A 72089-nucleotide genomic window follows, 5' to 3' on the forward strand; every position below is an offset into this window, starting at 1 on the left:
AAAAAACCAACCAGTACCTCAACATCAGTAGCAGAAAATTTGAATCTTGAAGGAATATTGCAGAACAACATGTAGTTACATAAATATTTCATTGTATTGTTAATATTAGTACATAGTAATTAAAGACACCCAATATAAAGTTGGACCCAAGACAGTCTGCAGATTGTGTTTGGGCCCCCTCATCACTTTATATATCTGGTTTCGAACAACACTGAAGAAAGCAATCAATTTAATAAGGTATTGGACACTATCTAGTTTATATTTATTTCACTGTTTTCTCTCAATATGTTTTGATTTGTTTTGTGTATTATAGTGTATTATGATGTATTTATTGTTTATTGTTATTTCCTATTCGCTAATTTATGCCTACTGCTGTCACGCCTCAATTTCACCTCTAATTAAAATGCTATCCTATCGTCCCATCTATCTATTTAATGTTGACCCAAGGTAAATGTTGTTGTCAGCAGGTACATAAGCTTGAAATTAAGCAACAATCAGGGATGTATTTGCAAATGGCATTTGGTATATGTTACATCAGGTGTGCCAGTGTCTGTGTTCAAAAAATGTGAACACAGGATGTTCAGAACAACCTGCCCATCAGACCACTCCCTCCACCTGCCCTCCCTCTGGACTACTGAAGAGACAAGCACACAGTTTCATTCAAACCAGTTACAGACTGACACAGCAAAGAGTCAGAGTCCACACACACACATGCACACTGACACACACACAAATATAGACATGCTTCAGTACAGAGGGGTATAAACTTGTATACACACACACATGCGCACAGAGGGGCTTCCCTTGTGAAACCACTCACACTTGATTGTCTTTATTATTTTCAACCGCTCACAAACGCACACACACGCAAACAGTAGCTGTCAACATGTTGCTTCCAGGAGCTGTTATTCTGTTGAGCCTGTGGGGTAAGTGCCAATTTATTTTTTCCTAAAAGAATTAGGGATTTGCGTCCCAATACTGCATATTTTGTGTGTTTTGTGACTCTTAACATGATTCAACTTTGAGTTTATGTTTGTTGAAAATTGATGCTAAATAGATTGATTTTGGAGTCACAGCACATCCAGAAACTTTAATGTGTAACATTAAACCTAAAATGCATATGTGGTGGTCTTTTCATCTGACATTCCAGGAAAGCCTCAGTTAAAGTGTCTTTGATCATGCAAACTAATTGTTTTCACATTTAGCTTGATGTTTGTTATTTTTATGCAAATTGAGTTTTTTTTGTTATAATAACAATCCTGTTTTACATGTGTGTAAAAATTTATTTTTGTCTTTTTCCTATCTTTATATTGACTATTAATATAGGCAATGTTAAATATAATGTTCATTGTCAGATTCAAATTTAGTAAGATAAATAGCAAGCTGTCATTTCGCAGATGCTATTATCCAACGACATTCACAGTATATTTATTAGATTGACAGTGGAGGTTAGGTACACACACAGACACACATTTACTTAGCTATCTAAATGGGGACATACCATAGACTTATATTGTTTTAAAAAAAAAAAGCTAATTATAATTACTATACTATGCTAACCCCAACCATAATAGAAAACTTTTTGAAATTTTTGAATTTTAAAAACGCTTACTTTTTCCACCAAATTTCCAATTATCCCCAAATGGAGGCATTTAGCTAACCTTTGGGGACAAATTTGTCCCAAGGTATAGCTAAGTATGTTTAAAAAGATACACACACAAACTAAATGATTAGTAACCTTTATTTTCATTAACAAAACAAGTAGTGCTTTAAAAAAACCACAAAAAAAAAAAAAAAAAACACATGTAATTGCATATGTAATTTTAAGGTTTAGATATAATGCATTCACAATTAGTTGATATGTGTTTTAAGGTGCACTATAACTGCTTGACAATGATTAAATTATTCAGTGACTGAGTGATACTAAGTGTTTGTTTGTGTTCCACAAGGTATCGTCACATACAAAATAGTGCCAAATTTATAACATGCACTTAGGATGATATCTCTGAGGATATAAAGTTTTATGCTAAAGTTTTTGTTGGAAATTTATATTGCAGACACAACAAGTCTAAAATGATTGCTAATTTTCAACCCTTGTTTTCTAAGAAAACGCAGTTAAGTAGTAGCCATAGTTGAATTATATTAGTTAAAACATTTATTTAACCTTTGTACCTTTATATAAGGACAGCCATGGGAAATGGGAGGAAAAGTAAAATCATGTCTCTGTGACTTCCAAATTCTTTTCTGCACAGTTGATCACAGTGCTTGTTTTACTGATGGCTGTTGTTCAGGGTGTATCAGATCGACTGTACCATCATTTATTTATGTTCTCAACAGGACAATTCCCTGAATTCAACAGGGCAATTTCCTAACAAGTTCTTGTTAGAGAATCTCTTAGAAATGTTGAAACACCTGAACCCACCTGTCACCTGAGTGCACCTAAAGATTTGGTTCCTTAATCCACAGCATTGGCGTCTGACAAATGTATAACAGATCAGGTGTCAGCATGAGTAATACACATATTAGCACATCGGAAATGTTAAATATGTATTCAAGGTATATTATAAATATTTTCTCAATAAAATACACAGCGTATGACTAGCCTATTTGATACATCTACATGCATTGAGCATGTCATTTTTTTATTTACTCATGAAAATACAAAAGCATTTGAATTTTTGGAAACAAAATTTGAAATGGCAAAACACATTGTAAGCTTCCTGAAAGATGTTGGTGTGCATAAACCGTAATATATATATATATATATATATATTTTTTAAAACAGGTTTTATTCAAATGTAAAGACAATGTGCTATTAAATAAGACTGAATCATCTTGAATACATTGGGTCATACAATAATAGTCAAATCAGGTAAAATACTTACACACTCTTTGAAGTTTAGTTATACTGTATGCTGTTACAAAGGTATAGATCTGCATTACATACAGCCAGTATTCTAGAGTATGTTTTTTTTTTATTCATTTTTGTTTCTTTTTTTTTCTCTGTTCAGGTTGTGCTTACTGTGTTCGATATTGGGCAGATTTCAACATGATGGGGGTCACTGGTTGGGTCTTCTTTGATTCCACGGACCAGAAGTCCACTGTTAACCTCACTGGCACCGGCACATGTCGATGGCTCAACATCTCCCTCACTACATTCCCGGTTATGTACAGCCATTTTACTTCGCCCTGTCAGAAATCACACATAGGAGACAGTGTTTTTGTGTTTTCTGTAAATACGACCCAGGCTGTCGTAAATGTGTCCAGTCTTTTTTCACAGCACTTTAGTCTGGATGCCCTCTCAGTGGTGGTGCAGACATGTGACGGCACCAGGGTTTGTGCTGGACTCACGCCCGAATCCCAGGTCAAAACCTGGCAGGCACGATTTTTCAGTTCTGTAGCTGGAAACGTCTACATCCGCCAAGTGACAGGGGAACAAGGAGCAAGGGTTCTCTCAAATCTAAGAAATGTCAATCATATCACGACTTTCACAAATGTCAGTATTTTTGTTTCCCAAAGCTCTGCCACAAGCTGCACTACTCTCCTCGGCAGTCTGGATCCAACAAGTCTCACAAGACTTGGCCTTTTGAACATTGGATCCCCTCTTGAACCTGTGAAATCTCGCTTAGATATTGCCTCTCTTAGTTCTGAATTCCGCTTTGCTCTCCTCAACCTCAACAGCCCAAGCTACCTGTGTGCAGAAATCAGAACGCTTGCTCCCAAGGTAGTTAGCGCAGTCTTAGACATGATAGGGATTAAAGGGTACTTTACCTTTCGTCAAGCATCACCATTTGATCTTACCACCATCACGGTTAACCTGACACACCTAAACAGGAGAGTTGGGCCTTTCCATGTCCACCAGTTTCCACTGCCGGAGATGAGATCACCCCCAGAGAGCAGCTGTAGCAACAACAACGTGGGGGGTCACTGGAACCCCTTTAATGTGAATGTTCAGGCCCCTGCGTATCCGCCCCCAAGAAATTCCACTCATGATCGCTTTGAGGTTGGAGATCTGAGCGCCAGGCATGGATCTTTGGAGAACTCAAATAACTTTCAGGCCACTTTGACAGACTGGAACTTACCTCTGTTTGGACGTAATAGCATTGTAGGCCGCTCTGTCGTGATACACCAACCCAGCGGAACGAGATATGCCTGTGCTAATATAGGCTACCCTGGCAAAGTGACTGTTGCTAGGGCAGTCTTTCGCAGTCCTGTGGTGGGGACTGTCCTCTTCACTCAGCTCAGCAGTGACTCGTACTCAGAAGTCTCAGTATTCGTGGACCTATCTTATGGACAACTTTCGACACAAGCCACACATAATCATAACTGGCACATCCACACCTATCCTATCAGCACAGAGACTGACAGTGACAAGGGAAGTTGTCTGTCCACTGGTGGACATTGGAACCCATTCAACATAGAGACCAATGGGAGTACCTATGCCATTAATTGTGGTCCAGACATCCCTTTTGCTTGTGAAGTTGGAGATATCTCTGGCAAGCACAAGACTCTGGACCTGCTTCCAGAGGTGGGTACAGTGGCCACCAAGAGCTTCTTCACTGACACCACCTCCTGGGTGTCTGGAATGATTGGTCGCTCTTTGGTGGTGCACGGTTCCAACCAAACAGCTCAACGAATTGCTTGCGCAAACCTCACCTTGTTCCATTTTCCATCCGCTCGCTCAAAGTCTTGGCTTGGTCCTGGATCCTCTGAAGGTCAAGTCATATTCTCCCAAGTCTCTCCGCAAGGACCAACAATTCTCAACATTTCTTTAACTGGACTCAATGCCAGAGCTGCTGGTTACCACATCCATATTCTTCCAATCAAGGGCGTTTGGGAACCCTGCTCTGACAGCAACATCATGGGCCATTTCAACCCGCTTTCTGTGAATGTGGCCTCTTCCCCTGCTCCAGGGAATGGCACGGTTGACCAGTATGAGATTGGAGACATCAGTGGGAAGTTTGGACCATTATCGGGTCAGAATGACTTTCAAATCCAGCACATGGATGGTAACATGCCACTTTCAGGGCCGAACAGCATCATTGGCCGATCTCTGGTCATACATTACACTAATGGCTCAAGGTTAGTTTCTTTACCTATCTTACATCCACAAACAAATCAACTAAGTATGACTTTTAATAAAGAAAATTATTATGAGCTTTGAAATTGATTCTAGCCTGTTTTATGTAGGAATGCAGTGCATTGTTCTTGATTGCTTCTCCCGGAGATTATAAAAACTGAGCCAAAAATAGGGCTGAGAGGAAAATAACTACTGGTGCAAGTAGTGATTAAATAGATTCCTAAGTCTGCATTTTGTCTCAGTTCCTCCTCTAGTTTTATTTTTATTTTTATCTTAGCTGTTGGCATGAAAATGTTGTGCATTTGCCATTAACATGAAGCAAAGTTAGCAATGAGAATGAAAGCAGAATATGTTTTATAGTCCCCCGAAGAGGCATAATTGAGGATTCAGAAAAAAAGGCCTCATATCAGTTTTCTGTAAAGCTATTTAGAGTAATTAGAGTGTCAGATATCTGACATACCTAAAAAAAATTATGTGAGGAGGAACATGTGTGGGAAGATTCACTCAGCCCATTCTTTCACACACATTATTCATGAAGTCTATTTATATGAGTAATCAATCAGATTCATGTGACACATGGAATATTAGAATCAAAATTGTCACATTTCTGGAAAATTAAATGGTTTCTCTCGCTGTTTCTCCCAGAATGAGGTGTGCCGATATCTCAGCTGAGAACTATACAGATGGATACTGGGTGACTGCAAAGGCCACATTCAGTAATGCAGTAACTGGAACAGTGACCATGGTAATAAAACTGTTAAAGCCATTTTTAAGAACATATCACATAACTACATGTTTATAGGTGGTATTTGCTAGTGCAAAACTTGCTTGAGCATGGCTTGGGTTGTTGCCAGGGGATTGCTATACTGTTTCCAGTGTGTTCTGAGTGGCTTATAATGCATTTCTATGTAGTTATTTGGTGATTGCCTACTGGCCCAAGTCAAAAGAGTGCACCCATTTACAATTTTTTCATTCAGTTTATAGTCTGCCAGGCAAAAATTGTACATCTAATTGCTTAGAAAAGTACTAGCACACCTCACGTCAACAAGCCGCATGATTTGAGGTATAATTTATATCTGTAGCACAAACGGTGCAAGATGAGTTACTTGATGAAGTTTAATGTTGTTAGATGTTTAGGAAAAAAAAAAAAAAAAACCTAACCACAAATGTGAGTGATACTTGCTCATCTCTCTTCACTTTTATTCTAAGTGATGGTTTTAAATCTACCATCACTTTAAATCTGCCACAAAAAGATGACACTGTCCATAGTGCTGGATGGGGAATGGGGTGGAGGGAGGGAGAGGGGAGATCAGAGGCTTGGTGATGATGTGGTTGTGGAGGGGTACAGCCCTTGTCCTGCTGGGACAGTATGAAGCTCATCTCTACAGTGGACAGATGGATCTGTCACATGCAGCACAAACCTGCAGCTGTCTTGTGGCCCCTGTGTTATGTCCGGAAGGACAAATCACCTAATTTACGAAGAAAAATGAGCAACAACAGAGACGTTCCACTTTCAGAGCTATATACACAGTATAGAACACATATTTCCAAAGCATCTGACACATTTACACATTTATTTTTAATGGGGAACCATGAAATTTCCATGAAGGTACTGAGGAATAATTGAAATGAAATCAGAATTAGAGTTTTGTGGTTATTAGTACATATGTAATAGTTTTGAGGTCATCTATTTGCTAATGTACTCCTAAACAAATGACTAAATTAACTTTTAGCAGACAAACGTATTTAAAATGTATAGTCTTTCTCTTTTGGGAAAACGGGCCAAAAATATTGCACTACACAGATTTTTGTCCAATCAAATGCTCTCTTGAATAAGAAGACCACCTCTTACAGACAAGCAAGAAACAAATCATGGTTCATGGCGGTGATGTAAACTAAAGCCTATTGGCTATTTTAAAAATAGGGAGTGAGCCCTTTCTAAAGGTCCTGCCCAAACTTCATGATTTAATCGGAAATAAGTTGTCGAATAAAGAAAATGCTCATTAAGCGAATTCACAGGGTCTTTGAAACAGTATCTATGATTCACAATTACATATTTCTAAATAACCAAGTAACTTCACAGGAAAAATAGAAAACAACACATAAAAATAATTAAAATGTAAATGTAATAAACATGGTAAGGCAAGCATCTCTATTATTATTGCTTAAACATTTTCATAACTTTAACAGACCTCCTAAACCAAGAATTAAACTTCCGCATGTAACTTTTCCTGCGTTGGTTGTGCAGTGGCAAGGAATGATACTTCAGTCATGCAGCTTGTTGTTGCTATTACTTTTCTAATGCGATTATTTTAAATTGTGTAACATTTTTACCTGGCAAACGATAAAACAGGCAAAAAAAAAATCCTTCAGATTTGCATTGTAGGAGGGACTCAAAACATATTCAGGGACCAGAATATCATAGAGACTTGGGGCTGGGCTCTTTTGACTTGGGCCAGTAAGCAATAACCTAGCAACCACCCAGAACACCTCAATAAATAACAATGCCCTGGAAACCACCCGCAACATCCTTGCATTGTGGTGGCAAGTTTTTAGAAAATGTATTTGGAAAATATTAAACTCTAGGAACAGTTTGTTAATGGCATAGGTTTGAATAAAGCAGTTCATAGTTTTTGATATACTGTACATATCTAGTCTCAACAGAGTTTTCCGGATGGCAGTTACAGTGACATGATCTTAGAGGTGGATGTGCGTGCATCACAATCATTTAATGTAAGTTGAAAGAAAGATTTATTCAGACTGTTATAATGTCAATAAAAGGTTTCATCTTACAGTAAATGGGAACTTATATATGATTTATTTCTAGGTTACAGAGGCATCCTGGTACATCGCAGAAGATCCGGTGGGGTCGGGTCGTAGTACATGTCCTGAAGAAATGTATAATCCATTCGACATGACAGCAGAGGTAAGAGAGGAAGAAGGGATATTTCCTCTTTGAATGCTAAAATAGTGTTTTAGTTGCACTTTAATAACATGCTTTGATAGCTCACCTAAAAATGTGCTTGATGTGGTCACATCTAAATTAACTGGTTTTATTGTAGGCAAAATATATTTTTTTATATGATTGAATCAACCTGACCACTTTGGGTTACACCAACAAAAGTAATTTTAAGGGTCAGATCACGTAGAAATAGTTTCAAACTACTTACATTGTGTTATTACTTGACTAAAAATATATTGTAAACCATTGTAGTATTACAATGAAAGGCCTATGCAAGATAGTCATTGACAATTTAAGACCATGTTAATATGCAGATATGGTTCAACAGAAACATCATACCACTGAAGGGGATTTTTCACATTTTTAAGATCACTTCAAGTCAGACAAGAAATAAATCTATGCTCTCTCTCTCTCAGAACACTAGCTGTTCTCAGGTCAGTTCTCTGTCCTGTGAGGTAGGAGATCTGACAGGTAGACATGGCTCCATAAGTCTCATCAAGAGGCAGGTGTACAACGACATTAATTTGCAGCTCACCGGAGACTTTACAGGTAGCACATTTGGATAACAGTTTCACACACACACTGATAAAATTCTGATATTTATAATACTGAAATATGTATGTGTAACAAAGAAGATGATTTTAGCTATAGTTTGACCTTTGACTCATTGTTTTATCTGCAGTTGTCCAGAGGTCATTGGTTCTTAGACTCAGTAATAGCACAACTGCATGTGCAGATATTAAGCCAGCATCCCCTTCTGCCGTGCAGATCTTCCCCAGCGTGGCCTCCTTTAGCAGGTGGGACTATTTCACTCAAATCATTTTTATCCAAATACTTTCATTCACAGCCGCTTTAAACTGATAATCAAAATCAAAAGATATTTGACCCTACTGTCAAGGTTTTTATTACATGTTGTGGTGATAATAACAAAAGCAATGCTATTGATTATATTCGTAATTATTAGAGCCATCAAATTTGATGCGTTAACATATGTGATTGATTTAAAATGTTGAACACATTTATTTTTCTTAATCGCGATTAATGTACTTACCAATTTTCACCTTAGATTCTGACATTTTATTTAAACCCAGATGGGACTTCTGACAAAAATCAAAGACTTTGCAGTCTTTGTAAGACTGAATTCAATTACCACAGAAGCACGTTGAGTCATAATTATCACCTAAAAGGGACTTGGAGTTCTCCAAGATCAAATTATTTTAACCAGGGCTGTAGCAAAATCCTACTTGGAAATATGTCATACATACATATGTGTAGTATGTGTAGTATGCCATTGCAAACACCTGCCGGCTGATAAATAATGTGGAGGATGAGGGTTTAAGAGATTTAATGTGCATTGCATTGAGTATGCATCCTATGGGCACTAGTTCTTTTAATTAGACAACCTCCCACTTAGACTTTGGGAAATGTTTAATGTTACTTGAATTGGTGCTTTTTTAGAGCATTTCTGTCTTTATACTGCTTTCTTTGAAAAATGTTAATAAAGCATTATTGTTATATTGTTTTGTTTTGTTTTTTAAGAAGAAAATAAATGCATTTTAACAGGAAAAAGTGTATTTACAGTCAAATTTCAGCACTTTTAAAATCTGCGATTAATTGCAATTAACTATGAAAATCATGCGATTAATCGTGATTACATATTTTAATCGACTGACAGCACTAATAATTATCAGTTTTATTGATAGACATTCCAAAATGTACACAATCACAGTCGGGGACAAAAAACAAAATATTTTTCATTTTGGTTCGTTCTGAGCAGAAACTTTTTTTGTTTGTTTTTGGTTCCGATTCTGGCACTCCACAGCCTCCTCTCCAATTGGTAACCTGTTAGAATGAAATAAAAGTTAAGTCAAGTAAAATGTATTTGTATAGCGCTTTTCACAACAGGCGTTGTTTCAAAGCAGCTGTACATGAAATTATGCTATAACAGAAAATGAATGAATATAATGCCAATATTAGTTATTTATGTTTAGAACTATTAGTGGTTAAAATTAGTAAACTTAGTAAGTGTTATGGGTCAATGATTAAACAAAATGATTTTGCATGAACTAAGTTTTAGTGTAAAAGTCCTTTGAAGTCATCCCGAATTAACTGAGGAAATACACGTAGATGCATTGTCCTTTGATTTTTGCAGATGAAGGCTTTTGTTAGTGTTTAATTCATTTTCTATGTAGTTTAAGAGAGTGAAGTTTAGTTTAAAAGAACGGTTGATAACATATTTTTTAAATTACGTTATTCTGTGCTAAGGGTGGGTGATATAGCAGTTGCAGTGTTGTCAGATCTGGCAAGAGAAACAAGGGACCTGGTCTGTAAAATCAAGCTATGTTAGGGACTTGCCTCAACCAAAATAAGTGAAAATAAGCAATTGATTTTGCCACTAACATGAAGCAATGTTAGCAATGAGAATGAAAGCAGAATATGTTTTATAGTCCCCTGAAGAGGCATAATTGAGGATTTTGATAAAAGTCCTCATATCGGTTTTCTGAAAAGCTATTTAAAATAATGATGGTGTCAGATATCTGAAATTGCTATAAAAAATTCCTGTGATGACAAACATGTGTGGGAAGATTCACTCAATTAATTAATGTGGGGGGAGTTATCAGCATAAAAATTATAACAAGTATAGTATACAACAGCTTATATAAAATAAAGTCTTTTCATTAAAATGTATACTTAATATTAAATATAAACATAAAAATATATATAATTGTTAATAGCATATGAATGAAACTATGGGAATTATGTTGTGACTAAACAAAATCCAAAATAAATCAAAACTGTGATATATTTTAGCAGCTTCACAGTAGTCACCCTTTGCCTAGAATCTGCAGACATGTACTCTTGACATTTTCTCAACCAAATTCTTGAGGTATCACCCTGGGATGCTTTTTAAACAGTATTGAAGGAGTTCCCATCTATGTTGGGCACTTATTGGCTGCTTTTCTTTATTATTTGGTCCAAGTTATCAATTTCAAAAACTTTTTTTTATTTTATTAAATTTTAGATTTATAATGAAACACATTTATATGTTGGCACAATTATATTTTTGTCTACAAAACTAATTTCAAACATTTAAGCATACACTTTCAAATCAAAAGATTTTTAAGATCATGAGAAACATTTCAGTCAAGTGTTTCAAAACTTTTGACCGGTAGTATGTGTGTGTGTGTATATATATATATATATACACATCTTGCCATCTAAAATCAATTAATTGCCAAAATCTCTCTCACTGTGTGTTTGGACTAAACATCATTGTATGCTGGCCAAAGTATTTTATTTAAATTATTTTATAATTATTTAATTATTTTTATTTATTTATTTTTTATTACAGATCCACTTCACAATCAAACCCGGCAGTATCAAATCTGCAATAATGCATCATATCTAACAATAATTCAGTGAAGACTTGGAAACAACTGAGAAATGTACTTTTACCTCTAATAATGTTTTCCTTGTATCTGGATTAACTGTGCATTTACAGTATATGTAGCACTTACAGTATATATAGTTGCGAAAAGGTCTTCAGCATGTCATGGAAGGCTACATCCACAACGTCTTTGCAATTAGGCAAAGAAAAGTGTGATGCAGTGGTTTCTATTAAGATCAAAGCACATGCTTATCATGCTTTACTGAAAAGAGAGAAGCCAAATTTTTGGGCAATAGGAAGTAGTATAATTCTAAAAATGTACTGTGAGGAAAAATTATCGGAACCAACATTAACCGGTTACCAGAATTTAAAAATAACCTTTTCACTCTGGAACAATTGAAAAGGACTTTGTTCCCGTTTTTGGTTACATTCTGCAAAAATTTCATTCGTTTTCGTTTTCGTTTTCGTTTCTTGAACCAATTTTAGTCCCTGATCGCAATATATAGTAGATCACTTCTTGCACAAAGATCAATACATATTTCATTATGACACAGCTTTTATTCTGTACAGATATGATTTCCGTAAGAGAGTGGCAGATGTGCTCAACATCCCAGTGTCTAGAGTGTCCATCTTACCAAGTGCTTCTTCTGCGGGATCTGATGGGAAATGCCAGCAGGTTGACTATCTGGTGTCAGGTGAACAAAAACATTGAAAATGAAGTGTTTGCTTCTGTCACAATAACAAATATGACTATCATTTTGTCACAAATTAATTACTGTTAAAATGTAATGCAAATTAATTCATTTAAATTATTAAAACACAATTTATTCACAGATAAAACATGTGCTCCATACATGTTGAGCTGACTGTCTCAAAAAGAGGCATGTACACATTATCTTGACTCTTTTGAATGTGTGTGTTGGTGGTTTTGATATAATTTGCAGTTATACTGGTACACAGTGGTAGAGATGTTTCTTCAAAGATATTTGAGGTTTTTGATTGTTGCTTTCCTCTGCGGAACTGACTTAGTCCTCTGCGTCTGTCAAAACAATGAACAATCCAGTCCATTCAAAAGACACAAAAAAGGAAAATTGCACAGTAATCCGATGCGCGGTTGGAGCGTAGAGACCCTGCAATTTTACACAATATTCTGAAACAGGAGAACGGTATATGACAGAGGTCTTCCAACAGCACGGGACATCATAGAAAGGCAAAAGAACAGAGAATAGAAACTTAAGATGAAGTGTTTTTCTAAGTATTGTTTTGATTTATACTTTCAACAAGATTTTTACAATTTGCCTGTGCAAAACTCATCACCACAATGCTTGGGTAGTTGCCAGGGTGTTGCTATGCAGTTGCTAAGGTTTTTGGAATGGTTGTTTGTGTGCTGCTAAGTGGTTGCGACAAGTTATACATAGATGTTTTGCAGGGTGAGGGGTTTAAATTCCTAAACCTAAGAATGAGCGATGATAATAAGTAATAGTCATCATGCCTGTCTTAGCGAACCCCACAAAATAGTTTATACTGGAATGAGAAATGATTGCATCCTTAAAGGTTTAAGTAAACTCAAAAACATGCCAAACTTAGTGTTAAATTCACTGTACTTCATCCGAATACTTTGAATTTCTCACAGATGAAGAAAACTGAGTTGAATCTGTGAAAATGATGAGTTAAACACTGTAGATTAAAACAAAAAATGTTACAACACATGTCATAACATAATGATGAAATTATTCCAGAATCAACTTGTTTTCCAGGTGAGGTGAGCCAAGACAAGTTAAAGTCTGTTAAGTCCAGTGAGAAGATGGGTGTGTTCAAAGAATCAAAGATGTGCAGTCCAAGTAAGCCCTAATTTGTTTACCAACAGTTACACCATAACCTGATTGTGTTTTACACTGAAGCATCTGCATCAATTTTATCGTCCCTCTTTAGGTGGAAACACTGGACTGATGCTGGTCCCCTGCAGGACATTACTGATCGTCATGACAACTGTAGTCTGCCTGCTCAGGCCAATGATCCAACACTAGATGGACACTAAAATATTACATTGATGTCAGACCACTGCCTTCTACTTATTACCTTCACCTTAAACCATTAATAAACTCATCTCAGGTGGTGCATAGGAGCCTACAGCAGACCCCCCAACTTTGAAACATCAAATTGTCAGTATTACAAGAATTAAAACTGTAAAATGTCCTTGCTTGGTATGTTTGGAATTGCATACTAACGTAGTATGCACATTGGGCACAGTTTGTACATTTTCAATAAACGTAATACCCGGATGGCTAACTGCACAATATTCAGTAAGTATTAAGCTAGTATTCCATTCTGAACATTGCTTCAGTCCAAACTTCGTCCCTGGCTGCACGTCAACAACAAACCCATTTGATTCAGTAGACTTTATGTGCGTTTCACGTGTTTCAAACACACCTATATCTGTTTGATCCCATTATACCTCTTTATTTGATAATTATAGGATCGAATTTCTCCATTTTCTGGATTTTGCTGCTCTATACTTCAGGTGCTTCAAAGGGATTAACGGGACAACTGCTAACCATTGTAAATTCCACAAAAGCCTGACTTAATATTATATTATACCCCTTTTACTCCCCTGTAGCTTTCTGAATTATATATTGTATGTTTTGTATGATGCAATCAGTGTGAAGACAGCCCTTGTTTTCGTGCAATAGAGTTGTACTATTTGTTGTAAGATCTAAGATCCCAAATAATGAAGGATACTAGTTTGCTTGTGCAATCTAACAAATTGTGTCTGTGCTTTTTGGGCATATTGCAGGTTATTTACTAAGAATATTTTCGCAAATAGCCACAAAGAGGTTGAACGCACTCTTACTTAAAGAAGAGTTTGCACACATAATTGTACCAAATATTAGCCATGCAGCTCACTTGTGGCTTTCACTAAATGGATGTTAAGTATGATCATTTATATGATTTCTATAATGTATACAGTGTTGGGGAGTAACGGAATACATGTAACGGGATTACTTACTTGAAATACAAAGTATAAGTAACTGTATTACACTACAGTTACAATTTAAATCATTGGTATTTAGAATACAGTTACATTCAAAAAGTATTTTGATTACTGAAGAGATTACTTTGCATTTTATTGTCATTTGTTTCATTTAATATTTCATCCTTTCAGATGGAAAACATTTATACATATAAATGATGTGATCCAAAGTGCATTTGAACAGTGGTGAAACACTTTCTTATGAAGTGTTACATTCATACGAGCAGACAGAGAAGTAAGTCTGAAGTAAGTTTGGAGCAGAAGAAATGGAAATAAACCTTGTGTAAATTGTCAGCTTTACGCTAAGCTAAAACGCTATTTCTAGACATTTTAAATGCACATGTTACCAGGCACGATCATATTTTTTTATCAAGTAAATTCACATTGGATCATAATTTCTTTTTTTCTAGTAAAACCTTTGATATTAGGGCAAAAATTGTATTCTTGATAATCATTTTTGTATTGTTTTCCTGTAAAAATATCTAAAAATCCTAAAAACAAGATCAATTTGATTTATCTTGTTTTAGAAACAACACTGCATAAGATATTTAGATTTTTCAGAGGATGTATTTTTAACATGTGTATTTTGTCTTACTGTACTGGCAGAGTTTTTATAGTCAAAACAAGTGAAAAAAATCTACCAGTGCTGAAGAAGTAATCCAAAGTATTTAGAATTCAGTTACTGACCTTGAGTAATCTAACGAAATATGTTACAAATTACATTTTACAGCATGTATTCTGTAATCTGTAGTGGAATACATTTCAAAAGTAACCCTCCCACCCCTGAATGTATATATGCCTATATGTAAAAATAAAATACATGTATTATATAAATATACATATGCATGTATTCTATATATTAATATATATGTAAATGTCATTTCAGTCATGTGGGTGTGACATATTGATAGGATTTTGATCTGGGTGGACTAGATCTGTTACGTTACTGCTGCTGCAAAGTATGAAGACTTGCTACTGCTAAAACATATACATACAGAGTTAAGAATGTGGACATGCTGCTGCACAATTAGAAAAACAAAAGACATGCTGCATCATGCATGTGTGCTGCTGCAAAATTAGACATACTGCCACACAAACGCATGACACAAAACACAACCCCCTAACAAAAGCAGATCTACCCCCAAAACTTGTGTACAGCTGCTGCTCTGAAGAGCCATGTGCACTGAGTGTATGCTAGCTAAATATGCCTTGGCCAGCTTGGCCAAATTTCGTAATGCTAATGAACTAAATCTCTAGGTGTTTTTGGGCCAGCTTGGCTGAATGGCTTAAGCAACTAGTGACCTGACTTATAATATGTACATGGACCAGGAAAGTCAAGAACTTATTTAACTAGTGATTAGACAAGCTATGTGTGGATTTATTTAATCTAATGACCTACAAAAGCGATGTGTGCCATGCCAGATCTGGCTAAGGCTTACCTTGTTAAAAACACGCTTCTATATGTCATGGCCAAAAGCAGACCAAACTGTGCAAGCTGAAGAAGAAAACCCCAGCAACTACCTGAGCAAATCGCAGCAAACTACAGTGAAAATAAGCTTGACTTCTTCTTCATCTTGGAGTAATATGGTGGGATGGTGCCATAACCACACTGTGCTCTGTGCATCCAACATGATGACTTACTCTACCTCATATCTCTACCTCATATTGTGTGTTCAGCTCCCGTGCCCCGACCACATCATCCAGGGGGTTTATCAGTTCTATGTTTGTGTAATATATAGTTATATATCCCTCCAGTATCTTAATTAATATTTCACATTATTATATTCTTAGGTCCAGTCCTGTTTTTCCCAGAAACTCCACAGCTGCCCTGCAATTCACTACACATCTTCTATAGCCCTTTTGAAACTTTTGAAAACGGGTTTCAAAGTGCAAGTTTTTTGAAAACGATGCCGTTATCGTCTCCGTACAAACACACAAAAACGCAAATTTGTGAAAACAATGACATCATGCGCACCCATATTATGTGTTCAGTCTATAGGCATGCGCGCGAGTACTTCAAAACAACATGCGAGACATTCAAAACTACAATGGCGGACTACAAGACTGTGTTTGCGCTGCTCAAGACTTGTAGTAATAAAGTAACCTCATCGTCCATCCAGAAAAAATTGCTCGATGCTTTAGCCATCTTCATTGTTTGTGTTCACCGCTCTGTGGAAGAATGCTAATGTGCGCAGGCGCGTAGTGTTTCTTTACAAAGTGACATCGCCAACTACTGGCCTTGCATGCATAATACAGCATTTTTAGTCATTTTCGATGGTGTGAACCGTGATCCGTGTGAACAGGGATCGTTTTGACAATGTTGTGTCTGTACGCGAAACTTTTCAAAAACGCAAAGGAAAAACCTTTCCGTTTCCAGTACATCATTGTCACGCAAACGTACTCCCAGAATCATCATTGTGTAGTTTGATAAAATATGATTGTGAATTGTGTTTAAAAATAAGTAATTCAATAATAATTGTATTTATAACCCCAGTGAGCAAGCCGAAGGCGACTGTGGCAAGGAACACAAAACTCCATAAGATGTTGGTTAATGGAGAAAAATAACCTTGGGAAAAAACAGGCTCACTGTGGGGGCCAGTTCCCCTCTGGCTAACAGCATGACTATAATGCCAATATTAGTTATTTATGTGCAGTGTAAGTCATGGTTTAAAATGATTAAACTAAGTAAGTGTTAAGGGTCAGTGTTTAAACAAAGATTTTGTATGAACTGTGAGATTAATGACTAATGTCTTTGAAGTTCATCCTGTATTAACTGCAGAAGTTCATATAGATGCATTGTCCTTTCTTAGTTGGCTGATGAAGGGTTTTGTCGGCAATTTATTGATAGTCTATATATTCCATTTTAAGAGTGTAGTCCATCATTAGACCGAGGTGATGCAGGCAGAGATCAATGAGTTGCATCGCAGTTCAACCGGCAGGTCATTTCGGTGAAGTCCAAGGTTCAGGCAATGGCATATGAAGTATCCCATGTCTTATGGTTGGAGTTGGCATCAGTTCATCCTCTGAAGTCCATCGTAATAGACTGAAGTGATGTTTGGCTGGCACCGGCTGCTATTAGTCATCATCACACAGCGACACGTAGCAGTGGAGTCCAACACGAAGCAGGAATGGAGCTGGATCCAGCCGGTTCTGGTGACTTCAAGATAGGAGTCCCGAGGTTGAGACAGTTGAACTGTTGTTCCTTGTGTTTACTGTGCAAAGGATGCTGCCATTACACTGATGACACGGTCACGTGACACTACATATTTTGTATATATCCCAAATAAAACACACTTGATTCAACTCATCAGCTCGTTAGTGGAGACTCCAAGACCAAAAATTGGGTGTGTCAGAAAACGGAGATATACAAAATATGCAGTGTTGGGGGGCATCCAGGAACAGGGTTGGGAACCATTGCTCTAGACAATATCACCTCCTCCCTTCTATTCCATCCTATATTGTATTTGCTCTCCCGTATTGTTGGTTGAACATTTTAGTAATGTCTTCCTAACTTACATTCCCTTTGCCCCTCATTTAATATTGTATTTTTAATTATTGATTTGATTTCTCCCCTACCTAACGACACCTCTATTATATTAGCCTTTAGTACCTTATTTGCCAACCTCTTATCCGCAACCTCATTACCCTCTATTCCAATATGTGCAGGTACAAAAAAAAAAAAAAAAAAAAAAACTTACATCGATTCTCATGTTTTCAAGTGATTGTAATACCATGTAAATATCCACCAATATGTCCTCTCTACCTGACTGGAGAGAGCAAAGGCTATTGAGAGCTAATAGTGTGTCTGAACAAATGGTTTTCCTATCTGGTTTAACATCTCACATATTGAAGGCTTACAAGTAATGCAACCATCTAAACTGATTTTTCTTTTTTGACAATCCCCTGTTGATGTGAATTTTTAATTCTGGGATGTATATTCCAATTCCAGTTACAGCGGTGTCAGATGTTTAGATCTGTTTATATCAGTAAAAAATAAAAATAATGATCTCTTATATTTATTGCAATTACCCTAAACCAGCATGTCTGCAACACTGAGCAATTTAAAGGTTGCACACAAAGAGAGAATTCATGAGTTGATTGGCTACCCCATAACATGTCAAAGGACATATCAGCTTACACCATGTGAGCCAATTGGCTTAACACATCACATGTTAGTGAGCTGATTGGCTAACATATTACAAGTTCAAGGAGTTTCATACCAGTCATTTAGTATGTAGTATATTTATTGGTGATTCTTCTATCAGGAGCACTTTTGACCACTAATGAAACTTCTTCAAACTATTGTTTTTTTTTTTTAAATAAGGACCTGATCATGGCCTTGATCAACCTCAACCAGGTTTTTGGTATAATGTGTAATGGTGTGGATTTTTTATGTTGTGTGTAATGGTAATGATGTGTGATGGTAATAACATTTTGCACATTTTGGAGAAAAAGTTGAATAAGCCTCAGACTTGGTATCACAATACATATACAAAAATAAAAGGAAATGGGTAGCAATGGCAACTAATAAAACAACTCTCAGTTCATGCAAAAAAAAATTATTATTTTTTTAAATCAATTATATTTTATTTTATCTACAAACTGTCACATCATACTGCCACTTCTATATAACCAAACAAAAACTTTTTTGGACTAATTTTTATTGTTCTTTGAAATGCTTAACATGATGATAACATGACAGGGGAAGTGAGTAAATGATGACAGAATTTCATTTTGGGTGAACTTTCCTTTTAAATTCACATTTGTGCTGTTTTATGTGGGCTTGAGTGTCAAGATGAAATACTTAAGTTACATTAATTTACTAAGTTTGTATTAGGTCTGTACACATAACAAATACATGTCTTATCGACTGCTGTCTATCCCAACAGATGGCAAGTCTCAATCGCAACATGTGATTAGAAGAGACAGTCTGTCACGTGACCGTGTGTGTCATCAGTGTAATGGCAGCCTCCTTTGCACAGTAAACACAAGGAACAACAGTTTTATCAGTAGTTTACAATTCAGGACTCGCTTCTTTAAGGTAACAGGTGAGTTGTTTGATGTTAGTCTTTCACTATATGTGCTCCATGCTCGGAAAATACGAGTAGATTGTGCAGCGCGAGGCTAGTACGAATGTTATTGTAGTTGCTTGCATAACATGCGCGTTTTACTGTCTGTCATCAGCGCGAGACGGATAATACACTCTCTTTTCTTCGATAGGCAATAAGTAATGCTATTTGTGAATATAAACGTTTTTTTATAAAGCCTAATATTTTAACTGAGTAACACTACTTATGTATTGAAAAGCATCTTTCATTCAGAAATTAAGTCTTTTCTGGGTGTAGTTTTTAAAAGTATAATCTATTAATAGATACGCTGTTGAATGTTGCGGGTCTGTCTCGATTAATCGCTTGTTATTGACTGTTTAGAGATAGATTGTTTATATAGTTGTACTGTGCAGCTCGTTTAACCAATCAGATTTCGATATGAGAAGTTCTTTGACGCGATTGGCTGATGTAACAGTTGGAACGTTTGACAACAAAGGTTCATTTTTGAATGAATGAAAATATATAGATTTTGAAAGTGAATTTTTTTTTCTTCTAACATTTATTTGTGGTTTGTTTATTTATTGTATTTATTTTTTGAGTGATGGTTAATACTATAAGTTGTTTCAATCTTACAGTTATGATACTTTGGCAGAAACTGTCAATATAGTTACAATGGTACATGTTAGAGAAGATCCATTGTAAAATAAATTAATAAAACTCTTAAATTTACATGAAGTAAATGTGTGATCAATGAACAAGACGTTTGAGCAAAATCATAATAGAAAGAGCCTGTCATAAAGTAATATAGTCTAGTCAGTAAATCTTTAACTATGGGATGGTCACAGTCGGGCACCTGAGTGCAAGATAACGGTTAATAATCTCATATCTAACCAACTTTGAGCTCCACGTTACCAGTAAAATCTCAGGTTCAGAGAGAGAGAGACAGAGAGAGAGAGAGAATGGCTACAGGTAATTCCAAAATGTTTTTGTGATATTTTCTCACTTATATGCACGCCAGAAAGAAGTGTTAATAGGATCCACAAGTGGGTTTCGTTTATGATATAAACATATCTGTCAAAATTTTATTTTAAACACTGAGGTATCAGTTGGCTGAATCTTAAATAGAGTTAAGTTGGTCTGAAAGTGAAAGGTTCTTAAAAGTAGAATTAAACATTGAATATTGACTGTCCTCTGGATAACACATTGGTATATCTGCAGATTGCACTACTGAAGTAAGGTTATGTCTTAAGTTTTTCTCAATGTACACTGACAAAGATTTCAGTGGCACTTGTTTTTCAGGCATTCCATTGATAAGTAATGACTAATTGCTGTGCATTACGAAGTGTGCTAAATAATAATAATTGGTATTGTGTACTAAAGTAAGCTACTAACTGTACATTATACCATTTTCTCTGTCTCTCTTGACAGACACTGCTATGTCCCCAAAGATCACAGTAGAGTTGCTTAGGCAGCTCCGGCAGGTCATGAGGAACAGCAAGTACATCACAGAGCCCATCCAGGCTTACATCATCCCATCCGGAGATGCACATCAGGTAACATGTGAAAACACTTAAACCTTTGCAAACAATTTGAATGCACTTACACATTTGCAAACCAACCACATTTGCAAACATACAAACTCTGCTCTGTAAACATACAACCCATGCTTAGCAAACATAAAACCTGTTCTTTATAAACATACAGCCAGGGCTTAATAAACATGCAGCCTGTGCTATATAAACATACAGCCTGTGATTTGTAAACATACTGTGATGTATAAACATGCAGTTTGTGCTTTTATAAACATACAGTCTGTGCTTTTATAAACATACAGCCTGTGCTTTATAAACATACAGTCTGTGTCTGTTTAAACTTCCAGCTTGTGATGTATAAACAGACAGCCTGTGATGAATAAACATACAGCCTGTGTTTTATAAACTGTGCTTTATAAATATACAGCCTGTGCTATATAAACATACAGCCTATGATTTATAAACATACTGTGATGTATAAACATACAGTCTGTGCTTTATAAACATACAGCCTGTTCTTTATAAACATACAGCCTGTTCTTTATAAATATACAGCCTGTTCTTTATAAATATACAGCCTGTGCTTTATGAACATACAGCCTGTGATGAATAAACATACAGCTTGTGCTTTATAAACATACGGCCTGTGCTTTAAAAACATCCAGCCTGTATAAACCTATAGCTTGTTCTCTGAAAAAATCTAGCCTATATTATAAATATACAGTACATTATATTATTAATTTACAGCATATTCTTAATAAACACACAACTTGTGCTTTATAAATAATAGTCTATTTGTTTTATAATCACACTGCCTGTGCTTTACAAACATATGTAACTTGTGCTCAACAGACAATCTTGGGAAACTTGCAGATAGACTTCTCTTACACTTTACAACATGAACACCATTGAACTTTGAACAATGTTACATAATTTTATTTCTGCATTTACAGTGTAGTTGTGTATGTGTGTGTCTTTATGTGCAAGACCTATTTCATTTCATTTCTATTTTTGTGAGTGATGGGTGCATTTTCTCTGTGATTATGAAATCTCCTTTGATTACAAGGATATGTGTGTCCTCCTAGGCACTCTGATGAGTGTTTTCCCTCATTCTGCTGTGTGGTTAAATTAGCAGTAATTAGGACTGATTGCTGACAGACCTGATCTCACTCTTTATTTTACCTCTTTTTCTCTTTCCATCCTGCAGAGTGAATATATCGCACCCTGTGACTGCCGCCGTGAATTCATCTGTGGATTCAACGGCTCTGCAGGTGTGTGCCGATTTTCATTTAGACACAAAAATGGGATATTTTGTAATGTTCCCTTGAATGTACTGAAAAGGCATAGATCACAGCCTACATATTTAATACAATATAATCCCAGATTTAAAATCTACTGATTTGAAATGAAAGACCACTTGTCATAATCGATTGAATGCTTTCAAAGCAATCCATTTGCATGCGTACAGTAGTTATGATTTATGTTGTAGGTTATAGTGACAGACTGAATTAATGTGTGTGTTTTTGCTTTGTAGGTACTGCTATTGTCACAGAGCAGCATGCAGCTTTATGGACAGATGGGAGGTACTTCCTGCAGGCCAGCCAACAGATGGACAATAACTGGACTCTGATGAAAATGGGTGCAGTTAATGTTAATATCATATTTTGACATGTGTTTGCTAGGTCATCATATTTGTTATCACATTGCTGTGTTATAAAATTAAGAGCACTTCAAGACAAAAGCCCTCTGGCCAAGTTGCTGATTTTTAGAATTTTCCGAAATGTTCTTTGGAATCTCAAGTTTAATTTTGCATTGAACCTCATTCCTTATCATCTCTTTGGGCTTGATATAGACTTTGCATATGCATCATTACTTAAGTATAAACTGCAGCGCTGTGAATCTTGTTAAACTGAACTGTAGTAATTATGACATCATGTATTGTTCATTTTCAGGACTGAAAGAAACGCCATCCCAGGAAGACTGGCTCATTAGTGTTCTCCCAGAAAACTCTAAAGTGGGAGTTGATCCTTGGATCATTGCTGCTGGTCAGGAATAGAACAATAAAGCTATTAGATACAATGATAATAACTATATAAAATTAGGGCTGTCAAAATTAATGTGTTAATGCATTCGGTTAAAGATTTTTAATACTTTTAATTTGTGATTAATCAAAACTAAACGTTTAATTGAATGACAGACCTGTTTAATTTATAAACAAAACAAATAAATACATTGTAAAATATTATAATTCATACTAGTCCGTTGTTAACTATAACAATAACAAAAAAGCTTGTGTGTTTCAGATCAGTGGAAGAGCATGTCCAAAGCTCTGAGAAGTGCAGGTCACTCTTTGGTTGCGGTGCAGGACAACCTGATTGATGCCATCTGGGAGGATCGACCACACAGACCCAGTACCAAACTTATTACCCTGGGACTCAAATATACCGGTCAGCACATCTGAACTGATTTGAAACAAAAGCCCCTTAAATACTGTCTTTAAGATAATAATAAAGAGATTGATATTTAATAGAAAACAATAACTGTGGTTATTTGTGAATTGGGCCACTGATATTGGGGTTTTACATTGAATCTTGCATTATTTACTGATCAAATAAACTAGTCGACAGTCTGCTTGGATATATTTGTTCACAGAGATATTTCAAACAGCCCAGCATATTGTTTTCTGTCTAGGTCTCACTTGGCAAGATAAAATTCTGGCTTTGAGAGGAAAAATGGCAGAAAGGAAGATTTTCTGGTTTGTGGTCACAGCCCTTGATGAGATTGCATGTACGTATCGGTATACAGCACAGTGGTCAGATCAAGACCCAGCCCCTGTTCCCTTTTCACTGCTTTGTTAACCCCAGTTAAAGAGATCTTGTAGCGGATTGGCTTGTCTTGATGTTGATAATTATTGACTTTGACTGCTTTAGGGACATGCCCTGTGTATGTGCGTGTGTACCCTCATTTAGCCATGTTTTGTAAAAGATTTTTTACAAATATTGTAAAGTCTCTTAAAACCAACTTGTGAAATTTGACTAGTAAACAAGGTTGATAAATAGACCAAATAATGTCTTAATTGAATTTAAAAATGCCAATGAGGTGTTCGTGAGGACTAGGGTATCGTAACTATACCTAGAAATGGACTGTTAATCAGTTTGACTGATATCTTTTTTTACCGATATTCACACTTTATACTGAATCGGTTATTGGTTCTTTAATATTGGGCCTACTGAAAATAAATTGTGGGTTTTTAAAGAATTGCACCTAACAACACTATTACGCCACTGTTGATTATATTTATAATTATTTAAATATGATTATTTATAATTATTTAATCATTATACAGTACTATGCAAAAGTTTTAGGCACTTGTGAAACTGGTGCATAATGTGGATGTCTTCAAAAATAATGACATAAATAGTTTTCATTTAGCAATTAACATCATACAAAGTCCAGTAAACAGAAAAAAGCTAAATAAATATTCGGTGTGACCACCTTTGCCTTTAAAACAGCACCAATTCTCCTAGGTACACCTGGACACAGTTTTTCTTGGTTGTTGGCAGATAGGATGTTCAAGCTTCTTGGAGAATTCACCACAGTTCTTCTATTTATTTAGGCTGTCTCAATTGCTTCTGTCTCTTTATGTAATCTCAGGCTGACTCAATATTCAGTAGGGGGTCTCTGTGGGGGCCATGACATCTGTTGCAGGGCTCCCTGTTCTTCTATTCTAATCTTTTCTATTTGCAAAAGTAATGTTTGGGAGTCTAACATTTATATTTCCTATTGACACACTAAAGCTGAAGATATAAATAACCATCTTAAGACAAATGCTTTTGTGAAACATCTTATGTGCCTAAGACTTTTGCACAGTACTGTATATTAAATTATTGTTATTTGGGGACACTTCTCTTCAAGTATTTTTATATGTGATTAATTGTGATTAATTCGATTAATCAACATTAAACATTTAAATCGATTTTCAGACCTATTAATAATAATAATAGTAGTAGTAGTTATAATAGTAGTAAAATATTCAGTGTATACTATGTTTTTTAATATATTTTTTTAATTATTCTGATTATTTTGTCAAAGCTGCAATAAAACAATAATTCATAATCGGTTCTGTTATCGGTTATTGGACACATAAACAGAAATAAATTCTGTTTGTCTGATGGTCTATTGGGTGGTCTGTAATTATAATTAACCTAACTGAAGAAGTTAAGCTGTATTTGTTGATATTTAAAACATAAAAATGATCTTTCTCTCTAGGGCTTTTTAACCTGCGTGGTTCAGATATTGAGTACAACCCTGTGTTTTTCGCCTACGCCATCATCGGCATGAGCAGCATAAAGTAAAACAGTATTCATTAATCTTTCTCTATACAGAGCATTCTGCTAGATGTTTGATGACCACCCGTGCTCAGAGTTGCCCTATGGTCTGTGTGTTTGTAGACTGTTTGTGGACAGTAAGCGTTTGTTGGACCCCGCTGTCCGGGAGCATTTGGAACTGGACAGGCCGAGCAAGCCGGAGCTGACCATACAGTGTTTTCCATACGAGTCTGTGTACACAGAGCTCCAGGCAGTTTGTGCAGCGCTGGCACCCAAAGAGAAGATGTGGATCTGTGACAAGGCCAGCTGTGCTCTCACACAAGTCATACCCAAGGTGAGTCAAGATGGAGACTGAATTCAAACTGACCCAAAAGCACTTTCAAATGAATTCAACATGCTAATTTATGTATAAAAGATTTTTAGATTTACTTATATTTAGATACTTGCACAAAATGTAATAACTTTCTCCGCCGCTGAAACAACTTTACTTTGGTGATGATGAAAGACCATGTGGGCGGGGAACAGTAATATCAACCAGTAATATCATAGCCTACTTAATGCAATCCAATCACTATGGTTAAAATCAAGTCCCACCCTACATTATCCTGCTTAATATTTTGTTTTACTCAGAAATATGTTGCATTATAGACATTAAATGTGCTGCGAATGCTGTTTCATGTCTTCTGTGGATCAGTCTGCTGTGCTCAATACCTTAGAAAGTCTCACAATGCTACTTTTTATGTAAAGTGGTGTCTCCTTTTTTATATTAAAAACTGCACATTAATCATATTCATTGTATATGGTCATTGTCCAGGCCCACAGATCTGCAATCCCTTACACACCCTTATGTCTGGCTAAGGCCGTCAAGAACCCCACAGAGATTCAGGGCATGAAGATGGCACATGTAAGTCCACATGGGATAATCCCAGAGATATTCCAGAAAACTTTAAATACTTTTTTGCTTTATTTATCACAATACTTTCCTTACAGATCAAAGATGCTGTGGCACTGTGTGAACTGTTTGCCTGGTTGGAGAAAGAGGTATTTAGAAATCATCCTCTGCTTCTGTTTTTATTTTTTTATTTTTTTTGAGAAATAGTTTCATTTATATTCCTAGGAGCTAATATTTGTCATTTTATAGATTTACAAAGGCACAGTCACTGAGATATCGGTGGCAGATAAAGCAGAAGAATTAAGAAGGTGAGTCGCACCTGCTTCATAAGTCAGTAGTTATAAACAGTTATTTATAATTTGTATTTCTTGCTGTCTTTTTTGGTACTATTGCGTCTTGTAGTAGATTGTAGCACCACCTGCTTGTGATCTGTGGAAATACAGACAGTCGGGCAGAAAGAGTGTTTACTTTGAGTTATCATCCTTTTTTTTTCTTCCTAGTCAACAGAAAGACTTTGTTGGGCTTAGTTTTCCAACCATCTCTAGTGTGGGACCAAATGGGGCCATCATACATTACAGGTATAATTCAACGGAGAGACTTTTTGCACTAGTCTGGTGCAAGCACAGAAATTAAAGACAAACAGCACCATTAGTGTTGCTGCTGTGGTGTGGGGTGTAACAAAAGGTGATGTGCTTTTTTTGTGCGCGGATGACCCGGGTTCAAATCCGCCTTTTTCCACTTTTCCTCATCCTGTTTCCTGTCTCCATTACTCGTATTTCCCCTAGTATTACTTATGATAATAAATAGAAATTAAAATAAAGGTTGATTTCATTCAAAGAATTTATCGCAATTAACCATGGTGTTACTACAGTAATATGCTGTAAATATATGATTACTATGGTTACTGTAATGAAAGCATGGTTAATTTTCATAAGGGATATTTAGGGTTAGGTTTAGGGGTAGGGGTTGGTGTAGAGTGTCTTAGGAATGTAAATAAACACAATAACACTGCAGTGATGCCTATATACTGTATGTTAGTATTTAATTAAGGGTGCAAATAGCATTCTTTGGTAATTTTTTAACAGTACTTTCTTTAGTGCAAAGAAGATGCTATTGGTTTACATATAAATTACATACATAACTGTATTTTTGACATCACACAAGTCTTGCCATAATTATGACCATTTAAATAAAAACAAAAAAACAATACATGCTGTATTGAATTTCTGCCAAACTATTTCCTTTATACTTTTTTATGCTATATTTATCTCTCTCTGTGCTGTCTGATAGACCTCTCCCAGAAACCAACAGGACTCTTTCTCTTAATGAAGTTTATCTGATCGACTCTGGGGCTCAGTACATGTAAGCACACAAACACTGCAGCACATTTAGCGCTGAGAAAATGTGAAAAAAATCATATTTAACAGAAGACTACATTTGTGACGTTTACCTTAAGAATCTTCACAGACACATTCCTGCTCTACACTGATGTTATTTACTACAAATAAAATAATAGATTCGATCTGTGTCTTTGGTATCCAGAGATGGCACCACAGATGTGACCCGTACAGTGCACTTTGGGACTCCCTCTGACTACGAGAAGGTAAATAGTCTTTACTTTGCCCCATTTCGAAATACGTAATTTTCATTCAAACGACTGTTTTGCTTCATTTTGATTAAGGATCAAGCTCTCCCCTTCAGAAAAACAGGGAGTAGTTGAAATCCACTTGTATTCTCACTTTCTTTGTAAATACACACTGTGCAGTCTGGAAAGTGTCATCCCACCCATTAGCTTATGGTTCTGTCCTCCTCATTTTGATCTCAACAGGAATGCTTTACATATGTCCTGAAGGGACACATCGCTGTCAGTGCTGCAGTGTTTCCCAATGGAACCAAAGGTATGTCCTCAATAACAAGAAACAGCAAATAAATAACAACATCTTAAGGGCAACTCTAAACTACTTTTTTTTTCTTTTCTTTAAATGGGACGAATTTGTTCATACCCTATATCATTTTCCCCCAAGTCTCCATATTGTTGCTCTGAAATGCTGTGTAGAGGAAGGTTATGTGAAACATTTTGTCTCAACGTTTGTTTTGTGCACAGGTCACCTGCTGGACTCTTTTGCACGTGCGGCTCTCTGGGATTCTGGGTTGGACTATCTTCACGGTACCGGTCATGGTGTAGGATGCTTTCTTAATGTGCACGAGGGTCCGTGTGGCATCAGCTACAAAACATTTGCAGACGAACCGCTGGAGGCTGGAATGATTGTCAGTGATGGTACAGAAACACACATACACCGATCAGCCACAACATTGAAACCGTCTGCCTAATATTGTGTAGGTCCCCCTCGTGCCGCCAAAACAGCACCAACCCGCATCTCAGTATAGCGTTCTGAGATTATATTCTTCTCACCACAAATGTGCAGAGTGGTTATCTGAGTTACTGTAGACTTTGTCAGTTTGAACCAGTCTGGCCATTCTCTGTTGATCTCTCTCATCAACAAGGCATTTCCATCCGCTCACTGGATGTTTTTGGTTTTTGGCACCATTCTGAGTAAATTCTGGAAACTGTTGTGCGTGAAAATCCCAGGAGATCAGCAGTTGCAGAAATACTCAAATCAGCCCATCTGGCCCCAACAATCATCCATACGATTATCTAATCAGCTAATTGTGTGGCAGCAGTGCAGTGCATAAAATCATTCAGATACGGGTCAGGAGCTTCAGTTAATGTTCACATCAACCATCGGAATGGGGACAAAATGTGATCTCAGTGATTTGGAGTGTGGCATGATTGTTGGTGCCAGATGGGCTGGTTTGAGTATTTCTGTAACTGCTGATCTCCTGGGATTTTCACGCACAACAGTCTCTAGAATTTACTCAGAATGGTGCCAAAAACAAAAAATTCTATAAATCATTTAAAAAAACCATCGGCCGATTAATCGGTTATCGGCCTTTCCCACCACCTTAGTTAATGGTATCTGCAAAATCCACCATCGGTCAACCTCTAGTTGGTATGATATATTGGAGGTGCATTTGAGTCGTGTTTTTTTTTTTTTTTTTTTCAGAGCCTGGACACTATGAGGATGGATCATTTGGTATTCGGATAGAAAACGTTGTCCTAGTCGTTCCCGCAAAAACTAAAGTAACTACTGCATCAATCCACACAACAATCTATTTATTCTTATACCTAGAAAATGCTTGAATAATAATTAAAGGTGAAATATGTAATTTTTCCCCTTAAAAAGCTTTTCAACTTAAGACTTCATTTTAGACAAATTTGTTTAAAATCATTTTGTGTGATGCTGTATCCTTGTGATAGATTTCAGAAGAGTCCAAGAATACACTGTCATATCAGCCAGCGAAACATAAGTTGAAAATATTTCAAGTCTAAAGTTTAACATTTTGGCTCTTTGCCTTCTTTCAGTATAACTACAGGAACAGAGGCAGTCTCACATTTGAACCCCTCACCCTCGTCCCCATTCAGCTGAAAATGATCAACACAGATTTGCTCACACAGAAAGAGGTCAGTGCAGACTACACATTTAACGGTGTAAAAAATCTCTCCAACATGTTCATGTTTTAGATGTTTATTTACAGTACAAACATATCTCACAATAACAGCTACTTTAAAAACTTTACAAAATGTGTCTTGTTCTTAAAATGAATAAAGTTGAGCTACTATCACATGATAAAAGAGCTGCTCAGTTTGTATTTCCTCGGGAATTTCCAGTGGGTTTTTAAAATCTAAATTTTTGAACTACGAGTAAAATTAGGTCTATGGTTAACATTACTTGAAAACGCTTTCCTGTTTTTGTTCTACAACTCCAGCTACACAGTCATACCTCAAGCATTAATTTTGAAAGCACTGCAGGCTTTAAAAACTGCGGTTGCTGCTAAGGCTGTTGATTTAATATATGAATTCAGTGCAATTAATTATATGAAAAATTACACGTACATTTTTTTTTTACACAATTAAGCCTTGTGTTCGTTTTAGACTCACACTTGTGACTTGTACACTCAAACGTGTAATATGTTTATGAAAGAAATGGAATAATACTAACTAGCATTTTGGCTGTAATTTTATGCTATTTAGATCTATGGTGAATGGTAAATGTATCTACCATTGATTTGCATATGCAAATAAGCTAGTTTATGTTATGTTTATTTTACTACAGTTAAAAAGTACATTTCTATATGCTGAAATGTGAAGAAAATTTGAGAATGTGTCAGGTATTGGGAGCACATTGCTGCCATCTGGTGCAAAAAAGAAAATTGACTTGAAAATCATGTCATGACAAAAATAACGAGTAGATGGCTGTAGAGATCCACTAATCTCATTGTGAATGTGTTTCGGTCTCACCCATTCATTTGTGTGTGTGATCTGCATTGTGGCTGAATTATTGACATATTTGACAAATTCCCCCCCAAAATTGCTCTCTTTTATAGTGTCACCCATTCATCTCCTAAGGTCGGTCAAATTTGACCACAAACTAAACAAGTGTCACTTTTTTTGTCACATGGCCTAAACTCATCAAATCCAGTCCAAATTGGGGTTTTTTTTGTGTTCAGATGGCAAATGTTGGAAAAGTAACCAAGTCTCGAGCCACAAAGACGAAGTATACAATTTTTTTTAAAGAAACAAAATCGATTTAGGTCAAAAGTAACCAAACAGTGCACAAGGGTTAATCATGTCCCTGGACTGTATGTAAATTCCAGAAGAAATTTACCTACCAACATAGCAATTCAAGCTTGAAGTACCAACTTCATGTTTTTTCGAGTTGCAGTTAGCAGGGGGCAGTCAGCGCAACTCCAGCTGTACAGAAAGCTATAAAAACAACAAACTGACAGCTGTTCAAAAAGACAGCAGACGGGGCACAGCAGAATGCAGGGGGTCTTGAAACACATTTTTTTTTTTTAAAGTTTTAAACTACATTTTACTTGACTCAGCATCCTCAAAACACATAATTTATGGTTAGAGAGCCTGAAAACCAGTGAAATGCCATGCAACAAAATGTTATATTTGATTGAAATATATAGAATTTGGAGTCCATTTTCAACCAATATTTATATGCGATTAATTCATTTAATAAACCAGTATAACATATAATTATATTAGAAAGTTATTGACAGCCCTAGTTCCAAAATAAGGACCCCAATGGTCGTCCGATACGTTAAGTACATAAACTCACATGTAGTTCTTATGTAGCAACTTGTTTTAAAAGGTATGACTGTGTGTAATTTATGTTGTAGAACAAAAGAGCAGCCTCTTCAAGTAAGGTTAATGAAACCTTATTTAGCTCATCAATTGAAACCTGTCAATCTAAAAGCACATTGGAAATTCTCGAGAGTTGGCCTACAAATTGACATCATGGCCAAACAGTTCTATTTGTGATATCTGATTACATATTTCTTTTAAGCTAAAGAATAATGTACTGGTGTAATAATACATATTTGTCATTATGCAGCGTGTTTGGGTGAATGACTACCACAGGAAATGCCTGGAAATAGTTGGGGTGGAGCTAGAGCGACAGGGCAGGAAGGACGGTCTGGATTGGCTGATCCGGGAAACTCAGCCGATTGTCTGAAACTGTTGTTTACTGACTTTTTGTTTTAACCAGTCACCTTTGAAATGATCGCAAGTGATTTCCCAGTCATTTTCTCTCAGTCCTACTCTCTATCTGCTTTTCAACAGGATACATTTCACTTTCTGCTTCTTTTGTAAAGCACGCTCTCACCAGCTGTTTTATGATGTAATTAAACTGAGTGGTAAAAAATGCTGAGTTTTGTTGTCTTCTGCTGACATCCACAAATGTAAAGAAATATGGTGAAAATGTGGTCATTATTTAATCTCATATGATTTCTTTCTTCCATGGAACCCAATGTGTTTCCAGGAAACGCTAGAGCTGCATATAAAAAATGGGCGGGTCCAGGGTGATGCCACTCTTGGGGTCATTGGCGTAGTCCTGCAGTGTTAGTGGAGTGTGTGTCGACAGTGTGTGAGGGGGGGTGTTGTCCTCCTTGTGTCCCAGAGGTAGAGGGTTGCTGTAAATGTAATAGATCCGTGAGTTGTCCTTCGGTCCCTTTTGTCTCCTGAACAAGGCGAGTGGGTTACGAAAGCCAATGGTTTTCCTTACACAAGTAACACCCACCAGCTCCTCGACTACCTCACAGGCCATGGCGCTCTCATAGATACGTGCCCGCTTACGCTTCCTGTGATACAATGAAACGGATAATTAGATGGCTATTAGATACAGTTTAAGATCTACAAAGGAGCTCTGATGTTTTTGAAGCAAGCTGAAAAACTGCCATTCAATTCTTATGGAACAGAAAGGGCTACCTAAATTTGATAAAAACTTTGTCTACTAATAGAGACAGCTATAAATTTGTATGTATGATAAATATCAAACAAAGTGCCTTCTGCAAACAAATGATTCTAGACATTTTCCCTGAACTAATTTAACTTTTTGCAATTACTTTTAACCAATGCCTTTTTTTTTGTGGTTGTAGTCAGTTTCCCTCAAGTTCACACAGGTGTCCTAGCAGAGGAACCACAGGTGTAGTCCATCACATTAACTATAGACATGTTCCACTAACGTTTGACAACTAGAAAGTGTCCAAATACTTTGTCTTAATTTAGAATTTTGTATATCTATTGATTATAATTAAACCCTAACAAACTTTTGGGAACTACTGTATTTGCCTGCTTTCTTACCTGTGACTGTGGTACGAGATACAGGTGATGATTCCTGTTATGGTCAGAATGCACAGAGCCACTGATGAAAGGGTGATATTGAACACCTTGACTTCTGTGTGTGGACAAAGTGAGAAAAGTAACAGTTCATGTGGACAGAATCATTATTAAACTTGAGATCAGAATACAAAGTACAGTATAACACAATAAAGGGTCCTGGATACAGAAATGCATGGATTGACTTAGCATTATCGATGTAATTCCTGTGTGTGGAGTTTGTGCAAACAATATTTTACAGATAGTCACGTCCAGTGTTGGGTAAGTTACTCGAAAAGTAACCCAGTACAAATTACTTCTATAAAAATGTATTCAGATTACTTCACTGATTACTTGTAAAAAAAAAAAAAAAGGAATCACATGACTAAATACTAATTACATTACTTAAATATTTTTCACAGAAAAGTTTGTTTTTTTGCTTAATCATTGAAAATGTCTATATTTCCCCCTTGTTCATTGTTGCATGCAAATCTTAACTCTGCACCACACGTTTCTCCCTACCAATGACTTATAAGGGGTGTACACCCTTCAGCTGTCACAAAAATGCAAAGAGATGCATATATAAACAAAATTCATGTTTTTATTTTACATAAATAATACTATTTTAGAAATGCAGAACCAAGTAATGTACTTAAAAGTAATTAACTTAATTGAAAGTTAGTAACTGTAATCTAAAATGTAATGTGTTACACTACTTTTGACTTAAAAAGAAATTAGATTATTAAGGGATAATGTACAGTCAGCCAGTTGTTATTGCAAAATAAAGCCCAACAGGCTGATCTTATATCATCCCAAAGGGGGTTATTTTGCGATAACAATCGGCTGATTGTACATTATCCCACTTATTACATGGCTACTAAACAAATAAATAAATACATGGAAAAAATATTGATTTGTGTTTAAATTTGGTAATTATGTGAGAAGAAATACATAGCTGAACAGCTGAAATCCACCTCCAGTTTGCATCTGAGTTCTGGTAGTGTTTTAAAATTATGTGAGAAGAAATAAATAGGTGAACAGGTAAACTCCATACCACCCGTCACCCCTCTGGTAAGCCAGTGCGTTAATATGGCCCTTTTCACACCGGTACTTCTCAAACCATCCGATTCATCCGCACAGAAGAGAAGACCCAAAGCCTGACTGACGTAACTACCAAGACAGTGTTCCTACGCAAGTAGCTTGCAGTTCTATGCTTCAACCACTAGAGGGCCAAAAGTTACATAGTGTAGCTTCAATGAACGTATGGCTGCTCATTATCAGCTTATTACAAGAATTCTTGCCAAATAAATGAATAAATGCACATGAAACATTGATTTGAATTTAAATTATTTTATTCTCTTACTTGTACAGAATGCACAGTGATCAGAGAAGTACAAAAGATGGCTCACAATACCCGGATGAGTGGTCTGATACGTGGATATGCGGTTGTTACTAAGAAATATCAGACCACTAGATGCCGCCATTGATCAGAATAGAGTATTCAAGAGAGCCGTCTAGTAACAATAATGAATTATTTTGCAATCAGGTTACACCCAGCACTGGTTACGTTAAACCTCTTTCTGGTTCTCATATTGCATATCATGCGAAAGTTAGTTTACCAGCTTTACATGGTCATGACAGGAGTTGAAAGATTGTCCATGATTTTGCATAGACAATATTAGAAAGCAATTCTATCACACTAGTCTCAATTTAACGTGTATAATGTTGTGGCTAAACTTTTGAAACTGTGTATTTTAACGTTTACTCCAGTGTAATGACTTATGTCAATGGTGTTTTTTTGTTTATAAGTTCATTACTGTGAACATAATTTTTGTGGGTTTTTACAAATTTAGAGACTAAATTATTTTAGCATATCATACATTCTGTTGAAAGAAATTAAGGTATATTGAACCCTAACCATTCTTTAAAAAAATCATAAGGTGGGACCCACATTTAGGGTTAAAACACATCTATGCAGACTTAAGCATGTTTGTCCAGCTTCTCTGAGATCTTTCTTTGAAAACAAGCGTTTCAAACATGGTTACTCACCGTAGAGAGTTTCTCTAGTATCGGGGTCCAGTAAGGCCGTCCAGTTTTCAATCCCAGTTAAACTCATGTTGCCAATTGCATGGGCCAAAAATGACCAACAAACTCTTCTGCCTAGAAAGACGGTGTGAGAATATTCATTAGTATGAAACCATGTGACAACAGTGGACGGGTTACCATGGAAACTCTCCTACATCATTACCCCAGTGGCCCCCTAACTTCATTCAGCTTGGACAGTTTGTGGTCCATAAAGACCCAGGCAGAGTCACAGAAACCCAAAGCAAAACAGTGAAAGCTTTTGTGCCTTATTCAAAGAGTCCATAGCACACGATTAATTTGGAAAACTGAAAGTGTTTGATCAGAATAAAATTACTGATTGAAATGATTGATCGTTTTATAAAAATACATATGCTGTATCTCTTTTACAGGGCTTGTTGCAGGCCACACAAATAAACACAAAGCGTGCATTCATTAAATGTTCATGCTTCATTTCATTTGGGACATTAAAACAGTATTACACAACTAACTCTGGCTCCCAACATGAATAATCCCATGATGCTAACACATTTCCCACAGTGTTTACGATACCACGTGTATTTTTTTATTTGTCTTCAAAGTTCTTTTTGGAATATTCAAGGATTCTATTATTGACTGTTTCTAATGGTCCTTCTATATTTAGGATAAACAGAATACACAAGGATATTCCACATAAAAATATACAAACTGAAACCTGGTTTAAACCGGATTAATATATTAGTTTGAATGAATCGGGTTTGATTCCCCCAGGTTATTGTTATAAACATGAGCCTCATCTGAAGGGTCAAGGAGGAGGTGTTTCTACAATTTAAAGTGATGTTATTGGTGTTACTCAGAGGACAGGATATAAGTTTAAATCTTTTGAACTAATAATGCTTAATGTTACACCATCAGATGTAAATAAAAATCTCTGTCGTCTTTTGCCCTTGCTACAGTATGTAGATCACCTGGGCCGTACTCAGATTTCCTTGGTGAATTTGCAAATTTTCTGTCAGATCTAGTAGTTACTGTAGAAAAGAGCTTTAATTGTTGGTGATTTCAACATTCACATAGATAATGAAAATGACACATTGGGATTAGCATTTATTGATATTCTCAACTCTCTTGAAGTCAGACAAAATGTGACAGGACCAACTCATCGTCATAATCATACGCTAGATTTAATTCTGTCATATGGAGTTGATCTTGATATTATAGAAATTGTACCATAAAGCGATGACATCTCAGATCATTACCTCGTCTCTTGTATGCTGCGATCAGCTAATGTAACTCAATCTACACCACGCTATCGTTCAGGAAGAACAATTCTTTCAACCACTAAAGATAGCTTCACTAATAATCTTGCAGATCTATCTTATATACTCAGTAAGCCCCAAAGTCTAGAAGAATTTGATGAAATAACAGAAAATATAAATACAGTCTTCTCTAGCACTCTTGATAGTGTCGCCCCCCTTCGATTAAAGAAAAAAGCCCTGCACCATGGTACAGTGATCACAAAAATGGAGTGCCCAGGTCAGCATATTATAGCAAACTCATAGAAAATAACCACAACAATTCTAGGTGTTTATTCAGTACTGTGGCTAAATTGGTTAAGAATAAAGCATCATCTGAACCAGATATTCTGTTGCAGCACAGTAGTAATGACTTCATGAATTTCTTTACTGATAAAATAGAAATCATCAGAAATAAAATTGGAATTATGCAGTCAACTGTCACTGCACCACAGAAAACAGTGTCTCATAAATTTCCTCACAAGCAACTTCAAACCTTTGCTGTCATAACTTATAAAAAAATCAAAAGCCACAACATGTATGTTAGATCCAATGCCAACTAAGCTCTTAAAAGAGGTATGCCCTGTAATATCTGAACCTCTTCTTAATATTATTAACTCCTCGCTATCCTTAGGACATGTCCCAAGAAACCTTAAAATGGCAGTTATCAAACCGTTTATTAAGAAGCCACAGCTTGATCCTGGAGAACTGGCTAATTATAGACCGATTTCAAATCTCCCATTTATGTCGAAAATACTAGATAAGGTAGTGTCATCCCAATTATGTTTATTTCTACAGAGAAATGGTATATATGAAGAATTTCAGTCAGGATTTAGGCCCCATCACAGTACAGAGTATACACTTATCAGAGTTACAAATAACTTGCTCTTATCATCTGATCGCAGCTGCATTTCTCTTCTAGTGCTTTTAGATCTTAGTGCTGCCTTCGACACCATAGATCATGTCATTCTCTTGGAAAGGCTTGAGAATTATGTTGTTTTTATGGACAGGCATTAGCATGGTTTAGGTCCTATTTTTCAGACCGCTACCACTTTGTATGTGTAAATGAGGAATTGTCAAATAAAACAAAAGTTAGTCATGGAGTGCCACAGGGATCAGTTTTAGGGCCTCTGCTTTTCTCCTTATATATGCTTCCCTTGGGAGATATTATCAGGAATCATGGAATAAGTTTCCACTGTAATGCCGATGATACCCAACTTTATATTTCTTCTAAACCCGACAAAATGTCACAATTCTCCAAATTGCCAGAGTGTATCAATGAAATCAATGATTGGATGGCCAGAACTTTCCTTCTACTCAATTCCAACAAAACAGAGGTACTAATTATTGGACCAAAAACCTCTAAAAATAAGCCGCTAAAATATCATTTGACTCTCAATGGATGTACTTTTACGTCATTTTCTACAGTGAAGAACTTAGGTGTTATATTTGATACCAATCTGTCCTTTGAAAATCAAATTTCCAAAGTTTGTAGAACAGCATTCTTCTACCTCAGAAATATTGCTAAGTTACGACAAATGCTTTCTATTGCTGATGCCGAAAAACAAATTCATGCATTCATGACCTCGAGATTAGATTATTGTAATGCATTACTGGGAGGATGTCCAGCAAGATCAATAAATAAACTTCAATTGGTTCAAAATGCAGCTGCCAGAGTGCTGACTAGAACCAAGAAATATTATCATATACAGGTGCATCTCAATAAATTAGAATGTCGTGGAAAAGTTCATTTATTTCAGTAATTCAACTCAAATTGTGAAACTCGTGTATTAAATAAATTCAATGCACACAGACTGAAGTAGTTTAAGTCTTTGGTTCTTTTAATTGTGATGATTTTGGCTCACACTTAACAAAAACCCACCAATTCACTATCTCAAAAAATTAGAATATGGTGACATGCCAATCAGCTAATCAACTCAAAACACCTTCAAAGTTTTCCTGAGCCTTCAAAATGGTCTCTCAGTTTGGTTCACTAGGCTACACAATCATGGGGAAGACTGCTGATCTGACAGTTGTCCAGAAGACAATCATTGACACCCTTCACAAGGAGGGTAAGCCACAAACATTCATTGCCAAAGAAGCTGGCTGTTCACAGAGTGCTGTATCCAAGCATGTTACCAGAAAGTTGAGTGGAAGGAAAAAGTGTGGAAGAAAAAGATGCACAACCAACCGAGAGAACCGCAGCCTTATGAGGATTGTCAAGCAAAATTGATTCAAGAATTTGGGTGAACTTCACAAGGAATGGACTGAGGCTGGGGTCGAGGCATCAAGAGCCACCACACACAGACATGTCAAGGAATTTGGCTACAGTTGTTGTATTCCTCTTGTTAAGCCACTCCTGAACCACAGACAGTGTCAGAGGCGTCTTACCTGGGCTAAGGAGAAGAAGAACTGGACTGTTGCCCAGTGGTCCAAAGTCCTCTTTTTCAGATGAGAGCAAGTTTTGTATTTCATTTGGAAACCAAGGTCCTAGAGTCTGGAGGAAGGGTGGAGAAGCTCATAGCACAAGTTGCTTGAAGTCCAGTGTTAAGTTTCCACAGTCTATGATGATTTGGGGTGCAATGTCATCTGCTGGTGTTGGTCCATTGTGTTTTTTGAAAACCAAAGTCACTGCACCCGTTTACCAAGAAATTTTGGAGCACTTCATGCTTCCTTCTGCTGACCAGCTTTTTAAAGATGCTGATTTCATTTTCCAGCAGGATTTGGCACCTGCCCACACTGCCAAAAGCACCAAAAGTTGGTTAAATGACCATGGTGTTGGTGTGCTTGACTGGCCAGCAAACTCACCAGACCTGAACCCCATAGAGAATCTATGGGGTATTGTCAAGAGGAAAATGAGAAACAAGAGACCAAAAAATGCAGATGAGCTGAGGGCCACTGTCAAAGAAACCTGGGCTTCCATACCACCTCAGCAGTGCCACAAACTGATCACCTCCATGCCACGCCGAATTGAGGCAGTAATTAAAGCAAAAGGAGCCCCTACCAAGTATTGAGTACATATACAGTAAATGAACATACTTTCCAGAAGGCCAACAATTCACTAAACATTTTTTTTTTTATTGGTCTTATGATGTATTCTAATTTTTTGAGATAGTGAATTGGTGGGTTTTTGTTAAATGTGAGCCAAAATCATCACAATTAAAAGAACCAAAGACTTAAACTACTTCAGTCTGTGTGCATTGAATTTATTTAATACACGAGTTTCACAATTTGAGTTGAATTACTGAAATAAATGAACTTTTCCACGACATTCTAATTTATTGAGATGCACCTGTATATTCATGCTGTTAGCCAGAGGGGAACTGGTCCCACAGTGAGCCTGGTTTCTCCCAAGGATATTTTTCTCCATTAACCAGCATCTTATGGAGCTTTGTGTTCCTTGCCACAGTCGCCTTCGGCTTGCTCACTGGGGTTATAAACACAAATATTATTTAATTATTTTTATACACAATTTACAATCATATTTTGTCAAACTACACAATGATGACTCTAAGACATAATAGATATTACAGTTTTATCTTCTGTTAATGCCTGATCTTCTGTAAAGCTGTTTTGAAATGATGTGTGTTGTGAAAAGCGCTATACAAATAAAAATGACTTGACTTGACAAACACTGTGAATTTGGCTGTGGGACTTATGCCAAGACACTGACAACATATTGAGGCTGTTTAGCCCCAGCTGGCACACATGCATCATAATAATTTACAGTGTCTGCATACTTGTGTGGTAATGTTCCCTGCCTACAATAATATATACAATTTAAATATGTTTTCTGGTAGTTAATCTATTTTAGGACAGTTCATGGGATAAAAGCCACCCTATGATTTAATCTTAAACTGTAGAAATGCACACAAATGTACAGCATGGTCACTGAAATTCAGAATATTAAACAAATTTGAGGTCTCAGTAGGACTCACGGTGGTGATGTCCATTTTTACTCAACATACAGTGCACATACAAACCACTAGATGTGAGTGTTGAAACAGAATTCCATATTATGAGGTGCAAGTTACGGAACATTGCTGAAAGTATGAATGTTTTATAATTCCTCACTCAGGCAATCAGTTATATCCTAAATGTGTCAAATGATAATATATTTATATTAAAAGAGTGCAGCAGAGACACAGTTCTGAATGGCTATTGTTTTATATTTAATAACATGAAGAATATGAATTATAGATATCGACCATTGCATTTTCAATGGATAAAATGCTAATTCTTGAAATAAGCAATGGAATAACTATTGAAAATATCAGTTCTTGATATCAGTAATTACGTTTGTTTAATTCTCGTTATCAAAAAAATGCTACTTGCGGAAATAAACATTTCTTACTAGTTGAAATTCCAATTTTACATATCAGCTATGAACTTCTCACTAGCAAAAATGATAATTTTTTATATAAATAATACAGTTACTAGTACAAACATTCATTCCTGATATCAACAATTGAATTACAACTAGTTCAAATGCTGTTTTTTAATATATGGTATTTGGTTTTCACTAGGGGCAATGTAAATATCAAATAAAATGTGATTATAACTGGTAAGAAAGCTGTTTAATATATATTTAATTACTCTTCAGTTTTTTTAAATCTGAAATAAAGTTTCAGATTTCTGAAATATCAAATCGAACATGTTGAAACAAGGTGATTGGCTTGTTTTTGCTGGGGCTGGTTGCATAAACAGCCATTGACTTAAAACTTCATCTAACAATTAGTCTGACTAGCTGAAGATGCCATAGAAAGCCGGTTGCATAAAACAAACTTGTCTTTAGTAAGACAGTCTAAATCATAATGGATTGTGGGAAAAGACACTGAACAGCTTAAAAAAATGTCTGACTGTGGACGCTCAATACAGTTTTCATTCACTGAAAACATTTGCTTATTAGAGGAATACAATGATTCAAAATTGATTCTAATGAACAAATTTAGTGATTTTAACCCAAATAAGCCCTCACTGACAGTTGCTTAAAAACTTCTAATTTTGTTCTAATTTAAGACCAAAACGAAAGACAGTAGACCCCTAGGCTAACTTTTGTTTCTATGTTGCCATGGAAAATAACTGTAAGCTGAGCCAGTGGGCTTCAGCTGAGAGCTAAAAAGGCTTGCGCTGAGATTTTGTAGAAGACTTTGACTTCTACGATGGTAACACAGTTCCATAAGGTTTTTTATTATTTGCGTTAAAATCACAAAAGTTGTTCATTTCAATTGATTTTGAAGCATTGCATTCTTCTAATAGGCATATATTTTCAGCAAAGAGAAACTGTGTTGAGTGCCCACTGTCGGCCATTTTTTAAGCTGTTCTCTGTCTTACATTTCCCACAATGCAATGCGAATTAGACTGTCTAAAGACAAGTTTGTTTTATGCAAAATACCTTCTATTGTGTCTTTAGCTAGTCAGACTAATTGTTAGACGAAGTCTTAAGTTAATGGCTGTTTATGCAACCGGCCACAGCCTGACCAGCTAAAACCAGCCTGACAAACTAAGACCAGTCTAACCCTCTTAGACCAGCCAGACCAGCTAAGACCAGCCTAACCAACTAAGACAAGCCTGACCAGCTAAGACCTGCATGACCAGCTAAGACCAGCTAAGACCAGCCTAACCAACTAAGACAAGCCTGACCAGCTAAGACCATCATGACCTGACAAATCTGATAAAGGATGTAATCATATCTCCACCCTTCCACCCCACTTTAGGCACTCCCTAATCCCAACATGTGGAATAAATTACCATCTTGTTTGGTCTCTTGCCTGAACATGGGTTGTAAAAGGGGGGCTGGGTTTAATTATTTGTATAAATGTGTTCCTCTTCAAGTCATGCCAGATTCAAGACATCTGATGCATAACAGTGTGCCCAGCGCAAGAATTCATGGGATCACTGATACCTCTCTGCCCTCCCTGAGAGTGTTTGCTGAACGGCCTGGTCAGTTATATTTGACTCAGACATGGGTCAATGAGAGGCTTCAGTTGTGATTTATGACAAATGCCAGTTATAATAACAGAGAAAGCTCTTTCTCACCATAAAGCCAAAGGCTACCACGCAAATACCAAGCAATACTTATGGGCCATTCTCTGTAAACTGTATCACTTATGCATGAACATTTCAGGAACTTTCTTTTAAATCCTATTGTATTTAAAAGGGGTACAGCTGAACTTTCAAGAAAATATTTTCCCCCATGACAGAATTGAAATATTGAGCCTAATAAGGCCGATACAAGTGTAAACATATTGCAATACCAATAAAGGCTGTAAGAGAAACTTGATTAATAAAAAATAAGCCTTTTATGAATCATATATGAATCATGAAAAGCAGAAATGAGCATGTGCAACTATATCTTCAAAAATGTGTGTACCTCCATAACTCTGATGATTGCTATTTGTGATGCCTTAGAAACAAATTATACACCAATACATCAAAAAATATCTATTCTTTGTTTCCCAGGCTTTTTCCACAGCTGGAAAATGCATCTCCAAATAATTGCTTTAGACCACAAATTGCATCTAATACAGGGACTTTCTATGTATACGATTTATGGATCTCTTCCTTCAGCACTTTCATTCAATTCTAGCTGCTCTTCTGTGAGCACACGTGCTCTCTAAAAGTAGCGTGTAATATATCAGGCCAAAGTTTTACATGGAGCATGACCCATTTAACAGACTAATGTAGAGATTGTGACCCTGGACGACCCCTCCATACACACAGAGAATAAACATAGGATATTTATAAATACATAAACACAAAATCATAAACACATATACAGATACACATCCAGACATGTAATATAGGGGTGAGAGAGAAGTCACAGACAAGCAATATGGATTCGGTTGAAACTACTGGTGATTCAGAGTTCTGTTCAGAGTTATATTTACTAACAACAGTACAACCATTTTATATAAGTAAAAGAAAATCAATAATTTCTCTATAATGCAAAGAAATGTAAATCATTTGAGAAATAAAGCTTCAAAACCATCATTGAAATATAAACACACATGTTCTGAGTTTTAAAGACTGACATCATCCAGTAGAAATGTAAATTGTTTCACAACAATGCTTTTGTTTTCTGCTGCCTCACCCTCACACCTCAGAGATTACTGCAAGCACACAAACACATACTGTACATGTGTATCTAATTACAAGGTTGACCTCTGTTTCTCCTCAATTCTGCTAAATATGTTTAATACAGACAAACCCTGACCCAAATTTTTGAATTTTAAGATGCAACAACATTATTTAGTCTCTTTATTTGGCGATTGCTATATCACATTGGTTGCTGCGTTGATGCATTCACTTAGCAGACAGACAAACATGATCACCTCTGTTGCATAGGGCCCCCTCTCCTTGTATGTCACTCTTGTCCCATGGCACCAATAGAAAATTGAGTTGTATATGGCGCTAGTGGGGCATACAAGGCTGAACTGACCTTCTCAGCATGGGATCTGTGCTCGACTGGACCCGTCTCAAAGCCCTGCTGGGCTAGATCGAACTTGCCTTGCTATTTCTGCTCACAGGACTGCATACAGTTTGGCAAGTGACCCTTGCACACAATGTAAGAACTGGTGGAGTGTTCATTAAGTAACTGAGCCACCGAGAGAGAAACAATTTGACTGAATGGAGAGCAGTGCCCAGCCACTATAAACTATTAAAACAAAGGGATACTTAAAAGATGTCAAACAGCAGCTTAAATTGATTGTGTGCAGTGTGAGGATGCAGTTCTGTGAATCGTTTCCAAATGTGATGTGGCAAGCCTGATTAAACACAATTTGATTACGTCAATACTGCAATTGCAGTGCTTAGTGCAATTTTCAGCTTTGAGAAAAAAAAAAGAAAAAAAAACTTCAGTATTTCATACAAATCATTACTGTCATCTAAACACTTTTACTATAGCGCATAGCTTGTAATGCGATACTTTTAATGTTTACTTTACATAACATTTAAAGCAGTGGTGGGGAAACTTTTTTTCCATTAAAGGCCATTAGAGTATTTCCGAAATTATTCGCAGATCATACAATTGCTTGTAATTTCTGATTGTGGGTTGAAATTAACATTCGCATTCCGTTATGTGCTCACGCACCAAGAAAAAACACTAAAAGGTCTGTCTATTATACAATATTTTGCGTTGTTATGATTTCAAATGATTTTTAAAGGGGATCTATTATGCAAAATTCACTTTTACATGGTGTTTGGACATAAATGTGAGTCGGCAGTGTGTGTACACAACCACCCTACAATGTTAAAAGTCCACCCACTCCTCTTTCTTATATTTCTATTAATGAAAACCAGTGTCTCAAAATGATTGGTTTTCATATCCGCTCTAAAGTGACATCACTTTAGAGCAGGCCACGCCCATGACTGGTGATGGACTCCACCCTATTATCATAGATCCTCCCCCGAGTGATCGACACACAGTCCACCATTTTTTTCAGCACTGGAGCAGCTACGGTGAGAAGAATAATGTCTCAGCTTCATAAGCGTCATAAGTGTTCTGTTGTTGGCTGTAAAAGTGAACATGAGAGTCTTCATGTACTCCCGGCATCAGAGCCACTGAAGACGCAGTGGACAAGTTTTGTTTTTAAAGAAAATGTGCCCCAAAACATACCAAAATTCGTGTATGTTTGTGCCACTCATTTTACACCGGACTGCTTTGTGAATGAGGGTCTATATAAAGCAGGATTTTCCAAAAATGTGACTCTCAAGCATGGATCAGTACCAGCTGTTCATGTTCCAGTTTTATATATTTGTGAATGTTTGCAAATCGCCTTTCCGAATGTGCTTGTTAGCTGATTCCACGGCTAATGCAGCTAAAGTTACCATTGTCTCTGATTGTATTCACGGAGACCAGAGCTATGTCGTTATAGCTTGTTTGCACATGACGTCACATCACTGCGTTGCTGTGGCGTGAAATGCAGATGGAGGGCAGGAAGTGATTTTCTACATAAGAAGCACTATCACAAACTCAAAATGCCTATGTTTTGCGTCGTTTATGGTTGCTCCGGTATTTACGGTGTCAGTCATACTGGTTCTGATTTGTTGTTGCTATAGTATCCGAAGCACGAGCTGTAAAGGCACAGCCCTCTTCCAGAAAGGGGGCGGGGAGCAGCAGCTCATTTGCATTTAAAGAGAGACACACGAAAACCGCGTGTTTTTGATTCCACCCCAAAAGAGGCATTTACAACATGGTATAATAAATGATCCGTGGGGTATTTTGAGCTGAAACTTCACAGACACATTCTGGGGACACCTGAGACTTATATTACATCTTGTAAAAAGGGGCATAATAGGTCTCCTTTAAACATTATTTTAATAGATTTTTTTACAGTTAATTGAATCAAGGCTATATTTGTACTTTTAAAATGTTTTCTCAAATGGCCTCGCGGGCCGTGTAAAATGGTCTCGCGGGCCTTATCTGGACCTGAGGCCTGACGTTCCCCACCCCTGATTTAAAGGCTTGTTCGGGTGTAATTAAATTGAGTGGTAGCTCCACTGATAGAACGTTGCATGTAACAAGTGTCCCGAAGAGCATACATGTCGACACATGATCCGAAAGTGTCATAGAAGCACTACAAAATGAAGTGACTTTCATGTCACATTTGTTTTTTATGACACTATTGGTTAGGTTTAGGTCTACGGTTTAGGGTAGGGAGGTCGGTTTTGTTGATGTAAAACTCGATAAAGCATTAACCTTAAAAACCTCACCTGTTTGGGAGAATATTTCATTTGCTTTAAGCACCACACAGTGGACATTTAACTTATAAACTGCAGCGATAAATGTAAGGATCCGCATAATATCATTTTGCAAAAATGTTGCCAAAGTCATGTATTTTCATGAGAGATCAGGCTCAAAAAATACCATGGCATTCAATGAAACAAAACTAAGAGGTTTAAGCAAGATATCCTAGACAGCTTTGTTGATTACACTGTACTGTAACTTAACCAGGCATATAAGTGGCATTAACAGCAGCCTAGCAACCAACAGTCTACACTGCAAGCGACAAGCCATAAATCCCATCTCTTCCATGTCGATCCATGTAGACATTAATTTGTGACCTAAAAGCCACAAAAAGCAAGACTATATTTTACCGGTTGCTTGATTTCTGTAGCGTCATCCTTGGTAGCCCCACCCACAGTGAAATCTCATTGGTCCAAAATCTTGCTCAATATTTAGGCTTTTTCAAACATCAGCCACTGATGACAATCATGACATTTACCAGATGCAACGTGATAAAGCGTGAGGCAATAAAAGCTAATATTTCCTTTTAATTTGGAGTTTTTTCTTAACAAGCCATGGCCATGCCAAGTGACCTGTGACAGGGGCCCAGTTCACAAAACATTCTTAAGAATTAAACTCTTCTAAACTACTATTTTCTTCGTATTTTCTAACTTAAGAAAAAAGTTATGAATATTTCACTTCTTATTTCAAACTTCTTTTAGTGTATTCTAAGAACTAATATTTGTGCATCCCAAATTAATCCCCAATCTTGTTGCGTCATGCTTGGTTACAACGTGGTGTTATAATGGACACAATCTAGTTTTATCATGTCACTCATTTGCATCGAAGACACAGTGTTAAACTGAACCCATGTTGTGAGTAAAATAAAAAACCTGCCAAGTTCTATATACACTAGCATGAAGCACTTGAAACGTGTTCATGAGCCTCATGTCTGGACTGCGTTTTTGGGGTTGATTATTTGGTTGTTTGTATGAAGTGCACTGGACCGACTACTATCTTCACATCTGAATCTGTTCGCTGAGCTGTGGCATGTCTTTAGAAACTGAACAGAAATAAGACCACCCAAACCAACGCACATGGAGTTGGCATTAGTGACAAGAGGAAGTGACATGTGAAAAAACTTTAATTGGTTGAAAATAAATAGACATAAATATAAATCAGTCATGTATGTAAATACGATATTAATACATAAAATATGTTAGACATATGGAAGTCACAATATATTAATTATAAGCAGTTATGAAACATGCCATAATTATTTGGCTACTGTGGCGACAGCATGAATCTTTAGTGTTGCACTCCATATGTCTAACATATTTTAGGCTCAATTCTTTAACACAGATTAATCTTAGTCTGTTCTATCTCCATTCAGCCCTATTTTCCAGAACCTGGATGGGGGAGCCTGACAGTCCACACAAACAATGCAGTCGGGTCACTCCAGCATTTTATTAGTGATGACATGTCCTGTCTGAGACTTTTACTTAAATAAACACAGATTCTGTCCATGTGATGAACTTCAGTGTGGAGTAGAGTGAGGAACAGACAAAAAAAAAAAAAGAGAGAGAAAAGGAGGATAGGAGAAAATGTTATCATAAGTATCCATTTCAGTACAATATGACCCATGGGGCCAATTGTTGTAGGGTTTAATGCAGAAATGTGAAGCTAATAATTTTATAAAAGCACTTACATTAATTCTTCTGTTAAAACTCATGAATTATTTGAGCCTATTCCTTTCTACATTCCTTGACTGTTGTGCGCTAGAGCTTCTTGGTTGGGCTTTCCAATTTCTCCCATTCATTTAAACAGAAGTGGCCCATCTCTGCTAAATAGTCTCTGGAACAACACTGGAACTCTGGAATCAAATTCTCAAACATCTGTATATCAGTTGTATCACTTGTAATTGTCAAAAGATTCAAGTCTGTATGTCCTCAAAGGAGAAGAATGGTGGCAAGATTCCCAGACTACATCTGTTCTGGAGTGTCTTAAAGGTGAATTCATTCATTCAGGTATTGTGACCTGACTGCTAGTCAGAAACCATGTTTTGTATCAAATTCATGAATAGAACAGCATATTACATCCTTATTAGCAGTATTTGCTAATACAACAATCACTATTACTATTGATCATACTGAAACGAATGAGGCTGGTATCCCTTTAGCCGACCGCCAGAGGGAGCCCTCTCCCGAATACTGACACTGAACCGTTTCTTCTATGGTGGCTTCCTGTTTGTATCGTATAAATAGCCATGCCTTGCAATTGTGACCTTGTGAATTATTGCCAGTTTCACTGCCTTACCAAGCGTTATTCTCATTGTCTGTTTCATTGCCTACTTGTTATGACCATTGTGCCTGCTTTACAGGATTACCGATTTTGGATTGCTGTTTTACTCTGTTTGCCTGGTTGGACTGATTACTTGTTAACAACTACTTTGCCTGCTTCATGACTATGTGTCTGCCTTGTATTTTGGATTTTGTATGCTGATTGTAAATAAACTTCCTGCATTTGGATTCTACCTTCGCCTCCATGTCGAGTCCCTCACACATACTTAGGGTTAGGGATTTGAACAAACACCTAACGCTAAGTAACTTGTCCCGGGCAGTTTGTATGGATGAATTATGATCCTGCGAGTCTTTTGTCTTTATTTTATATTTACCTGATCATAATTGTTTGAATATTTGCCTTATCAAATGGGTTTCACACTGTTCCACACCCCAATCTAATGGTTGCATCAGAAGTTCACACATCAAGATTTCCCCTTGCCAGCACTTCCTCTGAAGCAATCCTGACGTGAAGACACCACAAATCAACTTCCTGTCAAGTAGAAAAACTCACTCATGCCCAAATAGTCTTTGAAGAACTATAAGATTAAATAAAACCATGGATTAAAGGCTTTTCAGTGGGGAATAAAAATCATTAATGGTAAGTTACACCAAACCCTGCCAGCAAAGATCTGCAACATAGACAATTTAACCGGCATCTCCAGGATCTTTCAATAGAGAAGGTGTGGAATGGAACAAACTCATGCTTGTTGGAGAGAGTCTTGAACCTGACAATATGTCAACACAGCCTCTGAGAATCTGCCAGCCTGAAGCAATAATTCATTCTTCTTTTGCACCCATCTAAGTGAAAGACTGACAGATGCGTTGATGCATTACGGGAGTGCGAACATAGACACTACCCATGCCAGAACAGAGAAATTCCTCTCTGTCTGTTGGCTGATAACAACCAACCTCTTGCTCACTACTAGATCATGGTTGCTAGGGTGTTCTTGATGGTTACTAGACGGTTGCTTTTCTCACCCAAGACAAAAGAACTGTGGGAAGGGGACGCCACTCTAAGTGTCCTTCCAAACGAAAGTGCACAAATGAATCCCATCACAAAAGGCCCTTCCTCAAGGCCGTTAGAAAAGGGTACATGAAATGGTCACTTTAAGGAAGTAATTTAACATGTGATCCTGTGTGGTTCATCCGCGTGATTCATTTTGAAATGTAGGTAATTTATTTGAGAAGAACCCGGTGATTGTAACACTTTTAAAGCCAATGGAAAAATATTCCATAAATAATTATATATTTTGATGTTTCAGGTTTGTCATAACCAAGCGCCTCACGAAGAGATGGTAAAAAGTTAAAATGTTTTACTTTGTTAAACATTAAAAAACACAAAGAGGCTACACTTCATGTAAAAGTTTTACAGTATTTATTTAAACAATCTTAACAGCTATAGGCATGAATTGTGCTATTGTGTTACTCAAGGTATCATTCCCATTCAAAACAAGGAGGCAGTGCATGCCTTTGTGTAGGGTGTTTGCACACTAAAACATTTTTAAAGTTGGGAGCACATCATATGCACCTGCAAGAACTGAGAAAAGGTTTTAAGGGACCCAGTCGAGAGTTCGGTGCATGAACCATGTAAAACCCAAGATGATTGAAATTAAAATACTATTTCCGGCACTGTAATATCCATCCATTGAGGTCATTAATCTTTGAGTCTGACAGCTATTTTCTCTCACACTCCAAGGATTTTATTGGTGCAGCTTTAACGGAGGGATTTTATTTCTGTGGTCTCTCCAATAAGTTTTGCAGAAGGGGAACACTAGCTCAGATCCATCAGGTGGGTCTGGCACTGTTCTTGGTCCATACAATGTGTTTCTGTAAATCTTCAGCCAGAGAACAAGAAAACTCCATGACAGTGTACATGATACAACACAGCTAGCACTCATATCAGTGGCCTCTGCACTACTGAATACATTCTGACATCTGCATCCTCACTAGAGTTTATGCAAAGGTGTCTTGTTGCATTACACATCTGATGCTATCAGTACTTCTCTCCTGAAGCGGGAACACACCACTGGTGAAAAATAAAAATTGGAATGAAAATACGGCCCTGCATTTGTTGATGTAAATGTTATTCTACAAAAAAAGTGGACTAATCAGTCTTGAGATACTAATGGTGTGAAGGGACTGTTTGTGAGTATATTCAGGCAATTTTAATAGAGGGGGCAATCTCTTTTGATCTATTCCACTGTTTTTGTTATCAAAGGATAAAAGAGAACCAGAATTTTAGATGTTCTGAACAAAAGTGAGAAGTGAGAAGAATCATATTCAAAACATGCAGCCAAAATGCTAGAGAGTGTTGTGGGTGGTTGCCATAGTGTTGCAATGCAGTTGCTCAGGCGTTCAGAGTGGTGGCTTATTGGCCCAACCCAAAATATCCCACCGCTAAGACTTTGGTCCTGTGATATTCTGGTCTTGTATGATATTTGGATCACTGCTAGGGTATTCGGGGGATTTTTTGTTGCTAATTGTTTGCTTCCTAGCCCTGTAAGTACTGTATCTATGATATTCTGGTTCCTAGATATGGCTCTGACCCCTCCATAACTGCATCAAGTCGATGCGTTTTTTTCACCTATTTTATTTTCCACCAGACAAAAAAGCTGTAAATCTGAACAAATTAATAGCACACCTCTCCTCAGTAAGCCACGCAATTTAAGTTAGCAATCATGTCTGAATTACAAATGGTGCAGAACGATTTATGCGACAAAGTGCATAACATAGTGTTAGAAGTTTGTTTAAATCACTAATCGTAAAGCCCCGATCACCCATGCAGTGACTTTATCGCTATGTCTATCTACTGTGAAGTTGCTCGTGGGCATTCCTACGGGTGTTCCTACAACTAACGCTTTAACATTATTGGTGGACTGCACGTCTGGCCATGTCTCTTGAAAATCTCATCACAGATGAGGCATTTTGCCAGTAAAACTAAGATATCATTCTAATTTGACAAGGAATCAGTTTTCAATAAGATGAACAATCTATCAAATGTATGAATCAAACTCATTCAGACTGCCAGCAATTTCTGAAACATCCTTCTAATTTGACAAGGAATCAGTTTTCTTGTCCCTAAATGTTTTTTTATATGAACTGCAGCAGAGCAGCAGATGCGTCATATCATTATTAAGATGAACAATTTATTAATATACGAATCAAACTCACTATGACTGCCGACAATTTCCTTTCCAAGCATAATTTTTTATTATATCCATTTATGTGGTTAAAGAGAAATCATATAGAAAAGTAAAATTCCTCACAGAAACTTCTCCTATTGTCTTGTCTTGCCTGCACTTGACTCGCTGGACACGGCCACATCTTGTCACCAGAGATCGCTGTCGCTCGTATTGCCGGAAGTTGCCAGCTCTCATTGACTGAGATCTAGTCGCTTTGTTGCTTGAGAATGCGCAATAGTGATATTGATGCTTACCTTAGCTACCACCGCTAAAAAGGGGTGTCATATACTGTACCTAGTCCTGAGTTTGGTAGAAAAAAACAGTATGGTGTCAAGTCACAACACCTGAATCATTGAATTCACTTTGGAGATGCTCCAGCACACATGTAGTCTTGGAATCATTCCACGTTTCTTTTCCTTTAAGGAAATACTGAGCTGAATCATTGATTAGCACAAATCCATAAATAATTTAACTTGACACTGTGGAGGCGAGGGTGTGGTTGAGCATTCGTCTGGGGAGAGAGGAAGCAGTAAGTGTTTTCACCTGAGATGAATTGCTGGTAATAGCTGTTTCTATGTTCACAGTGAGAGACGGGGGTAATAAAAAGGGGCCAGACCTCAGAGTGAGGGAGAGTGAGCCCAGCTGACAAGCTACATGTGTGTTGGCCGCTGCCGTTTCCATTTGAGTGATTTACCTGTTGAGTGATTTATCTGAAGCTACACCGTTGCGCATACATGCGAACGTGTTTGTGCTCATAATACATTTACCCTGGAGTTTGGATTCGCCGTCTCCCACTTCCTCATTCCTGGAACTTGTTACAGACATATTTGCGCTGCAGTTGTGGAAACTACAATATAAACACAAGAAGACAAGCTCTCCTTTTTTAAAGCTATCAGGAAACATCATAAAATATCTCACCACCTCTGAGAGAATTGTTTCTTAGCTCTGTTTCAAGCTAGATCCAAGCCAGCTCACAAAACAACTGTAAAGCTAACAGAAATCTTTATTCTAAAGGCTTAATTTTAGCACTTTCAGCAAACCAGATATTACAGGGTCGGTAAATCTCTGTAAAACCTTAAGTGGTTAAGATTAATCCACTGTTCAAACACTGGCATTGACTGTACATTACAGCTATAACGTCTAATGGATGGATGCACTTGTTCGTGTGTGGTTGTTTTATGGGAATATTCAATATGATGGGTGAGTGTATGTGTGTGTGGTCACTTTACCATGGGCACACACTCAAACAGACACCAATAAGTATATTCTTCCAAACACACTCACACTCATAGTTTCTCTGGGAAAGAAACTCAGACACTCTGGGGAAAGATGCGGGAAGGCAGGAGAAGGCCCCAAAAATAGGCTGACATCTCTCACATGGAGCACATAGGAAAAATGTGCCCTCTGAAGAACCGTTTTCACAGGAGACAGAGACCAAGAACTGTCAGAACATCTTCAGAACACCAAAAGCACCATGAATACACTCTTTCCTTGAAGAAATAGTGTTTTTAGTGCATGATTCCTATGCTAAACTGCTCATCATGAGTAATAGATCTTTAATGGAACTATTTAAAATCTTATCTTGCTGCAGAGACAAGCATAGCTGATTACAAGTGTGTGTTTTGGATGCTTGTGTGCTGTTGTTTCCAACAGGCTTTTTAAATAGCTTAACCAGCCAAACTTACTTCATTAACCAGCTCCACCAGAAAGATCATGGCGGAAATAGGTCAAAAGATTTGCTGTACATCCCAAAACATGTGATCATGTTGCTTCTTTATGAAGAAATAGGAATGTCACACTTTTGTATGTTGTAGGGAATTTCTGAAATTGCTGTTTTGAGCTGATGTTTCTTTTATTTCCTTGACTGTTAGGTGGGCTTTCCTGCAGAAGTCAGAAGGCAGGTTTCATACATGTTGCCAACTTAAACACTGAAACTACATACAGTATAGTTTATGCTACAGGGCACACAGCCATCCAAGCATGGAGTACCGGAGAGGGGAACAGAGCAGAACAATGTCCCAGCAGAGGGGATATGGTGTGAGCTCAAATCAATGATACCCCTGCTGCCAGCTGCAACTCAGAGAAAAGGCCTGTTCGTTCACTTTGGAGAACGAGAGATTCTCAGTTCCCCGCTGTCAACATTCAGTCCCATTGTACAGGTTTTTCGAAACCCTGCTGTTTTAACTGGCATCACTCATAGACAGAACGAAAACACTGTTTGGACTGTGTCGACTGGGACTTGAAAATACAACATGATTAGGCTCTCATATGTGTAATTTACAGTAAGCGAGAGTCGCTTATGAACTGGAGGATCATGGGCTGATTGTCAGTTTGTGTATGTTTACTTTTCCAATGTGTCATGAGAAGGAAGAAATGCCATGCTCAAAGACACAAAAAATATTCAGATGATGATGGTCAGTTGGTTGTAGGCTGTAATTACAATCCCCCATTGAGAGATTCAGGTGGAGAACAGTATTTCAGGAAATTCTGGCAGACTATGTTTAGAAGACTATGTCTGCACTTTATGTGCTGAAGGGTCTGGGGGTGCTTGTGGTCAGTTTGCGCTATATTTGCTGAAGGCTGGGGGAGTGATAGAAGGCGCTGTATTTGCTGAAGGGACTGTGGCCCCTAGAGGTCAGTTTGTGTTGTATATGCTGAGGGGTCCAAAGGCTCGAGTTGTCAGCTTAAACTGTATTTGCAGAGGATTGCTCAGCTTCCTTTGGCAGTTTCTAGCTGTGCAGCCTGAGGTTTTGAAGTTGGGGCTCTGGACCCACTAGTCCATAATTCAGCTCTGATGCTTGTCCAGCCTGATTTATGCTTGTTAATGGTGGTTTGGTGCTTATATATGCTGTTAGCCATGCAAACTAATAAAAAAAAAAATAATAATAATAAAAAAAATAAATAAAAAAAAGATGAAGCTGGTAAACCAGCATGTTTTTTTCCAAGGAATACTTGCTGGTTAAAATAATTCAGCAGCCTGGTAGATACACCAGCACACCAGCATCCCATATTGGTAACCAGTATTCCAGCATTCAAAACACAACATATGTTGGTCACCAGTAATGTCTTATTTTATAAAAAGGAGTTTTGTGTTTTATGAGTAAACATGGGTGGAAAACATTGTGCAACAGAAGACTTTTGTTATTGATGAACTGCTTCTGTCAATAAAAGTAAGTTCAGTTTGTCACACCCTGAGTGGTCAATGTTCTCACAAATGGAAGGAAAGCCAAGAGGCTCAATGAACAGTGAGCTTGAGTCTGAGCCATGAGTCAGACCCTTGACTATCACTCCTGGACAGCTCTCAAAGCTGCCGCATGATCTTAGAGACAAAAACCATATCAAGATATCTGCAAGAAGACAGTGATTCCCAAGATCCCAGTGTCCATGAAATTTTCAGAAGATACGTTGGCTAAAGCTCAAAGTAAGTAATGTGCAAATCTGAACAAACTTGATTTTTTATGTAAATTTGTATTGCTGATAGAAGACATCAACATAATAAAGGAACTGTTGTTCAGGCCTTTATCAGAGACATTTTATTTCCATATAAAATTTGCAAATAAGCAACTTGTGGGCTGTAAAATTTGCCCTTATGTGAAATCAGACAATGAACAAACAAATTGAGAAGAGTTTAATGGATATCAAGTGATCTCAGCATAAATTATATCCCTGCTGAAGAAAAAAAAATCTTAATTGGTTTCCAAGCCAGGTCAGGCTGGCCTGGTTTTTTTAGCCACTTTTCAGCTGGCCGTCCAACTAAATCAACAAAAGACCAACTTGGCCAGGCTAAGAGATCACCTTAAACCAGCTAAGGCCAGCAAACCATCTTGAGCCTATTTAAGATATTTTAATGTTAGCAGGGATGTCTAAACAACAAATGAAATTTGCTGCTTTGAAATTGCATTTTCACTTTAAAAAAAAAAAAAAAGAAAAAGAAAAATTACATAAAATTAGGCTTCTGGTCAGGTTGTGTTTGAAAGCCTTGCAAATCATTTATAGGTGATTTCCTCTGTCTTGTTTATATTACACAGACCTCTCAACAACCTCTCTAGACAATATAAAGGAAACTGTCACGAATCAGAGGCAGGACCAAAATGCAGAGTGTAAAAATAAAGGGGTTTAATAATTCAAAAAGACAAAAACAAACAGAAACCACCCTATAGGGGAAAACACAATCCAAGGCGGTAACACACAGATGGGCTGGAGCAAAAAGGGGAAGAACACAAGGCCGACAGAAACCGACCGGATGAGTGAACAGGACTCAAGCACAAGACCAACAGACAATACGAACTGGCACTGGACAGCACACACGAGAAGACTAAAATAGGGAAAGCAATCAGGAGGGAAAACGGGGAGAACAGGTGTCGCAATGATCGGCTAACATGGTGATCAGGTAGCCAGGGCAATGGGGCTGGGAACACTACGGTACCTGCAAAACAAAGAAAGAGAGAGAGACATATGGTGGGGCATGACGCAAGACTGAGAGACACATGGCAATACAGAAACAAATCAAACCCACGTGCTCTCACAAGACACAGACACCCGAATGGCACAAGCGCATATCACCAAGACAATAAGCAACATGCGCTCATGTCAACCGACAGATAAGACGAGAGAATGCACGGCAACGGCAACAAGGTAAAGCGTACATAGCGAGGCAAACACCACGCGATGCACGCAACAGGCAATGGCATGAGACGGGACACCTGTGCGAGATTTCGGCCACAAATAAACCCGACACCTCAGACCGAAGTGACCGAACCTCAGCACAACGTGAAGACAGCTCGCGACCTGGGTGCACAGCGCAAAGCGAGCACAACACGCATCCGCGGTCGTGAGAGACAGACACAGATTATTGATGCGAGTGCATACCGCCATGGTGACATAAGCGCAATGCACTCAATACAAGACAGGACATGGAACATGAGTGTCTGAATCCCAACATCAAAACCGAAACCAAACCAAACAGGAAAGTCAGGAACAGACACCATGCTCCTTACATGAGAAATGCAGAATTTCAGGGAAACCACAACCGAAGCCATGTGCCACATAATATATTACTGTCAAACAGTTCCATATATGTAATTTAGGCCACCTATTAGGGCAGAATGATTAATCGAAATAAAAGTGAAATCGCGATTATCAAACCACAAGGGCGGCGATTTAATTACATAAATAAATAATCTACACGTTGTGCTTAATGTATGCGCAGCGCTCTTCTCTGTAGTGCATTACACATACTCAAATCTTGTGTGAGGCTTACGAGCTGATCTTGTTATATTTACAGTGCTCTAGATTCCTTAATTACACATTTTCATAGTTCCAAATATGCTTGGCTGCTAAAAGTTATTATTCAAATCTAAAGTAACCCCATAACATTTTTTTTTTTTTTTTTTTTTTTGTGGACAGAAGAGTTGATAAGAGCATTTCTCTCTATTAAAAGGCATTGTCAACTATACTGTACTAGAAACAATTTTCTTCCTTCCATGTTCTACCAAATTAAAGCTTTCGTCAAAATAATATCTTAAGGGTTTAACCGAACCGCATAGCTATAACATTTGCAAGTGTAATTCTTAATAATAACTTATTTCTGGGTTCCATAAAATAATGATGAAAAGTTGGCTGAGACCCATCACAAAGTCCACAAGAACAGGTACACAGTAAACAGATATGTGAATGTGATGTGAACGTTTTTTACCCCTCGTACGTTTTATTGTATTTTTATTTATTTAGTCTGGTTCTTTTTAAGAGGACTTAAGTGTGAGCACCTTTTCTTGAAGAGTATTTCAATTGGCAGTAGAGCATGTTTGCCCATGACTTAATTTTGTTGAAAAGGAAACGCATAGTAGTTTATTTTTTAATGTATACAATCATATTGCAGTTCACATTGCAATCACAATATTTTTCAAAATAATCACAATTGGATTTTTTGTCCAAATCGTTTAGCTCTACAACCTATTGACTTAACTGCACACTCATATCTTTTATTTATAGGTACTTGCTAAAGAAAGCATCACTATAAATATTGCTCACATTGGTTAAAGGTTTGAACAAACCCCTATGCTTAAGTATTACATTTTGTTGTGTGTGAACTGTCCTGCAAAATTTGAGCTGTGCAAATGAATGATGGCTCTTTTTACTTTGGCCAGTAAGTAACCTTTCAGCAACCACCCAGAACAACCGCATACCTACACACAAAAAGCACTCAGAATTCCTTAGCATCTGCATAGCAACACCCTGACAACCACCCACAACACCCCAGGATTGAGGTGCGCTGCCCAGCCCAAGCCTGACAGGACCTGACAAACTAAAGGGTTTCAGGCCTTTCACAGCATTTAAGAAGATCATTTCTCCCCAGTTTTGAGATGTTCACATGCGTAAAAAAATTTGACAGTAAGCAGAGAAAATGCCTTTACAGATGTATAGATGTGCTGGACAGAAGCTGCATTGTGTGTGGTACATATGGAGTTGCGTAAAACAGATCATTGCCTGCTCACCCTCATCTATACCAACCAGATCACTGTGTACAGACACGCCTGAGTGACCAGCACTGCCATAATCCTCTCTGTTCCTTGATACTTAACAGAGAAAAAGCAAGCATATTTTGCGGCAAAGTTCCCTTAAATGTACCGTGGTAACAGCCACACTTCAAAAGTTTTTCAGCAGGGTTCCAGCAGGTTTGCCAGAGCTACTGTAGAGCGGGTATAGGATGACCACATTTATCCCACAGTTTTCTTGGAGTTCACAAAGAGTTTTCATGTGTTTTTCAATGTGAGGAGACTGGCCAACATCAACAATTCTTTTTGCTACAATTAAACAGAATTTGGAAACATCTTTTCCTTTGTTTCAACTGTTTCCACACCTGGTATTCCAATGGGTCCACCACACCCTTCAGTGAAAAATGGTTAGAACCGTTTTAAAAGCACAAGGCAACTAATTAATCTGCTTTGACAGTAACTGCTAGTGAAACTGGAACATGTCGACATGTTAGTGTACTACCATGAGGTATAAGGAGAAATCTGCTCTATAAGAACTCAATGGTGTCCAAAAAAAATAGGCAGTCTGTCCTATTTTTGTCCAGATCATGAGTTGATTTGAAAAACCCAAATAAACCAAATTGTCAAGGCTTGAGTGGTTGACATTGACATCTATTTACTTAAAAATATAGCCTTGTTGAGAAGAGGAAATGAGTGGGGCTGTAAAGCAGCCCTTAATACAGTCTGGAAGTATTAGTTTTAAACATCCGTTCTGCCATTTTCCTGCTTAAATGCAATGATGTGATGTAAAGCTGATCAAAAACAAATGAACTCTCCGCTGTGTTCACACTTGAACTTACAACTCTTAAAGCTCAACAAGGAAAAGGAGAAAATGGACTAAAAGGGGTTAACGTTACTATCAGGTGTAGATCGCAAAAGTTTGGCCAAACTATTATCATCAGACTGGTCAATCAAAATTGTGTAAAAGTATTTTTGCATTCTTGCGAAAAATCAGACAAATAGCTGAAAGTTAAAAGAGCAAATAAGTATAATTTTGATTCCAGGTTGTAAGATTTGTGAGAACTCATTCTTTCCTACGGAATAACAAATCAATGCCAAAGATGAATTGCATGATAAAATGGCTTCCAAGCTTCGTCACAAATTACATTTTTTTTTTTATTTTATTTTACTTTCTTTTCTTTTTAAAAGTCAAAGGTTAGACACACCTGAAACTAAAGTTCATATTTTTGGATATAAACACAAATAAGAAAAATCTGTTTACTAAATATGTGTAGTAAAAGAAAATATAAAAACAAAATCAATTGTTATTGTATATCAGTAATATATTTGGCATCCATTTGCAACATTCCTATTTCTTTATGAAGAAGCAACATGATCACAGGGGAAATCAAAATGTTGCTTCTGAAAATTCAAGTTCCTTGAAATAAACTCTATTCTGCCGAACTACTAAAAAGAGCCATCCCCCATCAGACATTTTTGCATCAATTCAAATGTGATCACCTTTCCCTCTAGTGCTTCTGATGGCATGTTGCACGAGCAACCTCTGAGGCGTGGCATGGGAGTAATTGTGTTCACATAAACAATGGTGAGTGCAATTCAGAGGTTGCATTTTTGCTCTAAAATTAAAATTTTACTCCTCTGATGGTTAGGTTTATGGTTGGGGTTTGGTTTAGGAGGTAGGGTTGATAAAATATACATTCCTGTTGACTGTATTACGCCATTTCCAAATAAAAATACAACTTGCTTGTGGCGCCACACTGTGGACATTTCACCCAGAAATTGTGGAGCTTAAACGCTCCCATACATTCAACAACACTTCCGGCTTCATCCACTGGGGGCAGTGATTTGAATTTCGTTTAACACAGACCGATTTCAACATCAGAACTTCGACCTACTGTCGCTGAATTCATGGTGTGATCAGTCTGGAACTTTGGAAGTGCATCATTCATAACTCATATTCACCGACTGACACTTTAATTTCACAGTTTATTATTTCTGAATTGTTTGAAAGTTTTTGTCATAATTATTCACATTATTCATGTCGACATGGCTCTATTAAAGTGTGACATGATGACATTATTTTCAACTAACTGCCAACTAAATCTTTAAGCCAATTTTTTTTTTCCCCCTTTAATGATAGATCTTGAACTAGGTCTCCCGACAGAACACATTTTTTGGCTGATTCGAGGCGTGCAATGAGGAGGAAATGACTCTAGGCAGTGAGACTCTGGTCAGTTCCGACAGACTCTTCAAATAAACCGCACAAACCACACTTTCCTCTTATCACACCATCTCAACAGTGAGTGAGGGGAGAAAATGGATTATTGTACATAGCGTACGACCCAGGTAAACACAGGGTACTGGGTCGTGTTCGTTGACTGTATGTCAATGGCCAAAGGCAACAAACAAACCGGAGGAGACAGATGCCTTTAAAACCACTCACCACCAGTTAGAGAAAACATACATCACTCAGTCAGCTCAGAAAAACACAACACAATCACGTCCACAGGATTGAGTGATGAGGAGACAAGCATCATAGACACCCACTCCCACATTGATTAAATAGAGTTACCTATAATAGATTTGAGATCTGTCTATCTTCTATCTATCTATCCATCTGTCCTTTTCTTCTCTCTGTACCTCTGCTGCTGCGTTATTTCTCTAGAGAGGGCAATTTTGTTAACATGTGTTAAAAGCCAGCTTCATGAGCGGACTGTCTCAGGTCAAGGACTGCATCTCTATAAAAAGTCTCTGTCTCCAGTGGTTTAACTGAGAGTGTGACATAATTGCCTGTTTGACTGTTTTTCCAATTAAACTGCAAACAGCTTTGACACAAAATACCATTTCGTAATATATCATGTGTTATCGTGACTATAAATTCTGCAACATACATATGTGTGAATGTTTCTCTTGAAATAATACAATCAGAATAGCCTATAAAATTGAGTAATTTTATGCTGTTACAAACCAGCTGAGAAAACATCTAAAACATTTGTGATTTGAGGTTTACTACACTAAGCAGCATTTTACTGTTATTCAGTCATAAGTATCAGAGCGTAATGTTTCTGTAGTATCTTACAGACAGTTATGTGGTGTTACAGGTGGAAACACCAAAGATAATAGCACCAGTTACGAGTATACAAAAAACTGTTGAGAAATGTTTGTTCTTTTAATGTTTACCAAATGTTACATAGTTATTGTAACCATTTTTAAAACCTATTCAAACAGAAAATAGTTCAAAAATCATTCTAATTATTGTTAATGAGAAATTGCCTACTGGATAACACCACTTACATTAAACCCTCAGACAAAATGTTATAAAAAATTCTAATAAATATTTATTACTATTAATATTATTATTATTGGTCAAATAAGTCCTTGTTTGTAATTAAATTGTTAGTGTTGCCTATTTTAAACATGTGGCTGTAGACATTAAGCTTTTCATGATCTGTTAACATTAAAAACTTTTTTTTTTCTTTCAAACAATTTAATTGCCTAATCTTGAAAGTACTTATCCAAAAACGTCTCCATCAATGTTCTGATAATAATTTTGGATTTTCTTTTGATTACGGAAACTTGTATTGCTCAGATATGGTCACTTAATGTCATTTAATCACTTAATGTAGAATGACCTACACTTAAATACTACAGTTCCAATGTACAGTATATGAGAAAAAAGTGTGTAAAAATATACATCACTTTCGGCAAAAAAATACATAATGACAATACAATAGAGCTGTTCAGCCATGACGTCAATTTCTAGGCGAACCCAGAAGTCTAATTTGCCATGGGATCCCTTGGGAATTTCCTATAGGTTTTTTCAATTTATGAGTAAAATAAGGTCTGTGGTAAACATTACTTGAAGATGCTTGGACATTTTGTTTTACAACATAAATTACACACAGTCATAAATCAAATGTGAATTTTGAAACCACCGTGTTTAAAATCTTTTTGTGCTCATAAATCTAAAACTGCCATTATAAAAACCCATCGGAAAGTTCCAAGATGGCTTGAAAATTTAAATTATCAGGGGCCTGGGTATCTCAGCGAGTAAAGACGCTGACTACCACCCCTGGAGTCGTGAGTTCGAATCCAAGGCGTGCTGAGTGACTCCAGCCAGGTCTCCTATGCAACCAAATTGGCCCGGTTGCTAGGGAGGGTAGAGTCACATGGGGTAACCTCCTCCTGGTCACTATAATGTGGCTTGCTCTCGGTAGGGCGCGTGATGAGTTGTGCGTGGAGGCCGCGCTCCACACACATAGTGTGCTCCACACACACTATGCGCGGATTGGCGGTCTCAGATGTGGAGGCAACTGAGATTCATCCTCCGCCACCCGGATTGAGATAAGTCACTATGCCACCACGAGGACTTAGAGCGCATTGGGAATTGGGGAGGAATTAGGGGAGGAAAAAAAAGAAGAAAAAAAGAAAATGTAAATTATCTTTTTGGACTACAACCTGAACAGCTCTATATGATTTACTTTACAGCTCTTATCCTAGACATGCTATAGATCTCTTGTGAAAAGCCAGATTTTTTCTGACAGCCAACTCTTAATCCTAATTAATAGAAATGTAATGTATATAAAGGAGGACAGTTTCTCTCTACGGCCCCACAAATCACTTCCAGTACAGGTTTTGGAGGTCTCTGTTGATGGCCTTGGCTGTAATTCAAGCTGTAGCTTTTGATCCAGAGATGTAAATGCTTGTTTATGATGCATGGTGCTCACTTGAAGATAAACACTAGCTGATATCAGTATTTCATCTTTAACCATAAGGAAGGCAAATACTTCCTTCCCACATAGTCCTCCATTTATGTTAATTTGTCATTTGAAGTGAGTGTGTACTAACAGATGTGTGAAGCTTGTTCGCCTGTAAATCACAAATCTGAATGCCTCAGAGCGCTAAATCACGAAGTGGGGGACAGAAACTCTCACTTAAAAACACATACAACCAATAAGTCAGACAGTAGAGCTCTCCATAAATGAATTATTATGTAAGCTAAAGAAATGAGCAAAGGAGTCTGAGGTGTATGTGTGTGAAAGAGAGACATGCTGGCTGTTCCTTTTGCATCTACTGTCTTTCAAAAGTATACATATTCTATAGAATATCTGCATGACCTGCACTGTTGCATAATGCATACTGTTTCACATACACAAACAGTTTGAAAGCTATATAATCAGTAAACAGTATAGTATTCCATTCTGAACATAGTCTTCATCTATTCTACTCAATTTCCACTATACACTTGGTATAAGTGTTAGCCTGAAGGACATAAATATTCTGTTTATGTCTGTCTAAAATCTGGTTAATTGTGTTAAACCTGGGGTACTACACAAAGACAGAACATATTTTGATTCAATTAGCTGTTATGTCCAGTCAAATGTAAAGTAGAGATTGGATTTCAATTAATCTATCTGAAACAATCACCTCACTTCAATTATTCTGAAACAATCTTAAAGTCTTAAACCAGATTAAAATTACAAACAATAAAACCAAATTAAGAATACAAACAATTAAAAACCAGTTTAACTCATTTAATACATGTTCTTAATGATGTGTCCTTTCATTGGAAACCTCTCACAATCTCAACAGCACAAAGCTCTTGTGGTAAGTGGCAATGATGTCATAATGTCTGGAACGCTCAAGAACTCCTCCATTCTAAATCTTACTATGAATTCCAATGGGAGGGCCCTTGGATTTGATTGACAGCCCATGGGATCGACATTCATAAAGGTGCGCCAGTAGACTGGCCCCACTAAGTGGATCTGGAAACATCTGTGTCGAAAGTCTCAGCTCTCATGGAGGCAAATCAAAACCTCTCCATCTGGCCATACAATAAAGAGGAAATTACTGTAGATGATAAAGGACAACATTCCTGAAAAAAAAACCCCACAGTAGATTGACTTTAAAATGGCTATTATTTGGTGATAACATTATAGTGTCGCAGATAAGGAATTTAATTGGTTTAGAGGTTTTCTGATAAACCATGTTGAATCCAGAGACAGTACAGAATATGAGGAGACAGACCTATCACAGAAAATTAAATGAGAGAAATAGCAACGTTCAATATGGTGGCTGTAGGAAAGGAAGTCTCGCCTTTTTTGATAGAAGCTTCACCTTCTCCAAAACATACCAACATGATCACACAGGAAATAAATATGTTGCTTCCGAAGGTTCATGTACCCAGAAATCAACCACACAGTCGAATTACTGACAAGCGGCATCCTCAACAGACATTTTTACATCAATTAAAATGTGTTAAACCTTTTCTGTGGTGCTACTGATAGCACGTTGCGCAAGCAGCCTCAGAGACACGGTTCAAGTCCCGCAGGAACCAGGACGTAATCGCATATACATAGACAATGGTAAGCAAAATCTGAAGGTTGCATTCACCCTCCAGTATTAAATTTTTACTCCTCTGATGGTTAGGTTTAGGGTTGGGGTTTGGGTTAGGAGGTAGAGTTAATAAAATATGCATTTCAGTTGACTGTGTGACATAATTTACAACTAAAATTACAACTTACTTTTGGCACCACTCTGTGGACATTCCTAAACTGGAGTTCAAACGTGCCCATACGTTCCACAACACTTCCAGCTTCGGCCACTGGGGGAAGTTATTCACATTTTGGTAAGCACAGACCAATTTCAACAGAAGAACTTTTGACCTTTTGTTGCCAAATTCACATTGAGCTCAGTCTAAACATACATCTGTATTAGCTGGAACTGCCTAAAAAACACTGTTTTTTAAAGAATCATTTGAATGAATGACTTGAATGACTTCATGTGACTGTTACACATGATTCCAGATTGTTTTTCACCTGGCAAAATTTCAGCACTCTGTAATTTATAAACTGTAAGCCAATGTTTTTTCCCCTTTTGCTTGTGTGTGTGGACAATTATTCCTCAAGTTAAATGCTAAACCATTTAAAAATCAAAGCACCCTGAAAAGGTTACAAACCGCAGCAGTACAACTCCATGTACATGATTAGCGTCCACTGCCTCACGGAAATTTCACCCTGCCCGGGAAGAGCACATTTCAGGTTTAGCACTTAAATTACGTATTTTCTGTTGGTTAAGAATACTATGTTACAGGCAGTGATATTTTGATAATTTTTCTTTGGCTTTGATGTGAGCGATTTTATCATTTGAAGATCTAGTATGTACTGTGTTAATTAGGCTCATATATCACTGTGGACTTTATTTCCTGCAATTTTGAGTAGTGTTTGATGCATATCCATTGCAATATGTTCTTTATTCCCAAGTCCCAACTCCCGAAGAAAAGCCGAATAAACGTTTGTGAACATTCGCGGTTCACCTAATATTAAAAATGGTTATGGTGCACATCCCTATCCTGAAATGGCCCCAGAGTGAACTGACTTGCTACAACAAGCACTTTGGTTTGATCTTATCAGATCAATCTATGAATTGGAAAGCTCTCTAATTGAGGCCAATTTGTTGTCTAAGAACAATAGCCTAAGATGAGGACATCTGATAACAATATCATGGGTATATATGCTAGTTAAACAACAATCCACAGTCAGTTTCTCAGAGAACGTTGACACATACACTACCGGTCAAAAGTTTTGAAACACTTAACCGAAATGTTTCACATGATCTTAAAAATCTTTTGATCTGATGGTGTATGTTTAAATGTTTGAAATTAGTTTTGTAGACAAAAATATAATTGTGCCACCATATTAATTTATTTCATTATAAAACTAAAATGTAATTAAAAAAAAATTGATGACTTGGACCAAATAATAAAGAAAGTGCCCAACATAGATGGGAACTCCTTCAATACTGTTTAAAAAGCATCCCAGGGTGATACCTCAAGAAGTTGGTTGAGAAAATGTCAAGAGTACATGTCTGCAAATTCTAGGCAAAGGGTGAAGATGCTAAAATATAACACAGTTTTGATTTATTTTGGATTTTGTTTAGTCACAACATAATTCCCATAGTTCCATTTATGTTATTCCATAGTTTTGATGACTTTACTATTATTCTAAAATGTGAAAAAAAAAAATATATATATATATATAATAAAGAATGAGTAAGTGTTTCAAAACTTTTGACCGGTAGTGTATTTCTAGGTTTAGATTTTTATCTAAAATCTCAACCAGTTGCTGAACTGATGGCGTGAGTTTGGGGTGGAACTATCTGTTTGTACAACCAATGGAAGATGGCGGAAGTTTGAATCTGTTTGAAAACAGCCTCTTTTTGTTTTGTTCCTTTTTTTTTTTTTTTTTTTTTTTGCTATTCTATTTAGTGATGTTAGCGGCGCAGAAATTACACTCTTTAAATCTTAGTGAGCTGACTACGTAGGAGGTGTTTTGGGCATCATGGGCACGTTTTTATGTTTTAGTGTTTAAAAATGCCATTAATGCCCAAAAAATCCAGTCTATGTAGGCAGATCACTGCAGTGTAGGATTTGAAACACAGCCCAAATGTTTTCATGAAGTCACTGAGTTATGAGAGGAAGATCATGTTATACAAAACCAACCATATTAAACAAAAATGGGCATCTAACCTATCTCATTTACTTGTTCCAAAGAATGTACACTTATCTATGTGCAACCTTTTGTAACAGTAACTGAACTCTTGTAACTCTTGTAACTGAAAGTGGCTCTATATTTCTGTTTCTGTCATATCAGATATGTATACATATCACATCAAAAGCTATTCAAATATGACCCTAAAGATTGATTAATGAGATTTTATGTTTAAAAATACATATACATACTCCCTGCCTGTGTAATATTGGCTGAATTATCGAGATAACATCTCCATTAAGCTCCTACTGATGACATACTCCCTTTCCATTCCCTGTCACAGACTTAAGCTTTTAAAATCAAACTAGGAAAAACAGACCTATATTACCAAAAAGAAAAGAAAAAAATACAAGTGTAGACATATTCTTATGTTGGACTTCAGAGCTGGGTTGTGTTTGTATTAAATAGAAGATGCCTTTTTATTTCAATTCCTGAAGTTGAACTGAGGCTGCAAACAGCGTGCAAAATCTTAAATTCAAATGTGAATTTAAGGGAATGAAATTCAAAGAAAGTCATATAACTGACATAAGTGTAGATTTTAATAATATATTTTGGTAACCCTTTACAATAAGATTCTATTTGTTAATAATAGTTAATGCATTAGGTAGCAATAACGAACAAAGAACAATAATAATTCAAATAATACATTAATAAATCATTTATTAATCTTGGTTAACGTTAATTTATAAAAAATACAATTGTTCATTGCTAGTTCATGTTAGTTTATATTGCATTAACTAATGTTAACGTATTCAACTATTAATTTTGAAAATATATTGACATGAACATTAACCAAGATGAATAAGTGCTGAAAAAGTATTATTCATTGTTAGTTCATGTTAACTAATGTAGTTAACTAATGTTAATGAATACAACATTATTGTAAAGTGGGTAACAATTTACAATAAGGTTCTACTTCTTAACATTATTTAATGCATTACGTATCATATACTAACTATGAACAAAAATTATGTAAAGCATTTACAAATACAGTTGTAATGCAAATACAATTGTATAGACCTTGCTCTAAATTCAAAGAAAATCAAAGCACATGGGCTGCAATGCCCCCAAAATTTCACGGCCCCATGCCTCACAATGTTTTTGATGTTACGGAATGAATTATCCTTAGAATCAAAAGCAGAGATGAATTTGTTTGCGTTTAATGCCTGCCTGTGCCACTGTTTACACAAACAAGCATTCATGTGGGAAAGCCAAACGGCATCTAATGACCTCTGATTCCAGACCCAGCAGCAATCAAGCAAGACCAGACATTGACGGACACACAAAGTAGTGCAACAATGCATGGAGGTAAACAATCTGAGCCATGTTCGCCATTTTCTTCAAGCACACATGCACTCACAAACACTCACTCTCTCGGTTCAGGATCAGTGGAGTCTGGCATACCGCAAGGATAAGCAGGCAATGGAATCCATGAGGCAGCTTAAAGCCTCATTTTCTGGGATGAGGGTAGGGGGTTATAAAGCTGTCTACTGAAAGGTGTCTTCTTACCTTCAGTTCGAGCGAATAGGAAGAAAACCACACTCTGACTCAAGTCCTTACATTCCTCAGGGATTTAAATGACATTTTATGAGGAACTCACAGGCCCAAAGATCATCAAGAGTTTATGGCCAACAATAAACAACAATAAAGCTGAGCCTAAACTACGGAAGCCCATGACACGCATTCTGTCTCTAAAGATTAGGGGTTTGCCCTTTTAAACATCTCCTCTCAACATCTCTCAGTTGCTTTTATGACCAAAGGCCTGGAATGGTAGATTGATGCTCATGGATGTTGGTGGTTCTACGCTCCATTGGTGCTTTAAATTAAGTTTCTTCAAATTCTGAACATAGAACGCTCCTTAAAAAACTGTTATTTGAGGATTAACTTTAATTTGGCATAATATGTGGATTTTGGCAAGCATCACTATTACTTTTGCTCATACATTGGGTTGGGGATTTGAACAAACTCCCAACCATCAGTATTTAACTTCAGCACGTAACTCATCCCGCACTGGTCCAGCCATGTATGATACCTCAAATCATGCAGCTTGTTAAGGTGCAGTACTGGGCTGAATTACTCAAAAAAACAAACAAAAAAAAAAGTAATCCATTACAGATTACACACACACACACAAAAAAAAAAGATTTTTGCTTCTTGTTCAATTTACCTAATTAAAATGAACCAAGGCAGCACATTTTTAGAATATTTTGTTACAACTTGATTTCATTGTGTTCTGTCTATTGAAATTTGTAAAATGGATGTTTACTTAATCCATTTGAGTTGGGACTATATATGAGTACTTTTTTGTGGTGTTGATGTAGCATTGATCAAACTGGGCATGGGATTTCAATTTCCAGGTATGCTTTGTATGGAACTGGATAGGAAGAACATGTTATTTTATGCATTCTGAGCAAGGTGAGAATAGGAAAAGATTTGTTAATGTTTAAAGTTCTGTTATATTGGTATTTAAAAAAACTATCTGTTATGCTGGAGTTTTGGGGGTTACTATTGTGATGAAGAATGGGTCTTGTGCTTAGGTTGAGGATGGACTTTCACTTTCAGGGGATACTTGATACAAGTGCCGCTCAGCTCTTTAAGCAGTTGCTATTAAATTGACAGTGCAACTGTTTCACTGCCCTTATACTTGCTCACCTGGCATATACCAATGATTAATAAAAATAAAATAAGCTGGTCCAACATAAGACATTTTGTTAAATAAACCTAAGTAAATCGAGTTTGACGAACCGAATGAAGCTGAGTTCAATCTACTATTGTACATTAATTGGATCTAATCCAGCTAAATGATGTTGGTTCAATAAACTAACTTAATCTAAATGAAAGACTTTGAAATTAAATTTATTGTAAAAATGTGCTACAATTCAATTAATAAAGGGAAATTAATTCATTTTTTGAGTGTACCAATACGTCTCTAAAATTTTTATCAGATTACTTTACTGATTTCTTCATCAAAAAAGGAATCCCATTACTAATTACTTTACTTTTACATTCCTTTCTAAAACTTTTCACAGAAAAGTTTTCCTGCTCTTCAAATTCACAATAATGTCTATATTATGTCTATGCATGCCTTTCAGCTGTCATGCAAATGCAAACAGACGTACATATGAACATAATTCATGTTTTCAATGTATTCTACATAATATTATTTAGACATACCTGTATGTGTAACCCAAGTAATGCTCTTAAAAGTAATTAATTGAAAGTCAGTAACTGTAATCTGATTACAAAAGATTAAAATGTAATGTGTTACATTACAGGTACATATACATTATTCTAGGGGTAGTGATGCAAATTCTCTTATAATTAAAAAATATTCAACTAAATGTATAAGAACATTCACATGGTTGAAGACATCTTAATTGAGAAAAACGTGGAGTGGCAGATCTAAACACCACTTCACGTAAAAACGATGCACATATATGCATTCAAAGGTTAAGGTATCACAATTGCACTACCACTTTTTACAGTGGAGAAATTATCCAGAACACCTTAGAAATCACATAGCAACATAAAAACCCCTCAGAACTCCTTAGCAACTGCAAAGCACTATCCTGACAACCACCCGCAGCAGGGAATTTTGCATGGACAGTCACCACTCGGTCACGAGTAAGTTCCTGTTAAACCCACCAGCTTGTTGTTTTTGACAATTCACATTCACATGTATCCAACATGCCCTAGTGTGTTGTACAATTCAAAGGTTTATGCTCGCTGACCTCTGCCTTCGAAAGTCTTCAAAGCAAACACACACTCAAATTTGGGCCTTTAGTACCACCTGGGGAGGAGAAGAGAGTCTGAACTCACTGAGCAGAACCTGCCCTGCTCTATAAACCAAATGAATGGGTCAAGAACAACAGGCCACTGGCTGCAGTTTCAGAGAGCTGTGGTAGTGATGTATGTTTAAACCAACACAGTGTGGCTGTAGATCAGATGCCAGAATGTGATGAGCCAAGGGTTTTTTCATTAAAGCTGCTATGAGTGCTTGAGACAAATGAAACTCTGGCCAATATTAATGCTTAGTGTGTTTGTTGATTTTGGTCATACCGAGTGTGTTAAGAAAGACTTGCTGAGCTCCAATCAACAACTTCATTTGACATGACCATATTTAATGTTTCTTCAAGTTAGTAGATTTGTTGTGGGTTCAGTCTTATTGTATAATTTAATAATACAAATTTTAACATAAAAAAAGTTGTATCTTTAATTTTTTTCAAACTTCCTAACCCTATCAGAGTTTGTGAGGAAGGACCTAGAGATGCAGAGATACACAAAACTCAGTTTAATGATGATATAAATGGATACATTTAGATGGCAAGACACAGGAGAAGTAACAGTCAGTAAGTAGAGCAGCAGTACAGCCAGTGATGATGACAGTGATAATAGCAGCAACGGTGACAGCGGTGATGACAGCGATGACAACAATGATGACAGCAATGGTGATGGCAGAGAAGGCTGATTTGTGTGGTTGTAGAGCAGAGTGGGACACCCGGGCGAGGAGAACAGGATAACAGCAAGGTGAGAAATCCTGGTAAGTAGAGATGGTAAACCACAGCGATGATATCACAGATGGGAACAGGGAAATGACTGGGCAAAAGAAGATCATTAAACTAGAAAAATAAGCAAACAAGACTAGACTTAGACTAGAATGGCAAGACTGCACGTAAACATGAGGAACAATCTGGCAATAAAAGAGAGAAACATGAGGGTATAAGTGGGCAGAAGGGAGCAAGTGGCAGGTGATAATAGTTAGCTGATGAACGGCATGAACAAACGTTCCCATGGGAACGTCAATCGCGCCGTCCATGTGACAGAGGAAAACACAAGAGGGAAACAATCAGCCACGTAGACCAACAGCATTGATCTTTTCATATCAGAAGTTTCTGGGCGGGGGGGGGCTTGAAGCAAATCTAGGGGGCAATTTTCAACTTTAGCTTTTCAACAACTCCTGTGCTTGTCTTGGATTTGTCATGTGGTAGAAGGCGGCTGTTAAGAGTGAGAACTTAATGGCACTGTTTATGTGAAAATGTATGCGTAGGCATCTGAATCTATTCAAAAATACTTAATCACTCCTGAAGACGACAGGGTGCCAGATCACAAGAATGGGTGCTCTTCATTAAACATAAAAGATAACAAGAAATTGAAATGAAGTGACAAATAATTGGGCCGATATTTGCACATTATGTTTGGAATAGCATTAAAATGTAGGGTTTCTGTGTTAAAGCTGCAATGTGCTATCTTTTCATTTCATGTCATTCTGTACAATACTGATTATTAATCAGTAGTTACAATGTAATTACATAGTAATATGATCACTGTAAAGTGTGACCAAAGTTTAGCAGACTGTTTAATCCACTATTTTATGCATGTAATAAAGCAGTTTAATGCTATTTCAAACATAATGTGGAAACATCGGCCCAATTATTTGTCACTTAATTTCAGTTA

At 37.0% G+C, this 72089-nt stretch overlaps 2 protein-coding genes across 4 annotated transcripts; both read left to right on the plus strand.

Annotated features, from left to right (window-relative positions):
* Window positions 1-758: 758 nt before the first annotated feature.
* On the plus strand, window positions 759-15255 carry LOC127438880 (uncharacterized). The gene is made up of 10 exons (XM_051694794.1): window positions 759-926; window positions 3012-5082; window positions 5726-5825; window positions 7736-7813; window positions 7908-8006; window positions 8459-8591; window positions 8725-8839; window positions 12001-12125; window positions 13188-13271; window positions 13363-15255. The coding sequence occupies exons 1-10, from the start codon at window positions 887-889 to the stop codon at window positions 13455-13457; spliced, it is 2940 nt and encodes a 979-aa protein (XP_051550754.1). The 5' UTR covers window positions 759-886; the 3' UTR covers window positions 13458-15255.
* Window positions 15256-19395: 4140 nt separating this feature from the next.
* Window positions 19396-32890, plus strand: LOC127438943 (xaa-Pro aminopeptidase 1-like). 3 transcript variants are annotated; one of them, XM_051694876.1, is made up of 20 exons: window positions 19396-19509; window positions 20938-21062; window positions 22249-22312; window positions 22576-22680; window positions 22994-23086; window positions 23345-23488; window positions 23733-23828; window positions 25311-25392; window positions 25493-25703; window positions 26184-26273; window positions 26360-26410; window positions 26511-26569; window positions 26762-26839; window positions 27552-27623; window positions 27804-27864; window positions 28090-28159; window positions 28366-28539; window positions 29327-29403; window positions 29686-29784; window positions 31727-32888. In XM_051694876.1, exons 2-20 carry the CDS (start codon window positions 20946-20948, stop codon window positions 31844-31846), a joined length of 1863 nt encoding a protein of 620 aa, XP_051550836.1. In that variant the 5' UTR covers window positions 19396-19509; window positions 20938-20945; the 3' UTR covers window positions 31847-32888. The 3 variants fall into 3 exon arrangements, with proteins under 3 accessions (XP_051550836.1, XP_051550837.1, XP_051550835.1); XM_051694877.1 differs by having other exon boundaries at window positions 19397-19502; window positions 31727-32889; XM_051694875.1 differs by lacking the exon at window positions 19396-19509 and adding an exon at window positions 20430-20478 and having other exon boundaries at window positions 31727-32890.
* The last annotated feature ends 39199 nt before the right edge of the window (window positions 32891-72089 follow it).

The sequence above is a fragment of the Myxocyprinus asiaticus genome, chromosome 50, assembly GCF_019703515.2.
Source record: "Myxocyprinus asiaticus isolate MX2 ecotype Aquarium Trade chromosome 50, UBuf_Myxa_2, whole genome shotgun sequence".
NCBI classification, from domain to species: Eukaryota; Metazoa; Chordata; class Actinopteri; order Cypriniformes; family Catostomidae; genus Myxocyprinus; species Myxocyprinus asiaticus.

Bases quoted from the DNA above. Each gene is read 5' to 3' on its own strand.
- LOC127438880 (XM_051694794.1), top strand. From the start codon at position 887: ATGTTGCTTCCAGGAGCTGTTATTCTGTTGAGCCTGTGGG. The intron at 8,592-8,724 runs GTAGCACATTTG...TTTTATCTGCAG, and splicing joins GCTCACCGGAGACTTTACAG to TTGTCCAGAGGTCATTGGTT. The intron at 12,126-13,187 runs GTGAACAAAAAC...CTTGTTTTCCAG, and splicing joins GGTTGACTATCTGGTGTCAG to GTGAGGTGAGCCAAGACAAG.
- LOC127438943 (XM_051694875.1), top strand. The intron at 26,411-26,510 runs GTATTTAGAAAT...GTCATTTTATAG, and splicing joins TTGCCTGGTTGGAGAAAGAG to ATTTACAAAGGCACAGTCAC. The intron at 26,570-26,761 runs GTGAGTCGCACC...TTTTCTTCCTAG, and splicing joins AAAGCAGAAGAATTAAGAAG to TCAACAGAAAGACTTTGTTG.